Raw genomic sequence first — 72,089 nt, forward strand, 5'->3', positions numbered from 1 at the left:
GGGTCGTAACTTTGGCATACAATCTTCATTTGACGCGCACAATACCTCGTTAGAAAGATCTATCCGAGGACTACAACTTTAGGAAGGGAAACATTAGTTTGTGGACCCATATTGCTCCCAGGTTTCCCAAAAAACGTCGTTTAGGGCCTCAAAATGGCTCTAAAAAGTTCAGGCCCTGAAAAACTACTAAAAATAGTAAATTTTGCTACAATTAAGGAAACTGAAAAATTGAAAAAACAATGGTTGGGGTCCAAGTGGAATTGGAAGGTGGCCACCAATATCTGCCTGGATCATTCCTCCACCCTTAGGAAGCAATGGTCCCCATTGCGTTGAGTTCCTCCATGAGATGAGGAAACTTCTGCTGAACTTGGTCCCTAGTGAGCCACTTGCCCTAGTGAAGGAGTTGGCCTGCTTTGACAACTCGATACAATTGGATCTTCTATTGGCAAGTGTGCTTGATTTGTGTGTCCATGATCCGATCAGTTGCAGCTTGTTCCATGCAATATGGATTTAACTCTGTTGGTGTGAGCTGTTTTGCAATGTCGGATGTGTCTAGTAATGGTGGAAAGTATGGTCGAAGGTGATCCACATTGAACACTGGGTGCAGGCCAAAGAATGGGGGAATGTTGAGCTCAAATGCATTGTCTCCCATAGCCTTGGTAATGGTGTAAGGACCATATTGGAGTGGTCTGAGTTTCCGATAGGCTCCAGTAAGGTTCCTTCTACAAATGCAACCAGACTTTGTCGCCCACCTGAAACTTGTGTGGCACCCAATGTTGATCATATTGTTTCTTGCACTTGGCATTTGATTTCCCCATAATTTCATGGACCTGCTCGCGGATATGTTGGATGTGCTCAATAAAGTTGTTTGCCTTATCTGTTTCGAATTGGACATGAGCCGAATTTTCTTGAGTAGCTGCAAATGGCATGGCCACATCAATGGGACATAGTGGCTAGAATCCCAAGCCCACCTAGAAATGGCTGTGGCCAGTCAAGTTGTGGAGAGCCTGGTTATAACTGTGCTAAATATAGGGGAGGCTCTCATCCCATGTGCGTGGATGCTTTGAGTTGTACATGTGCAGAATGTGTATGATCATCCCGTTGACAACCTCCATCTGGCCATCAATTTGGGGATGGAAGGCTATGGAGTTAGTGAGTTTGGTGTCCAGCATCGAGCAGAGACTAGACCAAAATGTATTGAGGAACCTGCTATCCCGATCTGAGATGATAAATTGTGGGATCCCAAAGCATACCCACACTCGTTCAATGAAGAGTTTAACAGTGGCTTTTGCTGTGATATTTTTCTTGCAGGCCGCCATAATGGCCATCTTCGAGAACCTGTTGACAACCACAAAAACACAGTCATTTCCATGCTTAGTAGAAGGAAGGCCCGACATGTAATCCATGGAGATGGATTCCCAAGGTCGACTAGGGATAGGCAAAAAAGTATAGAGGCCTTGCTTCTTAATGGTTGGTTTGGCAATGGTAAAGGAGTGCAGGATCTAATGTACTTCCCGACATCCTGTCGAAGATTCAGCCAATAGAAATACTTCTGCAGTACTGCCACCATTTTCTCAACCTCGAAATACCCAGCAACCCGACTGTAGTGTGTTTCCAAAATCATCTTGGCACACTCGCTTGAACGAACACAAAGGTGACCCAGGTGGCATAACAGGGCATCCTGGAGGTGAAAGTCTGGAACATGCTGACCCTCCAAGAGTGTTTGGCATGTGTGGCCGAATTTTGGGTCACTTTTGTAGAGAAGTGTCCAATCAGAAGTCTCGTGCCCACAAGAGTTGAGCACAGTGGTTAATGCCATGATCGATGGTCGACTGAGGCAATCTGCGACATTATTGGTTCTGCCCTTCTTATACTTCATATTCAAATGGAACTGTTGTAGGTATGTGGACCACTTCTGATGGCGATAATTCTACAACTTCCCTTGTGTCTGTATGAACTTCAGGGGCCAGTGGTTTATGTGGACAACTGTTTCCTTCCCCAAAATGTAATGCTTCCATTTTCGGCAGGCCTGCATAATGGAATACATCTCTTTATCATAAGTGGGATACTTCTGGACTGTGTCTGAAAGTGTCTCACTGTGATATGCCACTGGTGCCCGTGTTGAGTAAGGATTGCCCCAATAGCATAGTTAGAGGCATCTGTCTCAATCTAAAATGGTTGTTGTAAGTCTGGTAATGCGAGCACTAGTGCCGAGAAGAGGCGATGTTTCAACTCTGTGAATGCCTTCTGTTGAGATTCAGACCAAAAGAATTTTGCTTTCGCTCCTCGCTTGTTGACTTGACTCAAGGGCCAAGTGATATGAGAAAATCCCAACACGAACCTGCGGTAGAAGTTGGCAAGACCCAAAAAGTTGCAGAGCTATGTCAGAGTTGTTGGAGATGGCTAATCCCAAATGACTTGGATCTTGGATGGATCTACATGCACCCCCAGTTCATCAATAACGTATCCCAGATACTGAACTTGGGTCATGCCAAAAGTGCATTTCTCGAAATTGGCACATAACTTGTGTTGTTGCAGTGTTTGGAGAACCTGACGGATGTGGTGGAGGTGCTCTTCCCAACTCTGGCTGAATATCAGGATGTCATCCAAGTATAACACTACAAATGAGTTGGTGAATGGCCGCAAGATGTCATCCATTATCCTCATGAAGGTTGCAGGAGCATTCGTTAACTTGAAAGGCATAACCAACCATTTGAAAAGGCCCTCCTTGGCTTTGAAGGCAGTATTCCACACATCGGAGGGTTTGATTGGTACTAGGTGATATCCTAACTTCAAATCGATCTTGTTGAAATATTTTCCCCCCTTCAGTTGTTCCAGAAGGTCATCAATCTGTGGGTTCAGGTACCTATTCCAGAAAGTGATCTTGTTCAATGCCTGATAGTTAATACAGAGTCTCCAAGTCCCATCCTTCTTCTATACCAACACGATCGGGCTCCCACAAGGCAATGAACTCGTTCGGATGTGACCTTTCTGCAACAGCTCCTGAATCTGCTTCTTGATTTCATCATTCTCCATAATGGAGCTCATATAAATTGGTCCATTGGGTAGTGGCGCACCTGGGGTCAGATCGATGGAGTGCTTGACCTGACAGTGCTGAGGAACTCCTGTGGGGGAGGTGAAGATGTCCTCATACCCCTCCATGACCTTGTCCATCTGTAGTTGTCATAAGGAGGGGGCCTGTCTTCATTCCTTGAGGGCGTATCATCATGAATTTTTTTTTCTCGGTTTTGGAAATGAGCTTACTGCATTGTTTTGCAGTAACCAAAGAGATGACAGTAGGTGGTGCTACCTCTTGTATCCTATACAACTTATTTTCCAAAGTAAAAATAATAACACAAGGCCTCGATTCATACACATCATGTCACTTCCACAAGTATGGTTGGCCTAATAATACATCACAAACATCAAGGGAAGCAATGTCACACAATACCTCATCCGTGAAGGGCTTGATGTTGTATGGAAGGCAACACTACTGGCTCACGTGAAGATCCCGTCCTTGGTGAAACCACCTAATGGTGTATGGTTGTGGATGTGTTATGGTTGGTAAGCCTAGCTGTTTCACGACCTCTGCCGAAATGAGGTTCTTTTGGCTCCTGCTGTCGACAATGAATTGTAGCGGGGAGCACTTTACCCACATCTGGGAGTGGAAGAAGCGCTCCTCCTTCTCTGGATCTTCGGGTTCCTCCTTTTGGATCTTCGTGGTGGCAACGGTGGCATTGGGCTTCGCATCAATAATCTGCTTCCCTTTGTCATTCCCCTTGTCGGGTTCTAACTCAGAGTTGGAACATGCATCCAATTTTGAAACCTTTAGCTCGACCACTAGTGACTGCTTGGCCTGACACTCACTTGTGTTGTGAGTGGAGCTCTTATGGAACTCACACCACTTTCCTATGTCCTTTTTCGGCTTCGCGATGATGTTCTTTGATTGTGGCTTTGACGGGTTGTCTAATCTCACCCCGCCTTGGCTTTGTCCCTTGTTCTACAATTTGGGGGCACCTTTCCCTTTCTTCGGATTAGTAGATCCAAAGTCTCACTTCTTCTATTTAAAATATTACTCGATCTTGACGGCATATCGGTAGGTCATGCCGAGCGAGGAGATGTTCAGGAATTCTATTTCGTCCTGGATGTACCTGTGCAGGTAGTCGTGATATTTGAGTACCAAATGCTACTCTGAATCCTTGATAGCCAACTTTGTGTGAAGGGTATGGAAAATATTGGTAAACTCTGGCACGTCTTGGTCCCTTCCTTGCCGCAGTGTGGTCCATTTTATGTATTGATCCTCATAGCTTCCAACAGGGTAGTACTGCTCCTTGATGGCAGCCCAAAATGAATTCCAAGTGGGTGCGGCTAAAAGCAGTGAAGTCATACTTTCATCCTTCTGCTTACAATAGGTTTCCCACCAGTCCTTGACGTGGGGGGAAACTTTAGGCATAGCCAAAGTAATATTTTCTTGACCGGAAAATTCATGAACAGAAAAATACCCTTCTAGCAGATTTAACCATTTATCTACGGTGCCTGCATCTATTTGACCCTCAAATATGGGAATGCAAAGTTAAATTGTACCGTAAAGGGCGTGGCGCTTCCAAAGTAGTTGTTGGAAGTAGATGTGTCACCCCTGGGTAGCCGCTAAAGGATATGGGCAAAGTTGTCCATCATCGCATTCCTTTGTCACTCGAGGGCTTCTTCGAGCAAGATTTTGATAGGATCTCCTACCCCCTCAGTTTCTTTTCATCCGCCATGGGAGGCCATTAGGATTTGCGAGGCTGGTCTTGCAAAGGTTCGACCAGTTCAAGCCCTAACTCATTATATCCCGACCTTGTTGGGGATATGCAAAGTAAGACAGAGAAAGAGCATACTGCTTTGATACCACTGATCAGGATTTAAATAGGAACACAACAAATTACAGATATAATCATACATACAGAAATGCAACATAAATAATACTTCATTTCATTACTGTAAAATATTGAAATATGCTTACAAACAAAAATGGAAATAAACTAGCTAGGGCGATGGTAGCTTATCTCTGAGAAGAGATGTGGCGGCTACATGCCTTTGAATTGTCTTACAATGACGTTCGAAGGCCTATTTATTGTTGAGAAACAATGGAAAACCCTAAACATCCAAAAACCTAACCCTGGGAGATGAAGCGCCAAACTATGGGCCCCGTTCTGGGTAAATTGGTACATCAACTTCCCGGGGTCGTAACTTTGGCATACGATCTTCATTTGACGTGCACAATACCTTATTAGAAAGATATATCTGAGGAATACAACTTTGGGAAGAGCAACATCGGTCCATGGACCCATGTTACTTCCAATTTTCCCAAAAAACGTCGTTTAGGGCCTCAAAACGGCTCCAAAAGTTCAAGACCTAAAAAACTGCTAAAAATAGTAAATTGTGCTACAATTAAGGAAACTGAAAAACTGAAAGAAACAATGGTGGGGGTCCAAGTGGAATTGGCGGGTGGCCACCAATATCCACCTGGATCACTTCCTAGACTCAATTAGGAAGACGAGATCATTGATCAATGGAGTGATCAATGATTTATTTGCAGTAAAGGACCAAGATGGAGTTTGTTGATAGGAAGGGCCGAGATCAGAGCGTAAAGAGTTGATTCAAGTATACAGACCAAGAAGGGAAACACTTAAATTTTTATTAAGCCATCATTGAGAGTCTGTTAATTAATAACATCAGGTAACAAAACTCGAATTATGTTAGGAAATGTTGTCATTTAACAATGTCGGGTCGAGACCCTAGAAGCTTAGGAGTTTCATTAATTAATATTTCTCAAAGAGCTAGGATCTTCAAATCAAACAATGTAAGCATAGCCATAAGGTCTAAAGATTAAGCGAGAAGCAATATTCAATCTATTAATATTCTAAAAAATATGGATACCAGATCTGAGATTTAGATATGAAGCTCAGTAAGCTAACACTGGTTGATATCAGATAGTTATATATGTTATTTCTCCATACCACCTTTCAAATTTATATACAACATTTTGGGTAGGATTGAAAGACTTCTTATCACTTCGCACCATGGGGAGTCATTCATAATGCTATTTGGTTAATACAAAGACAACCCACCAAGAGTCACAAGGAGCCCACCATGAGTATGTGAAGCCAAATAACTTTGGGTAGGAGGCACAAGTCTGATGCATGGAAGAGTCCTTCTAAGTGTTTAATTGAAGAACATTATGAGTTTTTGGTTATGCTGTTTGGACCTACAAACACACCTTTAACATTTTAAAGTTTGATGAATTATATTTTCAAGCCCTCAAAAATTTTGTGTTAGTATCTTTTTTTATGGCATACTAATCTACAAAAAATCTTGGGAAGAGCATGTACACCATGTTGATAGGGGCTTAACACTATTGGAAGAGCAAGAACTATATGAAAATCCTTCCAGGTGTGCCTTTGAGGTTAAATATGTGGAATACCTGGCTTATATTTTATCACATGATGATGTCAAGGTGGATACTATCAAAATCAAATCTACGAGGGAATGGTCAATCCCTAATACCTTGAAGAAACTAAGAGGATTCTTAGGATTGACAAGATATTACTGCAATTGTTTCAATAATTATGGCCAAATAGTAGCACCACTAACAAAATTATTGAATAAGGAAGAATTTTATTAGTCTAAAGAAAAATCCAAAGCTTTTGAAGAACTTAAAGAGGTTATGTGTACAACTCTCGTCTTGGTGACACTTGACTTCACAAAAGCATTAATTGTGGAGTAGAGTACGATTCTAGTTTTGAAAATAAGGAAGGCCCATTTCCTTTGAAAGTAGAAAAATTAAAGGAAATAACCTACTTAGACCCATATATGAAAAAAAAATTGGCCATACTACCTGCAGTTAAGAAATGGTGTCGATACCTAATAGGAAGACACTTCAAAGTCAAAACAAATCATGATAGCTTGAAGTACTTAATGTAGCAAAGAATATATTTAGAAGAGACAAAAAAAATGAGTCACAAAGATGTTAAGTTATGAATTTTAATTTATCTACGAAACTTAAAATAAAAATATTTTGTGGGAGATGATCTCTTAAGGAAAAGGAACACACAAATGGTTTACTATGCGTTATTTCAATTCCGTAATCTGGCTAGGTGGAAGAAGCAAGGATATAATGGAATAAATATGATATGATAATATATGAAAGATCATTCAACAACTACAAGAGGACCCCAATGAAATAGAAAAATTTATGTCGAAAAATGATTTGTTTTAATATCAAGATTTCTTATCTAAGAATTCTCAACTCAAACATAAGGTCATTTTGGAATTGTGCACTTCTCATGTAGGAGGACATTCAAGGTGTTTGAAGACCACCATAGGATCAAGAAAGATATTTTTTGAGAAGGTCTTAAACCATATGTGCAAAAGTTTGTGATAGAATGTGTGGTATGCCAACAAAATAAGGGAGAGACAATCAAGACCCCAAGGCTCCTTCAGCCATTAGACATACCAAGCCATTTTTGGCAAGAAGTTTCAATGGATTTTATTACAACTTTAACAAAATATGAAGGAAAGAGTGTCATTATGGTAATGGTTGATCGAATGAAAAAGTATGCCCATTTTTTATCTCTTTCTCATCCTTTTAAAGTACGTATAGTGACATAAGCATTCATGGAAATAATCCAAAAGCTACATGGAATACCAAAGATTATTTTAAGTGACTGAGATCAAAATTTTATTGGAAATTTTTGAACTAGATTATTGTCTCGTTTGGGTAATCAACTGACTCACAACTCATCTTACCATCCTCAATTTGATGGAAACAATGAGATTGTGATTAAACATTTAGAACGATATATACTTTGAATTGCATGTGATAAATAGACATAATGGGTCAAATGGTTTCCCTTGGCAGAACGGAAGTACAACACATCATTCCATACTTCATAAGAAATAAATAAAAAATTATGGCACCTTATGGATATCATCCTCCATTCATCACATCACCCTTCAAATGACTATAAAGGCTCAAGCAGTAGAGGACCACATATGGAACCAACAAGAGGTTCTCAAACTATTAAAGGGCAACTTGGTTAGAAAATAAAATAGGGTGAAACAACAAGTAGATCAACATCACAATTAAAGGAAATTTGAAGTGGGGGATTGAGTATTTGTGAGACTACAACTATATAAACAAATGTCCCTCAAGTAAAAAGAGAATGACAATAAATTAGCACCAAGGTATAATGGCCCCTATAAGGTGTTGCAGATGATTGGAGGTATGGGTTACAAATTGGATTTGCCTCCATCTTCATATGTACATCTAGTCTTCCATGTTTCTTTCTTAAAGAAGCTAATGAGTGACAAGATCTCATTCCAAATTATTCTATAGGAGATTAATGAAGAATGAAAATAATATTAGAATGAGAAGAAATCTTGGAAATAAGGACTAAGTAGTTGAGAAATATAGTAATTATTGAGTAAATCATCAAATAGAAGAACCTACCAGTGGAAGAAGTGACATAGAAAGATAAGTTGCTCATGCATAAACACCCATAGATAGTCAAGTGTTAAGGACAACACTTTTTTGAAGGGCAAGGGATGTTAAGACCTATATAAGCCCCATGTAACTCTAAAACCCCTTATCAAGCCCTGGATATTCAGTGATTACATTTCTAGTGTTATATTGTTATGTAGGCTATAATTTATCACCATCTAAGTTCTCTCGTGATAAGAGGCCAAAAATCAACCATTTTTGGGAAAGTTACCATAACTTTCCAAATTTCACTTGGAACATCGAATTCTAGTCAAACCTATGAAATTGCAAATAAGACATATCAAAGTATTAGAAACCAAAGTTCCATATTCATAAGGGCTCAAATCTTAGTGATATATCAAGATAAAGTTCACACATTCAAATACTCTCCAAATTATGTTTTAAAGTTACCTAACTTACAAGTGAGCTAACTTTTGAATAGAAGATCCATTTTTTGCGTGTCTAGAAATTGTGCTAAATAGGAGTACTATTATTATTTTCCCACATATATCCAAAGAAATATCCAAAAGATACTACACCAATTAAACCTTCTAAGTCTCATCTAGGATTTATGAATAAAGTGAAGACTTGGAATGTCGGTTCTCCCAATTAGACAAGAAAGTCAATAAAATGAATGGTTGTATGTTGACAAAGTTAGATTTATTAGGTTCTCAAGAAAACCTTTAAAAAATTATGGATGAAATAAAAAGGAAGATTATTGAAGTAAGGAAGAAATGAAAAATGTCAAGGAATATATACAAAAATCCATCAGGGAAGAAATAAAATAATTATAAAAAACTTTATAAAAATATCTCCCTAAAATGGATGTAGAGATCCAAGGAAATCATGAACATAAGAAGATGCATGTTGTTGAGGCTAATCTCATATGGGGAGTATGATATTACAACTAGAGAGCACAAATATTAAATTGCAGAACTATAATCATGAATTTTCAATCCAAGGTCCACATCATTAGGGCTTCAAGTTAGTGCCAAGGAACTACTACATTTCGAATATCGATATGAGGAATTTTGATGGTAATGATAATATAACATGGATATTTCAAATGGATTAATACTTTAATTTAAACCAAGTGGCATCCTTACAAAAGGTAAATATTGCATCCATATTTTCAGAACAAGACCAACATGTATGGTATTAATGGCTTTATGAAAGGAAAAATGATTCTATTATATCTTGGTCCATTTTTACAAAGGAATTGACTACACATTATGGCAGTACTAAGAGCAATGCATTCCTCATTTAATTGGTAAATCTTTGACAAAAAGGTCCAGTTACTGAACACAATCAACAATTCCAAAAGTTGAGTCTTAAAGTAAGGAATATTCCAAAGGATAATTTGTTAGACCTATTTATGGGAACATTAAAGGAAATCATCCAACACGAGGTGCGTCTCTTTGAACCTAAATCTCTAGAGCATGTGTTTAGTCTAGAAGGGAAATTTGAAACTAAAATATGGCCACTAGAAAATTAATCACTAATAATTATGGAGAAGATCATGCTCCCTCTCCTAAATCGACAAGGTTGAATCCTCAATAAATGAATTAAAGAAGAGAAAAGAATATGTTTGAACTGTGATAATAAGTATAGTAAGGGGCATAAATGTAGTGAAAATAAATTAGTCTACATAGAGCACAAAGATGAAGAATGTCAAGAAGTGGAAACTTGACAAGATCTAGAGCTAGAAGAGACTACTATAACAATATCTTATCATGGATTGGCTAGAATTGATGCTATGAAAACCCTCAAGATATAGGGATATAAAAATAGAAAGATAAAAATAATTATTGATTTAGGTAGAAATCATAACTTCATCAGTTACAAATTTCCAAAAATTCTTAACTATTGTGTATATCCAGCACCAAAATTTCAAGTAATGATTGAATATGGAGGTACTATAAATTGTTCAGAGAAGTTCCATAATATTAAGTTGAATATGGGAGATTATTGATTAGTTAGTCCCATGAATAAATCAAAATGGGCAGTCCTAATGTTGTATGAGGGTTCTAATGGTTACAATCATTGGGAACAATGGCCCTTGATTTCCAAGATCTTTTCATAATTTATTTTTTTCACAAGGAGAGGAAGTTGATCTTAGAGGTATCCAAGGGAAACCTAGTATAATGATAAGCTCAAATAACATGATTTTTTTCTAAATGTGGGACACCAACATGTATTTGCATAATTTTGTTCATTAGATGTTCAAACATTTGTATCCTCTGCTCTAGTGGACTCAAAAAAATTATCAATAATCATTCGAAGGTATTTGGAAAGATGCCTAAGGGTCTTCCACCTACCCAAGATCATAACCATAACATTCATTTGTAACCTTGAAGTGTACCTCCTAACGTTAGGACTTATAGGCATGTTCATGCACAAACAAGTGAGATTGTGTGCATGGATTAAGATCTGTTAGACTGGTATCATTCAACATGGCTAGAGCACTTTTCCTTCATCAATGGTGATGGTTATAAAAAAGGATGGTTCATGGTGTATGTTTCTATATTACAGACAACTCAAAAAAATGAAAATCAAATATAAATTTCATATTCCTATCATTGATGATTTTTTTGTTTTGGTATCTAGAGGAATCAACAACTAGGTTGGTCTCGTACTCGTCAACTTCAAATGCCACTACTATAAACTTTAGGTGCACATGTATGCCCCTTCCACGAGCATAGGTGAATCAAGGTGATTTGAACCCTGGACCTCCTCACACATAACACTTGATTTTCATGGCCATTACCAATTGAGCTACACCCCGGGGGGGGTTATCGGGTTATCATTGATGAAATATTAGATGAATTACATGGAGCAAATTTTTTTATTAAGTTGGATATCTATTATGTATATCTTCAATCAAAATGAGGCAAGCATACATTCTCAAAACAACCTTTAGGACACTTGAAGACCATTATGATTTTTTGGTTATGCCATTTGTACCTACAAACACACCTTTAACATTTTAAAGCTTGATGAATTATATTTTCGAACCCTTAAAATTTTTGTGTTGGTATTTTTGATGGCATACTAATATAAAACAAATATTAGGAAGAGCATGTACAACATGTTGATAGGAGCTTAAAACTATTGGAAGAGCAAGAACTATATGCAAATCCTTACAAGTGTGCCTTTGAGGTTCAATAACTGAAATACTTGGCTTATATTGTATCACATGAGGATGTCAAGGAAAACGAAGACACAAATGGTTTGATATGCATTATTTCCATTCTATAATCTGGCTAAGTGGAAGAATCAATGATAGAATGGAAGAAAGATAAGAAGATATGAAAGATAATTAAAGAACTACATGAGGACCTTGATGAAGTAGAAAAATTTATGTCGAAAAACGATTTGTTCTAATATCAAGATCACTTATACTTATGTAAGAATTCTCAAATCAAACATAAGGTCCTTTTGAAATTATGCACTTATTCGGTAGGAAGAGATTTATGGTTCTTGAAGACCACTATAGGATCAAGAAAAATATTTTTTTAGAAGGTCTTAAAGCATATGTGAAAACATTTGTGACAAAATGCATGGTATTTATGTTGCATTATGAATGTTGAATGATTTTGTTATGGGCTATTACAATGGTTGTATAAGCATTGTCTATATAGGAATATGTTGTAGCGACTACAAATACCCTCCAAAAATTTTCCTTAGCTTCTTTTTGGAGCCTCCCTACCAACCTTTCACAACACATTGTCTTGCTTTGTCAAGTACACAAGCTTCAATGTTTTTCTTGCACAAAGGCAGCCTGTCGATCATAGCTTGATGCATTCCCCCCATAGGATGTTCATCCAGACTTGGTCCAGTTGCAGGCTAAGCAACTCTCCCCAAAAATTGCGCAATTCTGGAGGGAATCCAGCCTTCTCTCCAAAAATTGCGCAATCCTATCTGGCAGCCTACTAGGCTCTAGAATTGCGCAATTGTGCAAGTCAACACTCACTATGAAAATTACGTAATTTTCCCCAGAAAGGCTTCTTAGCCCAGAATTTGCGCAAATCTGGGTAGCAGTCAGCTACTCTACCCAGAAATTGCACAAATATCCTGGGCAGCCAACCTAGCTCACATCTAGAAATGCGCATTTCCTTCAAGCAGTTGAGCAGCTTCATCCATGATCAGTTGGGTTGACCAGTTCTCCCCGGGACCAAGGAAACTTGACTTGTGTGCATGGATTTCTTTTCCCTGGAATAGCAAAAGGAAACATGAAAAAGGCATCCCATGATTTAGGGAGCTATTTTTAGCAGCTGAAGGTTACATGCAAAGTTGTTTTAGAAACTTTCCTCCAAGTGTTTCTTTTTCCTAGATTTGTGGCATGCACGTCATGAGCTCAAAACTTATTTATTCGACACATCAAATCTCATTATTTCACATTGATCTTGGATCTCTAACATCCCACAGCACGTCCAGGACTCTTCGACACATCTAGCTCAGCTATTCACGGGTAAGTGGCCTCAACTTGTCTTTTTCAACATTTCTATCACTTTTTGTGTTTTCACTTGTGTGTGTGTTGTTTGCTTGATTTCTTTGAACAATTTCTATCGTTTACATGTATACTAGCTTGTCCTAGCATTGTTTCAGTTTTCGTTGCTATCTCACTGTTGTCGCATGCATGAAACTGTTTTGCATGAACGATCGCCGATTCGGCGACTCGCTTCACCCACATGCATGTTGATCTATTTACTAAATCTTTCTTTCATGCTTGCATGTACCGTCAATCACTTCTTCTTTCAATTAATGTCACCATGTATTTAAATTCATATTTGCTTTGAGTTGCCCATCGGCGAGTTTGGCCAACCTTAGCCCAGACTCTTCCTTCACTGAGACAACATTGCGCAATCTGGGGATGGAAGGCTTTGTCGTCCTCTCTAGAAATGCGCATTTCTGCCCATCACACTCCTCCAGGACTATTTTTCATGTTTCTGAGGGATAGTGACTGTTGGCCCAGAAAATTGTGTAATGCAGTCTGTGAGCTTGCAGTCACTCCCAGCTAGAATTGGCATTGCACAATCCCAACAGCCAACAACTAGTCTGGATTGCACATTGCGCAAATCCAATAACCAGTCTTGCCTCCCAGACAACCTAGAATTCATTTTGCGTAGTTCTGGCAGCCAGTCACCCATCCTCCCAGAAGAAATTGTGCAATCTTGCCTATCAGTTCCCCAGGTATGTGCTGTGTTACTCCCCGAATTTTCTTTGGTTTTCGTTGACAAATTTCTTGCCATGCATGTTACTTGTCTCTAGATATTTCAGGTGTTCATCCACCTCTTAGAAATACATGATCAATGGCTTCCAAGAGAGCGGGATCACATGACACTGATGGAAATGCAGCTGGAGCAACAGTTGAGCGAGTGTCCTCTAGTCTACCGATCTATGAAGATACAAAGTTGTTTCTAGACAAGGACATCGAACTGAAGTGGTAAGAGGTCAATGAAGCATTTTCAGGCATTTTTTAGGAAGACCTCGAAGACCATCAGGTGCATGTAAACATTCACAAGTCCGGCTTATACCGGATTGCATGTAGATAGCCCTCGTTCCCATGCGCGGACATGATACACTAGATTGTCTCTCACACTAATCCTGAGACGATGACCTTGAGCACTCTCAGTGGGACAAAGCTTGCAACCTTCTGGGCATGAGACTATGATGAGATGTATCATATGTCAGAGCTCATGACTATCATGACAACAATGCTAACTCCAGAGACATTATGTAGAACTCGGTAAAGGAGCCGGCTCGATTCAAGTTGACACCTAACTAGATCTACAAGATGAAGATAATACATAAGGCATATCAATACTTGTTCATATTTTCATGTCAACTGCATGGCCAAGAAAGCATGGAAACCTTCCCATAGAGTTGGGTGATTTCACTGGACCAATTGGCTAGAGAAGGAAAACCATGTAACTGGTCTGGCATGTTGGCTTATCAGCTGAAGGAACAAGTAACGAAGGATCAACAATCACTTGAAGGTATGCATGCAAAGATTACATGTCCACCTACATCTTAGATGCAGTCTGTGCCCGACAGGAGTTCTTGGGCTTGGAGTTGGCATGGTCACTGATGACGACTGCTATGAACACATATTTCAAGTTGTTGTCCGATTGCAACTTTAGAGGAGTAATCACACGACTGTCCGATCATTTTTTCACCCCAGTGTACAAGATGATATTCGAACAAGATCCACCCTTCATGTCGAAGGAAGCAATGGAGGCACTGATAAGCATTGCTGATTGGTATGCCTCACCATATGACACCTTCATCTGAATGTTCAGCACGGAGAAGCCTCCGCATGTTCCACCAAATTTTTCTTTGGATGTACTTGTCATGTAGAAAGTAGCATATCACATCTCGGCAAGATTGATAGCTAGACTGTACCGGAAGAAGAAGGCACCTTGGCCCGCTCTTCCGTTGCTGATTGGGTTATATGAGATTCAGAGTATCAAGCAAGGGAATGTTGAAGCAAAACTGATGAAGAAGTACCCATTTGACCTCCGAAGCTACAATCTGTATGACCTTGTTATGCTCTTAACCTGCAAAGTAATACCCAAACATAGAATTTGCGAAGAAAAGATACCGAGAACACAGAATATGCGAAGAAAATATACCCAAAGCACAGAATAGCAATGATTTTATTATTCAGAGAGAAATGTTCACAGGCCTCTTCGAGGGGGCAACCTCCAATAGAGCAGAGCTCGATTACAAAACAAGACACGATACTCCTCGCAGGGAGTCTCTATCCTTTATATATGACTCATACATGCAATACCACGGGCCAATACTGTGGGTTTTATTAATGCCATCTATCTAATACTACCGCCCATTTACCATCTATTTAATACTACCGCCCATTTGCAACTAACTGTGGTCCCGTCATTAATTGCGGGTTAACCACTTACAAATATTAATATGGGCTTTATTGACTCTTGACTATGACGTGATCCCATGACATAAATAAGGGGGTTAGGGTGGGATCCTAACATGCCCTCCCACTTAAGACTAGCCTTGTCCTCAAGGCTGAAGCTGCGGAAACTGCTGAAGAATAGTGGCTGGTTCCCAAGTTGCATCTTCCGGAGAGGTGTCTTTCCATTTGACGAGGACCTCCTTAATCATGCGGCCGCGCAGGTGCTTGTCTCGTGTGTCTAGAACCTATTCAGGTTGAAGCCAGATTGACCCTTCTTCGTCCAATTCAGGTAGACTGGTTTGAACTCGGAAATTGTTCCCAATCACTTTCTTGAGGCACGATACATGGAAAACTGGGTGGATTTTTGCTGTAGGTGGCAAAGACAACTTGTAAGCCACTTCTCCAATGCGCTGAAGTACTTGGTATGGTCTGTAGAATTTTGGAGAGAGCTTTTGACAACCCTTGTCTTTGAGTGATGTTTGTTTATATGGTTGTAGCCTCAAAAAGACCTGATCCCCTTCTTGAAATTGGCGCTCTGAGCGATGTTGGTCAGCCTGTTGCTTCATACGGTTCTGAGCTTGATGAAGATTCTCACGCAGATGGGCAAGCATGGTTGCGCGGTGTTGAAGGAGTTGATCCACGGCTTGTACTTTGGAGCACCCCGTGAGATAAGAAGTAGGGGAAGGCGGAAGTTGTCCATAGACTGCTTCATAGGGAGTCATTTTGGTGTTGGCATGATAGTTGGTGTTATACCACCATTCCGGCAGAGGTAACCACTGTACCCAAAGGTGTTGCTTTTCTGAGGTGAAACACCTAAGGTAGGTTTCTAGACATTTGTTGACCTCTTCGGTTTAACCATCTGTTTGCGGATGATATGAAGTACTGAGTTTGAGTTGAGTGCCTTGTATTCTGAAGAGCTCCTGCCAAAAATTACTGGTGAAGATTGGGTCGTGGTCGAACACAATAGAAGTGGGCATGCCATGCAATTTGAAGATCTGATCCATGAAAGTTTGAGCAACCAAAGTTGGTGTAAATGGTTGGGGTAGGGCACAGAAATGAGCATACTTCGACAGTCGGTCCACAACCACCATGATGACTGACTTGTTCCCAGACTTTGGAAGACCTGTAATGAAATCCATGGAGACCTCCGTCCAAATTGACGCCGGAATGGGCAATGGTTGTAATGTGCCTGGTGTGTTGACGGTTTCCCCTTTGTGGCGTTGACAGACGTCACATTCTGCTACGAAAGTAAGGATGTCCTGTTTCATGCCGGCCCAAAAAAATGATCTTTTGGTGCGAGCATACGTCTTCTGAAAGCCCGAATGTCCTGCAATGGGAGATGAGTGCAATTCTGCCAAAATGCGACTTTTGAGGGTGGATGTTGGTGATATTACGACTCTGTCCTTGTAGCGAAGAATATCATTCTTCCACGAGTAGCCCTTGCTGGAATTAGGATCTACCTGCAATTGAGAAATGAGTTGGGAGAGCCCGGGGATGTGAAAACCATTCCCGGCGAGCCTCTTCAATCCAGTCTGGAATGGGGAGGGAAATTGAAGCAGAGTACTTTCCTCCTCAAATTGGCATGACAATGCATCTGCTACCCTGTTGTCTTTCCATTTCTTGTAAATGATCTCATAATCATATCCCAACATTTTGGCTAACCATTTATTTTGTTGTGGGGAAGATAGGTGTTGCTCCAAAAAATATTTAAGACTGTGATGATCTGTGCGGATTTGGAAATGTTGCCCCAACAAGTAAGGTCGCCAAGTCTCGACTGCATGTAAGATGGCCATCATTTCCTTCTTGTAGGTAGATTGGCCCAGATTCCTCCCACTTAGTTGTTGGCTGGTGAAGGCCAATGGTCGCCCTTCCTGCATTAAGACCGCTCCAATACCTGTTCCCGAAGCATCACATTCAATGACAAATGATTTGGTGAAGTTTGGTAGTGCTAAGACGGGAGTGGAACACATGGCGGTTTTGAGAGCGGTAAATGCCTGTTGTGCTTCCTCGTTCCAGAAGAAGGAATTTTTCTTTAGGAGTTGCGTTAGGGGCTTCGCTATGCGGCCATAGTTGCGGACAAATTTACGATAATAGCCTGTGAGACCCAAAAATCCTCTCAAGCTTTTCAAGGTCTTAGGTTGAGGCCATTCTTGCATTGCCTGGATCTTTTTGGGGTCCACCTTGACACCTTCACGCCCCACAATGTGGCCCAAATACTCAACTTCTTCCATGCCAAACGAACACTTAGACATCTTGACAAATAATTTATGCGTGTGGAGCAGTTGCAAGAGTAGATCTACATGCTGAAGATGTGCCGCCCAAGTGCCACTATAGATGAGGATGTCATCGAAGAAGACAAGGACAAATTTTCTGAGATATGGTTTGAGGAGGTGATTCATAAGGCTCTGAAAAGTAGAGGGGGCATTACAGAGACCAAATGGCATGACCAGGAACTCATAATGGCCTTCATGAGTTCTGAAAGCTGTCTTGGGAATGTTGACTTCCTTCATACGAATTTGGTGGTAGCCTGAGCGAAGATCCAATTTAGTGAAGAATTGAGCCCCATTGAGTTCGTCCAGCAAATCGTCAACCACCGGGATGGGAAATTTATCTTTGACTGTTAACTTATTGAGGGCCCTGAAGTCGGGACACATCCGCCACTCCCCATCTTTCTTGAGGACCATGACTACTGGGGATGAATAAGGACTAATGCTGGGACGAATGACACCTGCTTCCAACAATTCCTTGATGATTTTTTCTATTTCATTCTTTTGGGTGAACGGATATCTGTATGGCCGCACATTTGGGGGTTGGGCCCCTGGAACCAATGTGATGCTATGATCATGTTCCCCTCGCGAGGGTGGAAGCTCATGAGGTTTGTCAAAGACCTTCCGATGTTTATTTAAAATCTGTTGCATCTCAGGATGAATTGGCAGAGACATGGTGTCTACTACCTGGATGGCATTAAATTGAGCTACCACTCCATGATGGCCCTTTTTTAACAATTTTTCCATCCTATGCGAGCTGATGATAGAGGGGGCTCCCGCCTGTAGTCCACGGAGGGTATGTGTGGAGTTGTTCTGCTTAAAACTCATATATAACTCCTGGAAATCCATTGTGATTGGCCCAAGAGTGCGGAGCCATTCCGCGCCTAGGACAATGTCACAACCCCCCATGTGTATTGCAAACATGTGGGTTTTCAATTGATAATCCCCCATTTGAATTTTGACATTTTCATAGCGACCTTCACCTTTCATTGTGCCCCCATCTGCAATCTGGACTTGGAAGTTAGAAACTGCCCGGACGAAACAATGTGCTGCTTCAGCGATCTTTTGATGGATGAAATTATGGTTACTTCCACTATCAATCAAGACTACTACTGGGCGATGTTTAAGAAAACCCCTGATTTTGAGAGTTTGAGGGGAAGAAGTTCCTGCCAATGCATTTAGTGAAATAATTGGTTCATCAGATACAATCTCCTTTTGGTTATCTTCTTCGATCACCTCCGGTTCCTCAAGTGGTGGATCTTCCTCGGTGGAGCTGTAGTCAGTGGCATCTATTTGAAAAAACTTGTGCTCTTTGCATTTATGACCCGGGGAATATTTTTCATCACAGTAGTAACATAGTCCTTGCTTCCTTCTTTCGGCCATTTCCGCAGGTGACACCTTTTGAATCTTAAGTGTTTGAGTTGTATTGGGAGCCTGTGAGGGACGACCTTTAGCGGGGAAGGTGGGGCGGCTGGATTGGGCTGTTAATGCACATTCCACCTTACGGGATACCTGGCAAGCCTCTGTCCATGTGGGAGGGTGGTGGAGTAGAACCTGAGCTTTGATGGCTTCTTTAAGACCGTTGATAAAGCATTCCATGTAGAACTCATCTATGAGACCCCTAGTGCGGAAGGCTAAGGCTTCAAAAGCAGTAATATATTCCTCCACTGTACCCGTCTGTCGGAGCTTAGTGAGACGCCCCAAAAAAGAGTCTTCCTGTTCAAAGCGACTGCGAAGAGTTTTGGAAAATTGCGCCCAATTCTGAAAATGTCCATTGCAACGCTGATGCCATTCCTTCCATTGCCATCGCTCATTGTCCAAGTACATGGTGCCCACCATAAGCTTAGTCCCCTCATCTATGATATGATTCAATTGGAAATACTGCTCCATTTGTGCTAGCCATGCGGACGTGTGAGAACCGTCAAATTTATGCATATCCAACTTGGGAGGTCGCTGACTGGGTGGTAGATGGGTGTGCCAGACGTGATGAGAGTGGCTAGACTCACCCTCATGGTATTCATGGCCATTATACGCCTCCTCGTGGGCTGGCTCCTTGCCCTTTGGGAGTGCATCATGTATCTGGTGACTTATTCCTTTAAGCTCAAGTTAGATATTCTTCACCGCAGTTTGGAGGGAGTTCACATGGTCTTCAATTTTGTCGATCCTTTCATTGGCCATCGCTTGAGCGCGAGTTTCTACCATACACCAACCTGATGAAAAATTGGGACCGCCTAAAAAATTTTTACTAAGAAATTGAATGGTACCACCTTGCTTAGCTCATCGTCCTGATTCTGATGGGCTAGGTCACCAATAAGCGCCCCGGAAGATCTCAGACTTGTTTTTTTTTTTGGAAAACTTCTAACGGAGTTTTACTCCTTCCTGATCAATACTGCAGTCGCCAAATCCTCAGAATGTCAATGCCGCCAAAAGTCCTGCGAAAATTATATCCAGGGACAGGAACCCTTCACAACTACTCCGATCTGGTGGATCTGAGAAATCTGAATGGTGGAACAACTGCTGCTGCTTATCTGATGGAGCTGCGGGACTGATGTCGGCTGCTGCTGCACTTGCTGATCTGGAATAGGTGATGTGTGATCCCCCGATAGAAAGGGAACTATGGTCTTGAGGAGTGTCAGGTGCTACAGATCGCAATATACATAAGGGTCTGACAGTAGTACTCGGCCCAATGTTTCAGGGCTCTAACTACGGAGGATCGACCGTACCCTTAGCCGTACAACCCGACTACCCTATCATACGGGCGAGTAATCTCTCTGAGTGTTGTTCTCGGTGTACTATAGCCACAAGACGGCCGAAGGTTTATCTATGGCAAGGTTTCAAGGGAGCTAGGGGGCTTCCTATATACCCAGAGGGTACGTGGAAGACAGTCTGTGCGCGGTTCTGTCTAATGCGCTACTACTCGAAGGGGTACCCACTGGGGTTACAAGGGAGTCCAATAGACGTGACCACCTCTTGTATTTCCTGCGTGCATGCCTCCCCAAATCTGCAGGTTTATGCGCTTAACGACAGATCCTGTGGTTTAAAGACGCCGGAACACGTCTCTAGCCAAAAATTTTTTTGCTAAAATTTGGAGATCCCATCGAGCCCTGGAAAGTGCTCTGATACCACTTGTTATGCTCTTAACCTGCAAAGTAATACCCAAACATAGAATTTGCGAAGAAAAGATACCGAGAACACAGAATATGCGAAGAAAATATACCCAGAGCACAGAATAGCAATGATTTTATTATTCAGAGAGAAATGTTCATAGGCCTCTTCAAGGGGGCAACCTCCAATAGAGCAGAGCTCGATTACAAAACAAGACACGATACTCCTCGCAGGGAGTCTCTATCCTTTATATATGACTCATACATGCAATACCACGGGCCAATACCGTGGGTTTTATTAATACCATCTATCTAATACTACCGCCCATTTACCATCTATCTAATACTACCGCCAATTTGCAACTAACTGTGGTCCCGTCATTAATTGCGGGTTAACCACTTACAAATATTAATATGGGCTTTATTGACTCTTGACTATGACGTGATCCCATGACATAAATAAGGGGGTTAGGGTGGGACCCTAACAGACCCACATTGCATTGTGAAAGATCATTGCACGAGAGTTCACATGAAGCAGGATCACAGAGAGCACCAAAACTAGCACCAATGGTGGAAGCAGAGGCAAACATATCACTGTGTGACAAAGTTAAGAGGAAGATTGTCGATCACATCGAGGAAGAGAAAAGCTGCAAGTTTCAAGCAGATCCATTAGTAGAGAAAGAAGCTATGGCTATAGAGGCAAAGAGGCATCAACATGACATGTGAATCATGCAGAGGTAGAGAGATAAGAGAAGAATGGAGGAAGTAGAGAAGGAGTTGCATGAGTTGAGGGAGAAACTCTGAAAGGAACAAGAGTTGCACAAACAGGAGAGGGAAGCGAAGTAGGAGTAGGTACAACAGGGGGAGTAACATGTGGAAATAGATGAAGTAGCTCCCATACAAGTAGTTGATTCATCAGAACACGTGGGATCAGGAAAATAGGGTGAACCATCGTAGGAGAAAGACTTCGCTGATGAGATAGAGAAAGCACTTCAATAGTTGGATGCAGACATGGAGCAGCAAGAGTTGGAATAGGAAATCGACCTCATGCCTCATCACCAAGAGGTTGACTTACCCACTTCACCACATCCAGATGATGAGCAAGTCTTAAGTGACCAAGGAGGCACTGGGATCCTTGGTGATCAGCTGGAAGGAGAGATGAACAACATCTCATTCAACGAATCTCAACATAGAGTTCTATGGTCTCGCTGAGTGTCAACTCCGTTGGATCATACATCTCCTGCGCAACTTGAGGAACAAGTGATTGTGACTGATGCATGCAAACATCAAGCAACCTTGGCCAATGCAACCATAGTGTATGCTGAAGCCACTAGCTCAAGTGTTCACTTTCTAATAGGTGAGAATGAGCAAATGGCAAAGGAACTACAAACGACCAAGAAAGGAGGAGACTTGGTGATAATGTCTGCCTGAGCTGAACTAAAGAAGGAAATACTAGATGAAGTATTGTCCCTTGACACAGTTATGCGAGCGTTGTACTACAAGTTTGGTATCATGCATAAGGAAGTTATCCATTTCGACGGATGGTAGCAGCGATGTGCCAGAAGAGCACGTATCTTCATGAACTTGCATGTTATTGTTGATGACATGAAAACATGGACGATGAAATACAAGGGAGCCTGGCTTCGCTTGCCTAAGATGATGAGGGCCAATGTGGTCGAGCTAAAAGCACGTATCCAGAGTCAGATCCAGAACTATGAAGAGCTCCCACAACTCATCACTATCACACATGCTTCCCATAAATGAGTATTAATGAGTATGGATGTTGTGGCACACACACATGCGATCCCATCTATTAGGACTCTCACTGAAGCAGAGACAAAGAAACAGGTCCGACTAGAGCTTGACTCATACTTTGATGAGTTGATGTGCATTGCCACCAGCCTAGACTTGCCCATCAGTGCAGACATCATGCATAAGTATGTTGCTGGTCCGACCACATTAATGACAATGATACGCATCTGTATGTTACTGTCGATCAACATGAGGATGTTGAGGAGTTGGACTTCCATGGTTGTCTAAGTTAGAGTGATGTCTAGCTTGGCTTGCTCAAGCCATTTTGTTTCACATGGGTATGTCATGTGCATTGTAATGTAAAGTCATGTCAAGTGTAAGTCAAGGTGTGATAGTTGGATGTAACAGTCATATAGTAGGTGAAGAGTCATGAGGGTAGTTCAACTGTCACAAAGGGGAATGTCAAGGGTCACCCCACCCTTTGCTATAAATAGTCCCTCATAACTCATTGTAAAGGATTTTGGTTAGCCATGCTTTCGATAATACTATCTTGGAGAGAGATTGCACAGTATTGTAATGCCCTTGGCTTCTCCACTGCGCAGAGCTAGTACATCTCTTTGGAGGAGCATGCAGATGTGGCTATAACGTTTCACTATTGGGACTAGTGGTTGGACATGGATGTATTGTATGGCTGGAACTTACACTTCTTTACATAATAAGATCTAGCACCTTTCATGCATATGTTGTAGTGTATTCTATGCTATCTAGTTTACTCTAAATGATATATGTATTGGTTTGCTTATGCATGCATGTATAGACTATTATGTATAAGTATGTATGTAACTTTCTGAAATGTTCTATTGGTTTAACCATCACTTTGGATTGCTCACTAACTTGCTCTCCATCTTGTGATGCATCTTCACTTGTGTGTTCCCTTCCATGCCGACTACTATTATAGGTTTCCAAGGGGTGCACTCATCTCAACCCACATGTGTTAGAACCTATCATGCACCTTCCTTGATTCATTGCAGCTGTCACACCCTTGCTACCAACATAGTTATCTTACTTGCCTTTGTGCGAAATCGCTGTCAAGGCATTACCGTACGACCCATTGCCGGGACTCCTACACCAAACGGTCTGAGGTCTAATTGGGACTTCTTACCGGGGAGATCCCCTGACATGTTGGCGGGTCTAGAAACGTCAACATTTCTAGTACTAGAAGGAGGGCCAAATGACAAGCTGTGTCCTCTCATCCGGTTTTGAACCTTTGCATATATTTCATGGATTCTTGCACTCTTCTCCCTTTGGGATGTTTTTTTGAATCATGAAGATGTCACCATCATGAGGGAGTTTTTTGATCACTTATCCACTTACACGTATGATGGCGAAGATGAAGTGGCCTGGCCGAGTACCTACATGGCTTTCTTTCCATGCTTCATGAGGAATATGGGTGTTATGATGAACAGGCCATCTTGCTGCTTGCATACACACTTCGCGAATCTCCACTTCGATGGTTGTTCAGCCTACTGGCTGACAGCGTGCACTCACTTGAGCACTTTTGTGATCTCATTGAAGACACTTTCTATCATTTTGATCCAAACCATATTGACCGAAAACTACTACAACAATGGAAGGCTCCACATGAATTGCTCATGGATTTTTGGTAGCACTTCTGTGACTTGTAGTTTCAAGCTCTGAGGAGCCAAATGAAATTTTCCTATCTTTGGGACCAATTCGTGTATTGCCTTAAGAAATCTGTGCATACCAAGAAGTTTGAAATCAAGCCCCGCTCAACCTTCATTAGTGAGGGAGCTTCAGAATTTCAGTCGGATGCGGTCACTGTCACGACTGACTGTTCACCATCCCCTCATTAAACAACTCCACCACTGTCGAGTGATATTGAGGATCATGCTCACACACCTGTTCAGCTTTCACATCCTCGCAACATCACTTCACTTAATTTTTGCACATATTTGGTTGTGAGTCCTTCAAGTTGTCATATGAATTCTATTCCACAACCTCCATCTTCGCACTCTACTATTCCTTCGGATGATACTGTCTTTTTTCTTCCATTATGGACTCTTCACTTTTTGTGAATGAGGAACAAGCCATTATTGGAGTTGGTGTTTCACAACCAACATGCGCTATCATTCATGAAGAGTATGAGTGGGATCTTGAGCATCAACACTCAGTGAAGGATGACTCCCTTCCGTCCGAGCCTCCTCTGTTATTTCCTGACATCTTTGGTGAACCTGCCATCCATTATTTTGCATGTGTGTCTTCATCCATGGATGCACCTATTGTTGATCACTCGCAGGACAAACCAGATGTTGGTCCATCATTCGAAAATGGAGAGGATAATTTATTCATTGAAAATCCACTTGATCCTTCATCTTCCTTTTCCAGAAACACATAGGATGAGTTTATTCACTTTTCATCTACCCCTCTATTTGATTCATCTGATCATGAGGATGCTGTTGAAATCATTGATTTTTCTGATTGTGGTGGTCGTGATCCATTTATTACCATATTTGATCACGATAATGACTCTATCACAGTTGATCTTTCGAAGACACCGGTTTATGATAATGTACCTGATGATGAAGTTGAAATGCCCAAGACTGTCGAGGCACTTCAGCTTGAGCTCATGGTTAGGTCAAGCCCTCGCTCTCTTGGGGTTTGTCTCATTTCCGATCAGGAAACCATTCAATCACCCAAGGCTCCTCATCACCCATCTGTATGCATTGAAAGTCAATGTCACACATAGATCATTCTCCCTCCACTTAAACTGCAAGATCCTATCACTCATGCATTGGAGGAATCTTACATTGCAAGCACTCGTGCACGACGTAAGTTATATTTGTTTCTTTCATTTTCTTGCATGTCATAGTTAAGAGTGTGCTTATGCTTCAAAGCTGCACACAGTGTCGCAAACATTCAAGATAATTCCACGGACTACTCGTCATGCACATGTACTCACTTATGTCATGTAGGCACTTTGAAACAAAAAGTGTGGTTGTCTTCACTGTTATATATTTCTTGCTTGCTAGTTCACACAGCTGGGTTTCTTGTGGACCAAGCCTTCACCAACATGGGTCAACCAATGCACCAATGGTTGCATTGGAAATATCACTTCACGTGATCAGGCCCATGCACAGTTAGCTTAGGAGTAGGAGTAGTGTTTGCTTTCAGTTAGTTTGCTTGCATTCTTGTTTGCTTGCTTGCTTTGTTTGTTTGTTTGTTTGCTTGTTTGCTTACTCTCTTTTCTTTTCCTATTGCTTCCGATCTTGCTTTGTTTTGTTTTTTGTTAGTTCACTTGTTTCGTTCGCAGGTTAGCTTCGCATGAAACCATTGTTTAGGGACAAAGTCCCCTAGGGTCTTGGGTTAATACCCTAGCAGAGCAGGGGTTATCTATAAAGAAAAACAAGCATTCCACACAACCATAATGCTAATACAAACAAACTACGTGAAGAGGGGTGCACCTGGGGGTCCTTTGTTTGGGAAGATCCAGCTAGGGTCCAAACCCTCTTGGAGTTCCTTTTGCTCCTTCAACCTACAAAACAATCAATTCAAGAAAGTACAACAGTATATGGACTAAACATCATAAAGAAATCAACTTCATAGCATATTGAAAGGTAGTTAGTTATACAATTAAAACAACAATTCATATGTAAATCATAACATTAATATCATAAACATGAAGAAGATTTATATCAAAAACAAGACAAGTGTTTCTTTTATTAAAGATAACTAAAGTACAGAAAGGAATGATTTCACCTGAGTCTTCCTTTCGCAGGCTCCAAGCGGAACCGTCCTCCAGATTCGTCCAATCTCAAGCCTTCAACAAGCTCCTTCCATAACTCACTCAAGAATATCTCAACAAATGGACAGACATCATAACTCAAGGAAACAAGGGTTTCCTGTAATGGGGGAAGTGCTGGAAGCACAAGGATCTTCAGACCTGATCTGGGATAATCTCAATAGAGTGATTTTTCTCTCTATTCTCTCCTCCCTTAGGCCTTCCCATTGAAGCCTTTTATACTTCTCCCAAAGTAGTTTTTTAGTTGGGAATTCGTTGGGAATAGTTGGGCTACGGGCACTAATAGGTAATCAACAGGTAAAACCCGTGATCTTCGCCCGAAATTAAGGAGAGTTAATTTTTTAAAGAGTTTTAAGACATATACGCGGGTTGGGTATACACAGACCTGTGTACACACGCGTTTAGCTCAGGGCAATGTCGCGTATAGAGAGTAAAACTCTGTTTTTTAAGTATTTGGACCAGGTCTGGAAGGAGGGGTTGCCCTAGGCGATGAGTGCAGCATCAGAAACATCAAGAGTGAGATTTGGAGCTATAAAAACCATGTCTGAATTTTGAAACAAGTTGGGTAAAGTACAAGAGGGCTTGTACAACTATCACTACTTGGTTATCTGTCATCTTGCCTCTGTATGAAGAAATTGTTCATTTTAGTCCATGATACGTCAAAGGAAAATATGTACTGTTCAAAATGAACCTTGGTGAAAACGCAACGCTTGTGTGCTAACTAGTGTCACCTACTCTAGTTGGTTGTTTTTAGGTTAACCCTTGTTAGCTCAGTCAAGTAGAGTAAGGTGAGGGGGAAAACCTTAATAGGCACATCAAAGATATAATAAACTACTTCTCTACTCGAACAATCTCTTTTTCTCTCAATAATTCAGGATCCCTCTTCCACCTATGAAATGAATAAGTGATATGCAAAGTTTAAAAGAAATGAAAAAATGAAAAAATAAAAAGTCAAAAAATGAAAAATGAAAAATGAATAAGGCAAAAGAAGAGAAAGGCTTCCTCTGTAGAGAGGATGCAAGTAACTCCGTCAGGGTACTGACCAGGCTCACTGGAAGAGGAGCCATGCTTGTGTTCCTATGTGACTCTGCCGAGGTACTGTCTAGGCCTACTTTCACCGGAGCAACACCAAAGATGAAACTAAGACTCTCACGAATATAATGCTTGTGCACCAATATACACCTCAACCCCAATAGAAACAACTGTGTTGCCTTGGCTTGGAATGTGTGTCAATCAACCATGAGCTTGGCAGATGCTACATATTACAATCAAGCTAGTGTGAAACCAAGATGAGATGAGAATTGAGAAATACTTCCGGAGGTGTTAGAATTTCTTTTCACGAACAAGGTCCATTCAAAGAGTTGGAGTTCTACTAGTGTGTCGCCAAGTGTTGTAGTAGCTACAACCACCCTCCAAAATTTTTCCTTAGCTTCATTTTGGAGCCTCCCTACCAACCTTTCATAGCACATTGTCTTGCTTCGTCAAGTACACAAGCTTCAACGTTTTTCTTGCACAAAGGTAGCATGTGGATCATAGCTTGATGCATTCCCCTCACAGGTTGTTCATCCGGACTTGGTCTAGCTACAGGCTGAGCAACTCCCCCAAGAAATTGCGCAATTTTGGAGGGAAACAAACCTTCCCTCTAGAAATTGTGTAATCCTTTCTGGCAACCTACTAGGCTCCATAATTGCGCAATTCTTCCAGTGAACACTCACAGTGAAAATTGTGCAATTTTCCCGAGCAAGGCTACTCAACCCAAAATTTACGCAAATCTTGGTAGCAGTCAGCTGCTCTACCCAGAAATTGCACAAATATCCTGGGCAGACAGCCCAGCTCCCAACCAGAAATGTGCATTTCCTTCAAGCAGTTGAGTAGCTTCATGCATGAGCAGTTGGGCTGACGACTTCCACTCGGGACCAAGGAAACTTGAGTTGCATGCATAGCTTGCCTTTTCCAAGAATATCAAAAGGAAACATGAAAAAGGCATCACATGATTTAGGGAGCTAGTTTTAGCAACTGAAGGTTACATGCAATGTTTTTTTAGAAACTTTCCTCCAAGTGTCGCTTTTTCCTAGATTTGTGGCATGGCGTCATGATCTCAAAACTTATTTATTCGCCACATTAGAGCTCACTCTTTCAAATTGATCTTGGAGTTCTGACATCCCACAACAAATCCATGACTCTTTGACACATCCAGCTCAGCTATTCATGGGTAAGTGGCCTCAACTTGTGTTTTTCAGCATTTCTATCACTTTTTGTGTTTTCGCTTGTGAGAGTGTTATTTCCTTGATTTATTTGAATGCTTGTTGTCATTTACATGTATACTAGCTTGTCCTAGCATTGTTTCAATTTTTGTTGCTATCTCACTGCTGTTGCATGCATGAAACTATTTTGCATGAACGATTGTTGATTCGTTGACTCGCTTCACCCACATGCATGTTGATCTTTTTACTAAATATTTCATTCATGCTTGCATGTATCGTCAATCACTTCTGCTTTCACTTAGTGTCACAATGCATTTACTTTCATATTTTCTTTCAGTTTCCCGTCGACGAGTCTGGCCAACCTTAGCCCAGACTTTGACTTCACCGAGACAACATTACGCAATACGGGGAAGGAAGGCTTTGTATTCCTCTTCAGAAATGTGAATTTCTACCCAACAATGTCCTCTAGGACTGATTTGCGCATTTCTGAGGGACAGTGACTGCTGGCCCAGAAAATTGCGCAATGCAGTCCCTGAGCCTGCAGTCACTCCCACCTGGAATTGTGCATTACGTAATCCCAGTAGCCATCAGTCAATCTAGATTGTGCATTGCGCAAATCCAACAGCCAGTCTTGCCTCCCAGACAACCCATACTGCCTTTTGCGTGTTGGGTGTGGAGCCTGATTATCTTCTTTATTCAGAGGTATCACTGCATTGGACCCCCATTCATAATGTGACAGCAATGCTACCCGTAATATTTATGCTGCAGGGGGGTGACTACGACCTTTGGAAGCCCCTCGTGGCGGGGGCCGAGGGCAGCGCCCCCGAAGCTAAAAATAGATGTAAAATTGCCTTGTAAAATGTTGTAATTTCATAGCCAATCTAAGTTGTTCATTAGGTGGAGATCTCACAGTAGAAGTTATGTTTAATTTAGGGTTTTTTTCCCTAGAAGGCAACCCCTCGCTATAGATGAGGGAATTGTATTGTGTCTATGTAGACTTGGATTCTAAGTGAGAAAGAGAGAGGAGATTGTGTGAGAGTGAAGAGGGAATTACACCGGATGTGCTGTAGGTTGTATCTCTTCAGTTTGATGGATAATATAAAAGGAAGGACTCGATGTTTCTCCATGGACGTAGACCAAATTGGGTGAACCACGTATATATGTGTCTCTCTTGTTTTATGTGTTTTCTGTGTTTGTATTTCTGCAATATATTTTATGTGTTCCGTTGCTCTGTAAATATATAATTTTCTAACAACTGGTATAAAAGTTGAAGGTCTATTTGGCTGATAAACTCACAGGAGAGAAGGGTTCTTGGTTCGAGTGGGAGCAATGGAGAAGATGGTAGGTTTAGAGTCGAAAAATTTAACGGCCAAAACTACCAGCTGTGGAAGATGCAGATGGAAGATTATCCGTATTAGAGAGATATGTACCAACCATTGAGCTGAAAGGCAAAGAAGCTGACGAGTATGACAGAGATAGAATGGGATATTCTCGATGGAAAGGCACTTGGAACAATACGACTGTGCCTAGCGGCATTGGTAACGTTTAATATTTCAAAGGAAACGACAACAAAGGGTTTAATGTCAAATTTGTCCAAACTATATGAAAAACCTTCAGCCTCAAATAAGGTATTTCTTATGAAGCATTTATTTAATATGAAAATGTTAGAAGGTGGATCAGTTGCTAATCATTTAAATAAATTTAATATAGTTACCAGTCAGTTAAGTTCTGTAGGGGTAACTTTTCATGATGAAGTTAGGGCTATATTATTTCTGTGCTCATTGCCAAAAAGTTGGAATGGTTTAGTTATGGCCATTAGTAACTCTCTCTTTGGATCTAGTACTTTAAAGTTTGATGATGTTGTTGGTGCAATCCTTAGCAAGGAAATGCGATGGAAAACCTCTGGTGAGACATCAGGTAATGCTTTGACTGCATAGACTAGGGGAAGAAAAATGGAAAGATAAAAGAGCCTAGGATATCGCAGTAAGTCAAGGAAGGGCAGATCCAAGTCCAGATCGGGGATAGTGTGCTAGAAATGCAGGAAGAAAGGACACTTAAGAAATACTGCAATTCTTAGAAGGGAAAAGAAGGAGACGAGAAGCAAGAAAACAATCATGAAGTGAATGTGACAGGTGATGTGTTGTAAGATGTTTTAATTCTTTCATTAGAAAATATTATTGATGCCTGGGTAGTAGATTCAGGGGCCTCATTCCATGCCACACTTGATAGGAAACATTTTTATGATTATGTTCAAGGAGATTTTGGACAGGTTCGATTGGGTGATGATAAACCCTGTAAAATCATTGGAATGAGTATAGCTTTCATAAAAAATTAGAATGGAAATCAATGGCTAATGAAGGAGGTAAGGCATGTTCCATATCTGAAGATAAATCTGATTTCAATAGGGCAGTTGGGAGGTGAAGGTTACATAACTACTTTCACAGATAAAACCTGGAAGGTCACTAAAGGAGCCCCGGTAATAGCAAAAGGAGAAAAGGTTGGTACATTGTATTTATGCAATGGTATTTCTAATTCTGTTAATGCTTTAACCTCTACAGGAGCAGATACAACATTGTGGCATCATAGGCTTGGGCACATGAGTTAGAAGGGGATGAAGATCCTTCACTCAAGAAATTTGTTGCCAGGTTTGAAGCATTTTGATTTGGAATTCTGTGAAAATTGTGTTTATGGAAAACAGAAGAAAGTCAAGTTTCTCAAAGTTGGGAAAGAAAAGAAGAGCGAAAAAATAGAGATTGTGCATACATATGTATGAGGACCAACTCAGGTATCATATCTCGGTGGCTCTCGTTATTATGTTACTTTTATTGATGATGCAACCAGAAAAACTTGGATTTATTGTATTCGAAATAAATTTGATGTATTTGATACTTTCAAGAAATGGAAAGATTTGGTTGAAAATGAGACAGGAAAAAGGTTGAAGTGTCTCAGATTAGACAATGGAGGTGAATATTGTAGCAAAGAGTTTGATAGGTACCATTCAGAAAATGGAATTCACAGAGAGAATATAGTTTCAGGAACACCACAAAAAAATAGTGTGTCAGAAAGGATGAATGGGACAATCATGGGGTGTGCAAGGTGCATGAGATTGCATGAAGGATTTCCTTTACAATTTTGGGCAGATGCTATAGATACTATTGTTTATATAATAAACAGAGGGCCTTCAAATTCCTTGGATGGTGGGATTCCAGAGGAGGCATGGACAGATAAAAAGGTAAACTACTATTTTTTAAAGACTTTTGGTTGTGAAGCCTTTGTCCACATTAATAAATAAAATAGAACAAAGATTGAGGCAAAATCAAAGAAATGTACCTTTATTGGATATGGTGTTAATGATTTTGGTTATCGCTATTATGATTATGAAAAACACAAAATCATTAGGAGTAGAGATGTCATATTCAATGAAAAGGTTTTGTATAAAGATCAACTACAGGAAAAGAAACAGGAAAAATAAAACAAAGAATACACAGTGCATGACGAGATCACATAAAAAGTGATGGTGCCTGAAAATCATAATGATCAACATCCAGAACAACAACCACAATAGCAACCACAACAATAACAAGCACCTCAAACACCTGAAAGTGGTGTTAGAAGATCTACCAGGATATGTAGACCCCCTGAATGATACTCTCCTTCATTATATCATGTATTTTTGACTGATTCTAGTGAACCAGAATGTTATGAAGAAGCAGTGTAGGTAGAAATTAGGAAGAAGTGTGAGCAAGCCATGAAAGAAGAGATGGAATCCTTAGCACATAACCAGACTTGGGACTTAGTCAAGTTGCTTGTAGGTAAAACAACATTGTAGAATAAATGGGTTTACAGGTTGAAGGAAGAAGATGGAGGTAGAAAAAGGTATAAAGCTAGACTTGTGGTGAAGGGGTTTTCACAGAAAAAGTGTATAGACTTTGATGAGATATTTTCTCCTATTGTTAAAATGACTTCAATCAAAACTATTTTAAGTCTAGTAGTAGCTGAAGATTTACATCTTGAACAGTTAGATGTAAAGACAACCATTCTCCATGGGGATTTGGAGGAAGAGATATATATGCAGTAGCCACAAGGATATGAGGTGAAAGGTAAGGAGAAACTAGTGTGCAGATTGAAGAAGAGCTTGCATGGCTTAAAATAGGATCCAAGGCAGTGGTATCTAAAATTTGACAAGTTTATGTTTGAACAAGGTTATATTAGATGTCACTCTGATCATTGTGTTTATCTCAAAAACAAAATGATGGCATCTATATTATATTGTTATTGTATGTAGATGACATGCTTGTTGTAGGTTCTAACATGCTAGAAATAAATGTGCTCAAAAGAAAATTGGCAAATTCATTTGCAATGAAGGATTTGGGTGCTACAAAACAAATCCTTGGTATGAGAATAACTAGAGACAGGAAGAATCCCAAATTAACATTGTCTTAGAGTGAGTACATACAAAAGGTGTTGAAAAGGTTTAATATGCAGAATGCAAAACCAGTGAGTATATTTTTGGCTAGCCATTTCAAACTAAGTAAGGAAATGTGTCCCAAGACTCAGGAAGAAATGGATGATATGTCTAAAGTTCCATATGCATCAGCAATTGGAAGCTTAATGTATGCAATGGTCTACACAAGGCTTGATATTGCACATGCAGTGGGAGTTGTAAGCAGGTACATGAACAATCCAGGAAAAGAACATTGGATGGCAATAAAGTGGATTCTCAAGTATTTGAGAGGTACCACAAATCAAGAATTATGCTTTGGTGGTTCAAACATTACTCTACATGGATATGTTGATGCAGATATGGCGGGTGATAGAGATAACAAGAGGAGCACCACAGGGTATGTGTTTATTGTAGGTGGAACAATTTTAAGTTAGGTTTCAAAACTGCAAAGTGTTGTTGCACTCTGAACAATGGAAGCAGAGTATGTTGCTGCTACAGAGTCTAGTAAAGAAATGATTTGGTTACAAAGGTTTCTGGATGAATTGGGTAAGAAGTAGGAGTTGGGCATATTATACAGTGACAGCCAAAGTGCCATACATCTTGCAAATAACTTTTCATTTCATTCCAAGAAAAAACATATACAACTCAAGTATCATTTCATACGGTCAACATTGGAAGATGGACAGTTGAAGCCGGAATAGATACACACTAGCCAAAATCCTGCAGATATGTTAACAAAAGTTGTAACTAGGGAGAAACTGAGATTTTGCTCAGTTTCAATTGGTCTTCAAGTATGATGAAGAATATGAGAAAAAACGAGGTCCAAAGTGGAGTCATTGTCCAACAAATGAAGGAGAGGTGAAGTTGCTATAATCAGTCTCCAAGTGGGAGATTGTTGGGGGTGGAGCCTGATTATCTTCTTTATTCAGAGCCTTGTAAAATGTTGTAATTTCGTAGTCAATTTGAGCCATTCATTAGGCAGAGATCTGACAGTAGAAGTTATGTTTAATTTAGGGTTGTTTGCTCTAGAAGGCAACCCCTCGCTATATATGAGGGAATTGTATTGCGTCTATGTAGATATGGATTCTGAGTGAGAAAGAGAGAGGAGATTGTGTGAGAGCAAAGAGGGAATTACACAGATCTGTTGTGGGTTGTATCTCTTCAGTTTGATGGATAATATAAAAGGAAGGATTGGTTATTTCTCTGTGGACATAACCCAAATTGGGTGAACCATGTATATTTGTGTCTCTCTTGTTTTATGTGTTTACTGTGTTTGTATTTCTGCAATATATTTTATGTGTTCCGTTGCTCTGTAATATTTAATTTTCTAACATTGTGCAGTTCTGGCAGCTAGTCACCCAAGCTCCCATAAGAAATTGCGCAATATTGCCTATCAGTTCCCTAGGCATGTGCTGTGTCACTCCCCGAATTTGCTTTCATTTTCTTTGATAGATTTCTTGCCATGCATGTTGCTTGTCTCCAGATATTTCAGGTGTTCATCCGCCTCTTAGAAGTATAGGATCAATGGCTTGCAAGAGAGTGGGATCACAAGCCACTGATAGAAATGCAGCTGGAGCAATAGTTGAGCGAGTGTCATCGAGTCTTCTGATCTATGAATATACAAAGTTGTTTCTAGACAAGGACATCAAATTGAAGTGGAAAGAGGTCAATGAAGCATTTGCAGGCACTTTTGAGGAAGACATTGAAGACAATCAGGTGTACGTAAACATTCACAAGTCTGGCTTGTACCGAAATGAATGCAGATACCCCACGTTCCCATGCGCTGACATGATATACTGCATCGTCTCTCACACTGATCCTGAGACAATGACCTTGAGTGTTGGGTTGTGTTATATTCTTTCCACGACTAGCCCACGTAGTTAACCAGGGGGTTATAGGTGGGGCGGAGACCCTCTTCGTTGTGGCGATTGTGTAGTGGGGGGGGGTCACAAGGGGTCTGAGGCGTACCCGTAACCCCACTTTATTGGGTCCAGGGCACCGCCCCGAAAATTTTTGGTTTTGGACCCTATGTTAGGATGGGCAGACCCACCTATCGTTTTGTGCATGATTTTTGCACATGTTTTTGAACGCGATGGTTTTCGGTCCATGGTATTGGATGCTTCGGCATGTATAAATATGTACTATAAAATTGAAAGGAACTTAATGAAAAATCAAGCTGGTACTCCCGGTTTTGGGATCCAGGGGAAATCTCTGTGTATATGTGTTTTATGTGTTATGCTCTCACATTGTTTATTTTCTATGTTTTAGAATTTGTATGCAGGTAATTTCTATACGAGGTTAAAACCTACATTTGGTATAAGAGCAGTTTTGGCTTCAAGGGGACGCTTTTGTTTCTAAGGGGTTTCGTTCGGTCCTGTGGTAGACCCTGTTCAGTGGGAGATCTGTGAGATCAATTCTGGAGGATGGCGACCAATGGAAAGATAGAGATCGAGAAATTTAATGGTCAGAGTTTTGAGTTGTGGAAAATCAAGATGGAGGATCTGTTGGTGGATAAAGATCAGTGGATCGTGGTAGATCTGGGTACTAAACCAACGGGAGTGTCCGATGAAGAATGGAAGAAGTTGGATCGGAAGGCAAAGAGCACAATACGATTGTGTGTCTCAGATTCAGTATTGATGAATGTATCAGGGAAAGCTATGGTGAAGGATTTGTGGGACAAGTTAGGGACTTTGTACGAATCTAAGTCTCTGGTGAATAAACTATTCCTATAGAAAAAGTTGTATAACTTGAGGATGAAAGATGGAGACTCGGTGACAGAGCATCTGAACACATTTAATACTATGGTAAGTCAGTTAACATCTGTTCATATTAAAATTTCAGATGAAGATAAGTGCATCTGTTTGTTGTGTTCTCTACCAGATTTGTGGGATAGTCTAGTTATTGCAATAGGTAGCAATGCAACTGCCTTGCAGTTTGATGAAATAGTCTCATCCTTGCTGACGGAGGAGATGAGATGGAAAAATATGGAGAGCCAAAATGGTGATGCATTGTCTGTATGAGGACGGTCCCAGAACAAATACAAAAATAAGTCATTGAGTGGGAGATCTAAATCTAGAGGGAGATCTAAATCTCCAGGAAAACCTGTAAAGGTGGTGTGCTAGAAATGCAGAAAGGAAGGGCACTACAAAAGGGACTGTAAATCTAAAGCTCCTGATAAAGGAAAGGGATCTAATGATGCTCCTTCTGCAGAGGTGAAAACCACCTCAGATGAAGGTGGGGATGTGCACTTGGCTTGTTCAAGTACACATGTAGATCATGAGGCATGGTTGATTGACTCAAGTGCATCCTTTCACTTCACTCCCCATAGAGAGTGGTTTTGCAAGTATGAGAAATATGATGGTGGTAATGTCTTCTTAGGGGATGATAGGAAGGCTAGAATCATTGGTCGCGGAAAAGTAAATTTGAAGTTGCACGGTGAAAGGGTTAGAACACTTCCAGGTGTTTTGCATATTCTTGCATTGGCCAGAAATCTGATTTCTGTAAGAAAGCTGGATGATGCAGGTGTAAAAACAGTGTTCAAGAAAGATACCTTCAAAATGGTTAGGGGAGCATTGGTATTGATGTGGGGAGTTCGAATTGGAACCCTGTACAAGATGCAAGGTAGCACTATTATTGATGGGTGCGAACGTTCTATGGTTCTTGAAAGTGGAGCAGAAAATCTAGTGGTCTCTGGAGAAACGACAATGTTGTGGCATCGAAGGCTTGGACATATTGGAGAGAAGGGCCTTTGAATACTTCATGGTAAAGGTATGGTAGAAGGTATGACTAATAGCTCTCTGGATTTTAATTTCTGCGAAAATTGTGTATATGGGAAGCAGAATCGGGTGAGTTTCCCCTCCGGTAGTAAGAGGGCGAAACATATATTAGAACTTGTGCACAGTGATGTGTTTGGACCTGTGAAGGTTCCATCACTGGGTAAGTCTGTGTACTATGTATCATTTATAGATGACTTCTCAAGGAATACATGGATATATTTCCTTAAGAAGAAATCTGAAGCCTTTGACAGGTTTAAAGAATTTAAGGCTCTCATGGAAAATCAGATAGAGAAGAAGATAAAGGTGCTGATGATAGATAATGGTGGAGAGTTTTGCAGCAAGGAATTTGAAGAATTCTATAAGAAGTGTGGTATAGCACGACAGAAGACTACTCCATATACACCTCAGCAAAGTGGAGTTGCAAAAAGAATGAATAAGACCTTGATGGAAAGGGCAAGAAGCATGCTCAGTGGTGCCAGGCTAGGACAGGAATTCTGGGCAGAGGCGGTGGATACTGCATGTTACCTGGTCAACAGGTCACCTTCATCAACGTTGGAGGATAAGACTCCACAAGAGGTATGGACTGGTAAGAAACCCTCTCTTTCACATTTGAGGGTATTTGGATGTGATGCATATGCACATGTTCCAAAGGAGAAACGAACCAAGTTGGATAGTAAATCTGAAAAGTGCATCTTTATTGGGTATAAGGATGGTTTAAAGGGGTATAAGCTTTAGAACCCAATCACACAGAAGGTTGTGTACAACCGAGATGTGGTGTTCAGAGAGGTAAAAGATGTTATTAAACATGAAGTACAACCAAAGGAACCTGAGAAGATAGAGTTTGAGGTTAAGGAGGAAGAATTAGACTCTACAGTAGAGGAGGAATCAGAAGATGAAGAGCCACAAACTCTGGGTGTGAGAATATCAGTTTGAGAAAGAAGGCAGCCAGAAAGGTATAGTCCATCTACTTTTTGTTCAAATTTTGCTTTATCTATTACTGACGATGATCCCAGAACTGTGAAGGAAGCAGTAGATTCAGAGGATGACAAACTCTGGAAAGAGGCCATGGTTGATGAAATGGTATCTTTTCACAGAAATGAGGCTTGGGATCTCGTGGAGTTGCCGGCTGGAAGGAAACCCATAGGCAGAAAATGGGTGTTCAAGTAGAATACAAATGCAGAAGGAAAGGTACAAAGCTCGGTTGGTAGCAAAAGGTTATTCCCAGGTGCCGAGAATTGATTTTGGTGATATTTTTTCTCCTGTTTCTAAGGTAACTTCTATTAGATTACTTTTATATGTTCCTGCTGCTTTTGATTTTGAGGTAGAACAGATGGATGTGAAGACAACATTTCTTCACGGGGATTTGGAAGAGGAAATATACATGAAGCAACCTGAAGGCTTTGCTGTGAAGGGTAAGAAAGAATTGGTATGCAAGTTAAAGAAGTCTCTGTATGGGTTAAAATAGTCACAAAGGATGTGGTATCAGAAATTTGATACATTTATACGAGGACTTGGCTTCACCAGAAGCAAAGCAGATCACTGTGTGTATTTTAAATTAATTGGTGACCATGTTATTTATCTAGTCTTGTATGTGGATGATATGTTGCTGGTTGGAAATGACAAAGAAATTATCCAGGATTTGAAGACCCAATTGTCCTCCAAATTCGGCATGAAAGATCTTGGTGCTGCAAAAAATATTTTTGGCATGGAAATTAAAAGAGATCGAGCAAAGAGGAAGCTCTGTTTAAACCAGAGGAAGTATGTCAAGACAATACTGCAGAGGTTTAAAATGCAGGATAGTAAACCGGTGAAGGTTCCTATTCCTATAGGTGTGAGGTTATTTGCTGAACATGGTCCCAAGACACAAGAAGAGGAAGAGGACATGTCCCGTGTTCCATATGCAAGTGCAGTCGGTAGCCTGATGTATGTAATGGTCTGTACTAGACCAGACATTGCACATGAAGTGGGAGTATTGAGCATGTTTATGTCAAAACCAGGGAAGGAGCACTGGACAATAGTGAAGCGGGTTTTCAGGTATTTGCGTGGCACTAGTGATTATGGTTTGTGTTACCAAGGAAGATTAGGATTGGATAGAATGTTGGATATTCGTGGCTTTGTTGATGCAGACTGGGCTGGAGATATGGATCAGAGAAGATCTACAAGTGGGTATGTGTTTAACCTATTTGGAGGTGCAGTCAGTTGGATGAGTAAGAAACAATCTGTAGTGGCACTATCAACTACAGAGGCAGAATACATGGCAGCCACTCATGCAAGCAAGGAAGCAGTTTGGTTGCAGAGATTGTGTTCAAGTATGGGGTTAGTACAGGTAGCTATAAGGATAGACTGTGACAGCCAAAGTGCAAATTTTTTGGCAAAGAACCCTGCATATCATTCAAAGACAAAGCACATTGATGTTCAATATCACTTTGTGAGGGATATGATAGAAGACAAAAAGGTGTTGCTGGTAAAGGTGGACACTTTGAAGAATACTGCAGATGCATTAACAAAATCTATGAGCTTTGAGAATTTCTCTTGGTGTAGAGAGACAATGGGCATTTTAGGGCTGGAAAAATGACTAAGCTCTCTTGTGGCCCCATGTGGAAAGAAAACAACAAGTGGGAGAATGTTGGGTTGTGTCATATTCTTTCCACGACTAGCCCACGTAGTTAACTGGATGGTTAGAGGGGGGGTGGAGCCCCCCTTCGTTGCGCCGATTGTGTAGCAGGGGGTCACAGTGGGTCTGAGGCATATCTGTAACCTCACTTTATGGGGTCTAGGGTAGCGCCCCAGAAAATTTTGGTTTTGGACCCTATGTTAGGATGGGCGGACCCACCTATCATTTTGTGCATGATTTTCGCACATGTTTTTGGACGCAATGGTTTTCGATCCATGGTATTGGACGCGATGGTTTTCGGTCCATGGTATTGGATGCTCCAGCATGTATAAATATGTATTATAACATTGAAAGGAACATAATGAAAAATCAATCTAGTAGTCTTGGTTTTGGGATCCAGGGGAAAATCTCTGTGTATATGTGTTTTATGTGTTATGCTCTCACATTGTTTATTTTCTGTGTTTTAGAATTCGTATGGAGGTAATTTCTGTACGAGGTTAAAACCTATTTTGAGCAGTGTCAATGGGATGAATCTTGCAACCTTCTGGGCACGAGACTATGATGAGATGTATCAGATATCAAAGCCCATGACTATCATGAAGACTCCCTTCAGCTTACCGAACAACAGTGCTAACTCTAGAGACATTCCGAAGAACTGGGTAAAGGAGCTTGCTCGATTCAGGTTGACACCCAACCAGATATACAAGACGAAGATACTGCGGAAGGCGTATCAATACTTGGTCATATTTGCATGTCGAATGTATGGCAAAGAAAGCATGGAAACCTTCCCATGGAGTTGGGTGATAACACTGGACCAGCTGGCTAGAGAAGGAAAACCATGTGACTGGTCCAACATGTTGGCTCATCAGTTGAAGGAACAAGTAACAAAGGTTCGACAGTCACCCGGAGGTATGCATGCAGAGATTTGCATGTCCACCTATATCTTAGATGTAGTTTGTGCCCGACAGAAGTTCCCGAGCTTGAAATGGGCATGGTCACCGACAGAGACTACTGTGAACACATATTTCAAGTTATTGTCCGAATGAAGCTTCAAAGGAGTAATCACACGGTTGTCCGATCATTTTTTCACCACAGTGTATAAGATGATATTCGAACAAGATCCACCTTGCATGTCGAGGGAAGCAATGGAGGCACTGATAGACATTTTTGATTGGTATGCCTCACCGTTCGGCACCTTCCTCTAAATGTTCAGCGCAGAGAATCCTCTGCATGTTCTACCGAAGTTTACCTTGGACGTACTTGTCATGCAGGAAGTAGCATATCACATCTCAGCAAGATTGACAGCTAGACTGCACTGGAAGAAAAAGGCACCTTGGCTCGCTCTTTCATTGCAGATTGGGTTATATGAGATTTAGAGTATCAAGAAAGTGGATGTCAAAGAATAACTGATGAAGAAGTACCCATTCGACCTCCAAAGCTACAATCTATATGACACACATTGCATTGTGAAATATCACTGCATGAGAGTTTAGTTCAACTAGATCCACGGGGCATGTCATTGGGCCGAGGAGGACCCATGGATATATTGCTATAGTTTCTCCAGACCCAGTGAACAGTTCGACTTCATTGTGGAGTGGTTAGCAAAGAAACATGAAGCAACATCACAGAGAGCACCAACACCAGCAACAGTAGTAGCAACAGAGGCAAGCATACGAGTGCACGACAAAGGTAAGAAGAAAATTGTTGATCGTATGGAGGAAGAGAAAAGCTGCAAGTTTCGAGTAGATCCATTAGTAGAGAAAGAAGGTATGGCTATAGAGGCAAAGAGGCATTAGCGCGACATGAAAATCACATAGAGGCAAAGAGATAAGAGAAGAATTGAGGAAGCAGAGAAGGAGTTGCATGAGCTGAGGGAGAAACTCCGAAAGGAACAAGAGCTGCACAAAAAGGAGAGGGAAGCGCAATAGCAACAGGTATAGCATGGGGCACAACATGTGCAAAAAGACGAAGCAACACCCGTACAAATATTTGATTCATCAGAATAGTTGGCATTAGGAAAACAGGGTGAACCATCATAGGAGCAAGACTTCGCTCATGAGATAGAGCAAGCACGTCAACAGTTGGATGCATACATGGAGCAACAAGAGTTGGAATAGGACACCGACCTCATGCCTCATCACCAAGAGGTTGACTTACTCACTTCACCACATCCAGATGATGAGCAAGTGTCCAGTGAACAAGGAGGCACTGGGATCCTTGGTGATCAACCTGAAGGAGAGATGCACAACATCTCATTCGATGAATCTCAACATAGAGTTGTGTAGTCTCGTCGAGTGTCAACTCTGGAGGATCATACATCTCCTGTGCAAGTTGAGGAACGAGTGATCGTGACTGATGTGCACAAACATCCAACAGCCTTGGCTGATGCAACTAGAGTGTATTCCTAAGCCACTAGCTCAAGTGTTTGCTTTCTAATAGCTGAGAATGAGTGAATAACAAAGGAACTTGTTGATGCCTCGAAAATCGCTGCAACAACATTGGGGGATAACCACCCGGTCCGGACCTTAAAAGAAGCTCCTTTTCCGTTTGGTGTGGTGGCTCCGACTGTTCAACTAGGTCTAGTTACCTTCTCCCTATTGCTATTGGTTTATAATGTACCTTTAACTACCAATAGACAGGGACATCAGATCACTTCTTCTTGCTGATCAGGCAAGAGAATGACCCTTAAGCTGATTTGGGTTCAGCCAAGCCACAACTAAAGTTTTGCCTCTTTGAGGAGAGGACTTAAAAGAATGTAGAATTTACTCTAAATGCAAGCTTATTCTATGATGCAAGCAAAAGAAACTAATCTAAATCCTATCTTAATTAGGTAGATATAGATCTAACCCAACTAAGAGCAAGATAATCAAAATATTGGGATTTAGATATGTCTTGTTTATAATGAATACCAAGTTAATGAAGTAGTTCAATTAACTGATATTATAGATATCAAAACACATCCTATTGAGACCTTTTAACTGAAATAATAAACCAACAACACTCAGGAAGTAGTTCACAAAATGATATTGATTATCAAATCAATAAATCCAATAATTGAATAATGATATGTGGAAATAGTTCACAACACATTATCATTCAATAAATCAGTTTCATAAGACAGATTTCAGAGTAAATAGTTACTCAAAAATGAGAAATTAATCCATAAAAACAGAGATACATAATAACAAGATTGAGACAAATTACCCATATTGACAATAGTGCACAAACATGAATAAAATGACACATTCCTGTCACCTTAAAATTAAAACTGATATTTGAAACAGTAGTATTAGAAATACCAATTTATTGCATCCATTTCTCTGTCCTTGGTCTCCAACAGCCCTTTACATTGCTTGAACTTCTGCTTTCAAAACTAGAGCCACAATAGTGCAAGCTTTGTTCTTCATGCATAATTCAATATACAAAGGGAAAATCCTCAATAATCCCCAGATCTGAGATTTTCTCTCCTCTCTCCTACAACTCTAAATTCCTATTACAGTAGTGCTTTTAGAAGTCTAGCATTGCAGAGGAGAGCAGCCCCTTTTACATTCTGCAATCTGTTATTTATAATATTTGTGAAGGAATTTTGGAGAGGAGAGTTTGTTGAAGAGAAATCTGCCAAATATAATTTTACTTGCTCCTAATTCTGATCTTCAATTGCTGGAGCATTCTCATTGCTTGAAATCCTTTTCTCCATATCTTTTCCACTGTTTTCCTGCAAAAGAAATCAAAATAAATTAAAATGCAATCAAAATATCATTTCTGGCAATTGAATCAAACCCAATCAAACCAATGTTAGTGAATTTCGAAATTCAAACCAACGCAAGTGTTATACTAGTCATGCTTTAATGCCCCTTTGTTTAATGCACATGGTTTGATGTTTTATCGCCGATCGGGAGAAGTGAGGTATTGGGTATCTCAAATATGTTACAATGTTAAAGTCCCCGATGCGATATCGCATCGGGGCATCAGGGGCATGGTTTATGGGGTTTTGAAATATGTGGCGAATCCAAACTTGCGACCCGATATCGCATAAACTCTCGATGCGATATATATTATTTATTTATTTATTTTTTATATTAAATTTTAATTTAATTAAATTAATTATATTAATTAAATTTAATTAAATTAATATTTAATATTATTTTTTATTTTGGTTTTGATTTTATTTTAATGAATTTTAATTAAGTTGTGAAATTATCTAAACTACAGCTACTTGAAAAATAATTAAAAATAAAAATAAACTACAACCACTTGAATGTTTGGGTTTTTTAAGTTTAGGATTTGATTTAGAAATTAGAGTGAATTTCTTAAAACCCCGATAATTAATAATTTAGCTGCATAACTAAAAATGAAAAATGTTAGTAAAAACTTGCTACGGGTTAATATTTAAAATGAATGCCTTATTGAACTAATTTATTTACAAAATGCAATATTGTACATTTTATACATTTTTAACCCAGGCTAGATAAATGATGAGACTTCAAAGGAGTGCCATTTTCAAACCAGTTGACCAAATGAGGCGAAACAAGCGTCAATGTGAAGCTTATAAAAAATCGATTCTAGCAAAGCAATCAAAACAAGAATCCAAAGAAAACTAAAAATTAACAAAAGCGTAGGGCAATCAACTAAAATAAAAATCCAAAAAGGTATTTAGCCAAATTTTTATAGAAAGGGTCCCCATTATTTGAAGTGAACACATCAATAATGGGGGGTTGTGTTTTTACCACAACAAAACTATAGACGACCAAGCAAGGAGGAGACTTGGTGATAATGTCTGCCTGAGCTGAACTGAAGAAGGCAATACTAGATGAATTATTGTCCCTTGACATAGTTATGCAAGCGTTGTACTCCAAGTTTGGTACGGTGCATAAGGGATTCGTCCATCTCAACGGATGACAGTAGCAATGTGCTACAAGAGCACATATCTTGATGAACTTGCATGCTTCTGTTGATGACATGCAAACATGGACGATGAAATACAATGGAGACCCACTTCACTTGCCTAAGATGTTGAGGGCCAATGCAGTTGAGCTGAAAGCACATATCTAGAGTCAGACTCGGAACTATGAAGAGCTCCCGTAGCTCATCACCAGCATACAGGCTTCCCATGCACGAGTATTCAATAGTATGGATGTTGTGGCATGCACACATGCGATCCCAACTATTGGGACTCTCACCCAAGTGAAGACAAAGAAATATGTCTGAATATATCTTGACTCATACTTCGACAAGTGGACACACATTTCCACTAGCCCAAACTTGCCCATCATTGTAGACATCATGCACAAGTATGTCGCTGGTTCGGCTGCATTGAAGACAATGGTGTGCATGCTTTCAGATGAGTTGGATAGAGAATCCCGAGCAGTGTACCCGGATGCTATGGAGGCAAGAGTCAGGTTTCAGATAGATATCACTGTGGAACACACAAACACCATCAAGGACTATCGATATTGGCATCAATATGTTATTGTCGATCAGCATGAGGATGTTGAGGAGTTGGACTTCCATGGTTGTCTAAGTCAAAGTGATGTCTAGCTTGGCTTGCTCAAGCCATTTTGTTTCACATGGGTACATGTGCATTGAAATGTAAAGTCATGTCAAGTGTAAGTCAAGTTATGATAGTTGGATGTAACAGTCATATAGTAGGTGAAGAGTCATGAGGGTAGTTGAACTGTCACAAAGGGGAATGTCAAGGGCTACCCCACCCTTTGCTATAAATATTCCATCATAACTCATTGTAAAGGCTTTTGGTCAGCCACGCTTCTGATAAGACTATCTTGTAGAGAGATTGGATAGTATTGTAATGCGCCTTGGCTTCCCCACTGCACAGAGCTAGTACATCTCTTTGGAGGAGCAGGTAGATGTGGCTGTAACGTTCCACTATTGGGACTAGTGGTTGGACATGGATGTATTATATGACTGGAACTTACACTTCTTTACATAATAAGAGCCAATACGTTTCATGCTATGTTGTATTGTATTTTATGCTATCTGGTTTACTCTAAATGATATATGTATTGGTTTGCTTAAGCATGCATGTATAGACTATTCTGTATAAGTATGTATGTATCTTTTTGAAATGTGTTGTTGGTTTAACCATCACTTTGGATTGCTTGCTAACTTTCTCTCCAGCTTGTGATGCATATTCACTCATGTGTTCCCTTCCAAGCCGAAGACTATTACAAGTTTCCAAGTGGGGCACTCATCTCAACCCACATGTGTTAGAACCTATCATGCACCTTCCTTGACTCACTGCAACTGTCACACCCTTGCTACCAACAGAGTTATCTTACTTGCATATATGCGAAATCGCGGTCAAGGCACTACTGTATGACCCACTACTGGGACTCCTACACTAAACGTTCTGAGGTCTAATTGGGACTTCTTACCAGGGAGATTCCCTGACATGTTGGTAGGTCCAGCACCGTCAACAGAATGTTGTTATTCCTATTTGTCTTTAATGAAATGTATATGTGACTGTTCTCATGACTTGAGGGGCTCCGACACCACTGGTTGTTGATACTATTTTGGTTACATAGCTAAGTTACAATGTGTGGATTTCATTGTGGGCATGGAAAAGGTTATGTATTGCTTAAGATCATTGTCTATTTTATGTTGCATTGCATGTTTTATCATCAGTGTGGTATGTTGTTATTGTGCTTAATATGCATAATAGTGTTATCCATTGTTTGGTTTGTATAGTTCCTAGTAAAGGGCATGTTTATAAGCTTCATTGGACGATATTATGTCCATGGTGATGTTTGGGTGTTGGTATGGAAATGTGGGACTCATTTACTGAAGGAGCAGTGTTTTCACCGATACTGGGCAAAGCTTGGGCAAGTCCTTGGAATCCTCAAGTTACTAAGCCATATGTCAAAGGGTGAAAGGATTACATTTTAAATATATGAGATTGATAAAATTACCGAGGAAAATTGAGAAATTGCGAGGGGTGGAGAGTTAATGAGAGTGCGGGATAGGAAAATCCACATTACCTGTCGTGGATTATTCCCATTGCATTTCTCTAAGATCCTCATGTTTTTTACCAAGAGGATGGTACTATTGACAAGAGGTGCATGGCATGCCAAGAAATATTATCGTCTGTAAACGAGAATATATGAATCCAAGGAAATGGTCATGAGTATGTCCCAAAGAATAGGAAAAAGCATGTCTTGAGGAACGAGAAAAAGTATGTCCCACGGAATAGGAAAAAGTATGTCTTGAGGAAAAAGGAAAATTATGTTTTGGGGAACAGATTGGGATGTGTTAATTAATGTGGAAGGTCTCTAGTCAACCGTAAAATCATATAATGTGAATCCATCAATTTACATGATGGGTTAGGGCCCTATGGGACGCTCAATTGGGCAGAGGTGGTAGGATGCCACATAGGAAGGTGAGACCATGTGGATTCCACATAGGATTCTAAATGGTGTGGACATGTGTCATGGTATAGTTTTTGATGTAACATGCTAATAGTGTGACACTTGGTAGGATGACATCACCCTGACATCATCAAATCCGCAGAAGTGGATGCCATGGAATCCTATGCTAACATGCAACCTAGGTGACACACATAGGTGGTTTGTGGTGTCACCTGGTGAAGGGGTGCTACATGGTGTTGATAGGGACGTTGACATGGCTTGAAGCCACATCATCGGGTAGTGCGGGTCCCAAAGAGGTTTATCAATGCCCTTCGTAGGCATGGCAGAATTGATAGATGTCATGGATGGTTGTTGCATCGTAGGATAGAGAATCATCCTCGTCATTTGATGTAAGGATGTCTATTGCACTGTGGAAGTTTAGGAGTAGAACACTCTTAGCAGTTGTGTGTGGCATAATGGCGTGGTGGCACTAATGTGGCTGGCACCACATAAGACCTTATGAAGAGTGGTAGTGCCATGTGGGTACCGCATTGTAGATGAATCCTACCCATCATTTGACTTAAGGATGGTTGTTGCATCGCAGGATAGAGAATCCTACCCATCATTTGACTTAAGGATGGTTGTTGCATCGTAGGATAGAGAATCATCTTCGTCATTTGATGTAAGGATGTCTGTTGCACTGTGGAAGTTTAGGAGTAGAACACTCTTAGCAGTTGTGTGTGGCATAATGGCATGGTGGCACTATGATGTGGCTGGCACCACATAAGACCTTGTGAAGAGTGGTAGTGCCACGTGGGTACCACATTGTAGATGACTTGTTAATGTGGCAAGGGGTTTAAGAGGATCAACTTCAAACAACTATAACTTTTGATCGAGGAATCAAATCAGGATAAAATTTATATCACTAGAAAGATCTTGATGAGCTGGATGTGAGGATGTAGTCCAAAGTTTATTCTACCAACTTAGGGGCAAGGATAATTTTAGGGGCGAATGTTCGCCCTTTGGCGAAATTAAGGGGTTTTAAATTTTTAGTGGGCGAATATTTTGTATCATAGTACATTTTTACAAATCACCTCAAATAGCCCACCTTATTTTAAGGGAGAGGGTAAAAAAGGTAAATTTAGCCCTTGAAATTAGGACTCACAACCTTCCATTCACCCATTTTCAAGAATATGTTTTATTTAAGTGAATCCATACGCCCATTTTCAAGAATAAGTTTTATTTAAGTGAATCCTATGGGCCAAATACCATATTTATAAAAGAGGTATGGTAAATTAATAAAAATATAAATAAATGAGAGGTATGGTAAATAAATAAAACATTTTTTATATTTACTCCATAAGTCACCTTATATACATGTAAGGGTGTAAACAAATAAAAATATAAGTAAATTGAAGGTATGGTAAATAAATAAAACGTCTTTTTATACTTACTCAAAAGGTATGGTAAATAAATAAACTAGATGTATCGTAGATAAATAAAACCTCTTTTTATATTTAGTCACCTCTTTTTATATTTAGTCCATAACCCTCGTTCTATTTATGAAGGCTCAAGAATGAGGTTTTATTTAAGTGAATCCTATGGGCCAAATACCATATTTGTAAAAGAGGTATGGTAAATTAATAAAAATATAAATAAACGAGAGGTATGGTAAACAAATAAAACATTTTTTTTTATATTTACTCTATAAGTCACCTTATATTTACGAACACTCAAAAAATGGGTTCTATTTAGGTGAAACCTATGGCCAAAATGCTATGGAACAAATACCATGGACTAGATAGTTATTAATACCATGCAAAAAACCATTATTAACCCTAATATTAGAATTAATAAAAATAAAAATGGCACATGGTATTGACCCATGGTATTCACCAAAATGGCACATGGTATTGACCCATGGTATTCACCTGGAATGTAGCCTATTTAAATGGGGGAATTAAACCAACATGTAGCCTATGCTAAGATTCACTAGGACTTTACAAAGTTTTATTATTTAGTGAAAGACTCGCCAAGATCTTACAAGATTTTATAATTGAGTAAAATATTCGCCATGCCTGGTGAGAGATTCTCCAAAAAATTATATATACATATTATATTATTGATAAAATCGCCTTCCATTTTTCCTATATACCATGGAGATTTGCCCATTTATTATATTTATAAATTTAGGGGGGTTCTTAAAATTTTCCCTGCTTAGGGGAGGAAGGAAATTTTTGTAACCTATTTCCATGGTGACATTATGAAGGTTAGGTTAGAACTAAAGTAGCACCTCCCATTTAGCTGGGATAACTCTAAGGGGATGGGAGGGAGCATTACAGCCATCAACCACACACTATATAATCACTAACAAAATAAAAGTGACACAATTTCAAAATAAAATATCTTAGTCACTTGAAATCCATGACCAATACTTTCTAAATCAAATCAGAAAAAATCACTTGATACATGAAATGTTGTAAAGAAAGAGGACATTGTTGCACTACGAAATCCTAATTCACAAAAGCAATTAATTTCATTGTTTTCTTAGTGTCATTGTTTAAAAGGCCAAAGATCAAACTACCTATAGAGAAAAATCTTTAGTCTCATGAAACAGACTATTCTAGCAAAGGAAATGCCCAAGTTGGGGAAATGACCTTCTTTTCCTCCTTAATAGTTGTTTATTCACTTTCTTCTCAATGATTATATAACAAGGAAAATGATTGATTGTCCTTGGACACTATCACACTTAAAGTTTTCGAATGGAAAAATGGTATACAACTCAACATTGTTTTTTGGTATTCCATGTGTTATTCAAAGTGTGCCTTTTCTTCCATTTTCGCTATAGTTGGGAAAAATAAATCCAGCATTATTTTAATCAAACTAGTATTAAACACACCTTTTTATGTCCCAAATCAATTCATTATTGCGGAAAACCTACATGGAAGTCAAGAACTATGAATAGATAACATTTTTGAAGCATAATTTTGATTAGTAGACAAAACTAAGTGAGAAACACATCAAAATGTTGTGTTTTGTATAAAACTGATCATACACACTATTTTTAGATTAATACAGATAATGCAAGTTCACATGTTTAGTACAAGGATCATAGTGGCAATTCATATTAGTGATTTAAAGTCTTTACAAATCTGCACCTATCTAAATTTTTCACTATTAATTCTTTGACAAAGGCCACATCACAACTTGTACAAGTTTATAAACCTGGATAAAAAGGTTGCTTGATTCAAAATGTTGCTCAATGAATATCATCTTTCCCAATTTGTGCAAATTTTTGCTCGTTTTCTCCCAATTTTAGTTCAACCGACTGCATGATTGGGAATTCTTTGAGTTTCTAGTATTGGTTGCTTTCTCACATTCAATTGAACCATGGGAATTGGTTTCCCTTCCTAGTTTGAGGAATCCAATTGATACCCCAACTTACCCTTTCAAAAATAGTCTTCTTGTAGTGAAACCAATGGAAGGAGAGTTGCCACTAATGTCACAATTGTGATACTGTTCTTGTTGCACCCCTACAAAGATGGAACATTTGCATTTGTTAAAGTTAGGTATAAAGATCAGGGCTTAGATATTGTAAACTTTAGTACTATATTATGGAGTCAAAAGTAAATTTACCCAATGGAAATGGTTTGTAGACTCTTGGAACCGCAATATTAAAAAATGAGACTAAGTAATATAGCCCATATTGACACCTTCTATAAAGATTCTACATATGGGTTTCAACTAAGGTGTCATGGATTCATAGAGTGTCCCCCATCCTCTATGAACCACAACCCTCTCCTCATTGCCATATTTATATAAATGATGAACTCCGTGATGAGGAAACATTTTGTAATGGATGGATAACCACAATAATATGTAGGAAATATCCTAATTTTCCTTCATCCAAGTTTGGAGTTTGGTCACTAATGCACAACAACCATTGACCTTGAAAATTATTCCATGTTTAAATAATATGCATCCTCCTCATTTCCCCCTATGAGGTCTATCTTAAAAAATTTATGCATACAAAAGGATAAGAAATGGGATTTCTTAGGAATTTTGAATGATTGTGGAATTACTTTTAAGCTTTTCTTGAACCAAATACAATTTTTTTTTAAATGTAGCTTTTTACAATGTACATTTTGTAAACACTAATGGAGAAGCTCCATGTTTTGTCCTTGGTTCCCACACAAAAGTCAATTATCAAAATGTACTATGGACTCTTTTCCGATGTTATAATCACAACACTAGGGAATGGAGTTATAGACCAATTTGTCTATCAAATACTACTACAAAATTTTCAAACCAATTCTTGTGTGCCCACACAAAAGTCAATTATCAAAGTTGTACTATGGAATCTTTTCTAATGTTATTATCACAACACCAGGGAATGGAATTATAGGACAATTTGTCTATCAAATACGAGTAAAAAAATTTCAAACCCGATCAACATCGTTCGTCAAGATTGCTTGAATAATCAATAAAGTTGTGAAAATTGTCAAAATTGATAGACAATTTCATTTTGAAATTCCTTCCCTACAAAACACCTATTACATGTGAAAAGCAACTAAAATTTCCATTATTGATTTGAATTTTTCTTTGAATCCATATATTTCACTTACAAAATCAAAGGCTTCCATGCTACAATCATCCCAGATAAAAAAATCCCTCTTCCAACCAAATATGTACTTTAGGATTTGTGTAAATAAAATTCCCAACTTTCTTTTGTGTTCAAGACTGGTCGAACCAAATAGTTTTAAAATTGTGGATTTGAAAATCCCCTTGGACTTGATGCCTCCCAATGATGATTGTGCCTTTGTGATAGGATTATCCTCGAACCACTATAGATAGATTGTGCCCTCGTGATAGGTTTATTTTCCTCCACCCTTGACATCAAGAAATCCTTTAGTATTCTCTCTTCCTCTCTAATGTTGTTAGCCCTAGAATTCCATTGCTATATAGTTCTTTCATGTTCCCTGCGCACTTTCACTTCCTAGCTCTTATTAAGGATCTTGTGTAATAACAGTCTCCCTTGCCTCCTCCTCGATCAGCACCGCCTACAAGTGTTGTTTCACTATGAAGACACTTACACGATGATCAAAGTGGTGTTTCACTGCTAAATTGGTCAGTAGAATTATTCTGAAAATGAAGACCTTGAAGTTTATGTATAATCCTCTAAAAGCAAGAATATGTTTCCTAAATGAAGAGAAACAAAAGAAACTTTAATGTACTTCGAACATAATATTTAATCTTCCTCATATCAATTATTGAAACAGATGTCTAAAAGACTCATACTCAGGAAATGTGAACCAGAAGAAAAGAAAAGAAGATTTACCCACAGTGAAATCAATTTGATAAAGTCATTATGCAGACCTAATTCATCATAAACAGGGAAACCCTCTAGACTTCTCTACCTAAATAGTAATTTACTATATACTGTAGGCATAACTGAAGATGGTTACTAAAAAACTATTATGAAAAGACCATTGCAAACGATCATAAGCAGAGTTTATGTCTGAAGAGACAATAAACAAATGCTTTTGGTTCTTTGGTTTAAAGTTATAACTCCTTCAGGCTAAACTCCAGCCTTGGAAATGAACATTTCACGATTCACAATTTACATGAATCGATGTTACATGCCAAACGCCAATAAAATTACTTAGCATATAAAAATCTATCTTCTTTTGTTATAACTATTGTTACTGTAGGAAACTGCATGTTGTGAGGCAATGTACTTCGTGGTGATTGATCTCTAAGCTGGCGTACAAGTTGAACGTTGATTTCAATTAGAATTATACTTTAGAATATCATATTCCCATTGCGAATGATTCGAAATGTAATAAGAACATCTATAAATAAGAAGTTTCTCTCTCCAATGGATATATTCAGAGTTTTTTTTTATAGATGTGTTCATGTTTCTCTAGTTCTAGTTCTAAATGACTTAAATGCATTTTTGCTGCTTTAGTTCTAAATGACCATCTTTATGTTGATTGCAGATTCAAAAATATTCTTGAAATCTGATGGACATGGACAAAGTGAACTGTTTCAAAAATATTAATTAAATACAAAAACTACCATGCTTATATGGATTGCAAGTTTCAAAATATTCCAAACATTTAACGGGCATGAGAAAACTTTTGAAAGGTCTCAATTAAGTACACCTGCATACAAAGTATAAAATTTGTTTAAAATTGCTCATCAAAATATTCATGACAGAGTATCCTTCTTAGGACAAAAAAAATCCTATTATCAGTAGTATTCCCATACCAAATGTCATTAGATTCCCATGTGTTTAATGGTATGGTAATAACTTTCGTTTTAATTCACCAATGAACATATGTTCATAATTTCAAACTCCTTTTGTAATCAAACATAGTGCGATGATTTCTTCCTACAATTGAAAGGTTTTATTTAGGTTTCGAAAATATCCTCACATTTCTCATGAAATCCATGACAACTTAAATGGAATACTTCTAAAAACCATATCATATGTGCAAAAACCTTAGAGATAAAACTCTTTCATTTCACTGTCTCAATCCACAAGATGATTGGGACTCAATACATTATGATTAGGATTGAACATGGTCCCATCTCGCATTATTAAAGATGAAGAGGCCAAAGTAAGTTGCAGCAAAACATGGACCATATCAAAACTGCAAAGGAACTATCTTCTTCTTGGGCAGGGTATTAGCATCTTCTCATCAGAGAAATTTGGTTTGAATAGTTCTTTCAATGCCAGATCACAAAAGCTAAAATTGATTGTGATACTTCATGGATAAAACTACTTATTTCACTATCTCAATCCACGGTCCATTTGTCACTTAATACATTCTTATTAGGATTAGACATGGTTCCATCTTGCATCAATAATAATGAAGAGTTAACGTTGAGTGTGATAACTCGTAAAATTGTTGCACTTTATTGTATCAATCCACATTTACAATTGGAACCCTTTCTTATTAGGATTGGACATCCATAATCCATCTTGCATTTATAATCATGAAAAAACCAGAGTCAGTTGCAGCAAAACATGCACCATATCAAACCTGCAAAGGAAGTATCTTCTTCTTGGGGCATGATATTGGCATTTTCGCGTCATGGAAATTTGGTGTGCATAGTCCTCTCATGTCCAAATCATAAAAGCTAAAATTGAGTGTGACACCTCAGAGATAAAATCGATCACAGTTGAACATGGTTCCATATCGTTGTATTAAGGCCAAATCACAAAAGATAAATCTGAACGTGATATTTCAGATATAAAACTGACCAAGATTGAACATGGTTCCATGTTGCATTAATAATGAAGCAACAAAAAAATAGGGAGAAGGTTTTCACTAGTAGCAAAACATGGGGAAATTTTGTTTGCATAGTTCTTTAGATGGATCACAAAAATCTAAAACTGAGTGTGATACATCAGAAATAAAATTGATCGGGATTTAACAGGGCTCCATCTTACATTAACAATGAAGAGATAAAACTGAGAAGGATTGAACAACATTACATCTTGCATTAACATGAATTAACAATGAAGTAGCAGGGAAATAGGGACAAGGTAGTAAATTAGTAAGTATATTGAACATGGCTTCATCTTACATTAAATAATGACGAGTGAGGAAAACAATGACGAGGTAATAGAAAAATATGAGGAAAATATTGACAAGAGAGAGGGCACAGTGACAAGATAACAACAAATATGAGGAAAATAGTGACAAGACTGGAAGAGGGAGAGGAAAAGTGACAAGGTAACAACCATATATGAAGAAAACATTGACAAGGTAGAAAAATATAAGGAAAACAATGAAAATATAGTAAAAGTTGTAGCATGCTTTAAAACTGTAAGCATGTTTTCAGGTTTTTGAGATGTCAAATACGATTTATTTTAAAATATACACGTTATCCTTGACTTGCAAATAATTTTAAGAAAAGTCATATTGACCGGCATATAAAAAATTGAAAAGTTATATATATATATATATATATATATATATATATATATATATATATATATATGGCTTCAGTGTCAGAATCTCGATTCTCCAATGCCCATAGCCGCTCCACGTCACGTCTAATAATATGAACACAAATTAAATGGTTTGAACAACGAATTTTGTTCATAATACTGTTATGGTTCTCTTTTCTTTATCACGCAATACATTATTTCTTGTGGTTCCACATTACGACGAAAAATTAAATGGTTTGAACGACGAATTTTGTTCATACTACTGTTATGGTTCTCTTTTCTTTATCACGCAAAACACTATTTCTTGTGGTTCCACGTTACGATGAATTTCTGTAGGACGACGAAAAAATAAACTTCAGGATATGCCATGCGCTATCCGTTAAGTGGGTTGGTGAAGTTGGTGAAGTTCTTTACTTCCCAAGCTCCCATTTATCGAATTATCTTCGCTTGTTTGGAACTTGCAAGTTGGACTCCTTGTGAATTGGCTTAGGGAGAAGAAGCAGGGGGCATAGGCATCAGATATACAACCCTATCCTTCATAACAAATTAATAATATACCAGAAGGGTAAGCCTCGGTATTACTTTTACTAATTCAAGGTGTTTTGATGACAGGTAAGAATCTTACGGGAACCTGGAGTTTGGGTCTGTGGTCAATAGATTCTTAAGGCTTACAACCTTCCATCGTTTTACAGGTTGGTGCTGAGACTTTGGTAGACTGTTCTGACCTGTCATTTCCGGGTTTCGCGGAGGGTTTTTCTATTTAGGAGCTAGATCAAGAGAAACACGCATAATACTCCTTTTGATTTAAGTTTACTTCATCGACAAGCTCTGGTTGTCGAATCTTTGTCTTCGCTATAAATTTTAAATGCATTTCTTTTGTGACGGGTTCTGAGATTTGAGTTTGGTTTAAAGAGAATGGTTGTATTCCTTCTTTTAACGTACTTAAGGGCCGACAGTGGTAGCTCGGATAGTATTTGATGTTGTTCTTTACATGCTCAGAATCGTTGCGTTATGCAGACTTGCTGTTGATACAATTGTTAATATGATATGTTCATTTTTTTTGTCTTAATACTACAGAATTCAGTTTATGTGATCTTAATCGTATGCATACAGTATAGTGTGTATATATTCGGATAAGAGGCTCCGTCCATTTCATTTCTAGCAATTTACTGGATTTACCTATGTTCATTTAATACATAGAACCCTATGAAAAGGAATTACCTGAGGGTTTTCACTGTCATGGTATATAGTGAATTTAATCTTTACTTAACTCCGAATAGAAGGATTGTTCAATCCTAAATTCATCCTTTAAACTGCTTTTTAAAGAATATCTATGTTTATTCATCTGTCCGAAGATATTTACAGTTCCTTTGTTTCATCTGTCCGAAGATATTTACAGTTCCTTTGTTTCATCTGTCCGAAGATATTTACAGTTCCTTTGTTTTATTGTTAGATTATATTTGGTAATACGAGTCAAAAATATCTCCTATTTTGGTTTGTAAATAGTTAATTCTACTTATGTCAGCTTAGCTATCCATTATATATTTCAGGGTTTTTACATAACAGTAAACATGTTGTTTTGTCATTAATTTACCATGCAAATTAATGATTGCCTTTGTGATCTAGAAACTTTAAACAACATTTTGTATTATGCATTCATCTTAAATAACATTCTATATTACGCAATTTGCAATTTACGACCCTGACCTTCTAGAGAAAAACACACAAATCAGTACTAAGTCTTGGCAGTTCTTTATCTTACTTATCTCTTATCCTGTAACAATAAGAAGAATAATTTCTGAAAGTCTCTCTTCCCACAAGTCTAGCAATCACTTTCTACCTTCCACGTATTGGGCCACCTTCCAACTGGTTTATTATTCCACCTAGTTCTAGGAGGATTTTGTTGCTCATTAACCCCCTTTATATTTCCTTCTTCAGGTAGAGGGTAAGGTGGGTAAGGTAGAGGGTAACTGTGTCTTAGTAACCATTTCTTTTAACTAAAACAAAACAATAATTTTTATTTTTGTTAAAGTAGACAAAACAACAAAGGTGGGTAAGGTAGAGGGTAACTGTGTCTTAGTAACCATTTCTTTTAACTAAAACAAAACAACAATTTTTATTCTTCTTAAAGTAGACAAAACAACAAAGGTGGGTAAGGTAGAGGGTAACTATGTCTTAGTAACCATTTCTTTTAACTAAAACAAAACAACAATTTTTATTCTTGTTAAAGTAGACAAAACAACAATTTTTATTCTTGTTAAAGTAGTGTCAAAGTAGTGTCACCAATGATTTAGATAATAATAAGATAATCATAACAAATGTCAATTTTTATTCTTGTTAAAGTAGTGTCAAAGTAGTGTCACCAATGATTTAGATAATAATAAGATAATCATAACAAATGTTTCTTTGGTCTTCGAACCTCAATCAATCATTTAATGTTAAACATCAAAATGAATTAAAACTTAACTTAACCTTTAATAGAAAACAACTTAACAATTTTTTAACTTAACCTTTAATAGAAATTTATTTAACAATTTTATATCACCAATGATTTAGATAATCATAAGATAATCATAACAAGAAATTTACTTAATAATTCTCAGTAATCAATTTTATTCTTGTTAAAGTAGTGTCACCAATGATTTAAAGTAGTGTCACCAATGATTTAGATAATCATAACAAATGTTTCTTGTTCTTCGAACCTCAATCATTTAATGTTAAACATCAAAATAATTAAAACTTAACATCTAATAGAAATTTACTTAATAATTCTCAGTAATTGTAATGCAGTTTTGAGGTGTTACATGAATCTTACATTCCTAACGTTTAGGGGTGAAAAATAGGATATAAAATAAGATATTTACTGCAAATAAGTAAGGTAAAAATGCCTCCATTATAAATCGGTAATAATCATATTTCCGGTAATAATCATATTTTTGAAAGGCAAACATTATGAGCGTCATGGTAAAAATGCCTCCATTGTGAATCGGTAATAATCATATTTCCGGTAATAATCATATTTTTGAAAGACAAACATTATGAGCGTCATGGAAATTGATAAAATATTGTATGTTAATATCGATTTTTCTTTTTTAGCCACCCATTAAAACTTATCTATTTCGACATTCATTCTATGTTATTACAGATAGACACATGGACAATCTCTCTAAAAAGAGAGATAAATGTCAATATTTTTTCATTAATTTAAATAAATATATTATATGTTATGAATATATATAAAAATAAGAATGAATAAGATTAATAGTTTAAAATACTGTTTTATTAATTTAAATATATGTTTGTCCTATGATAATAACAAACTATCTTTTATTCTTAAAGATATCTTCAAATTTAAAAGAATAAAATATAAATATTTAGCAATAAAAGAATAGATTATAGATACTAGGTAATAAAAGAATAGATTATAGATACTAGGTAATTTTTTAAATTTTAAAAGATTTAAAATTTAAAAGAATAAAGTATATTAAAATTTAAAAGAATAAAGTATGTAAACCTAGGTTCCCTTCAATTTTAATAATAAAAAAATGATTTAATAAGAAAATGATTTATGAATTTCAATTAAAATTATTGTTCTTCAATGATTGGGTCGAAAGACATATTCTACCGCCCAATCATATATGTGAATTTGAATGGATCATAAATCTATTTTTAACAAAGAAAATTACCACTTTAAAATTCCAAATTCACTAAAATTTTAAACAATTTCTCTTTACTAAAGTCAATGTCATTCCTTAAATCAAAAGAAAAAGGTTAATTCAACAAAAGTAATTGAAAATCATCTTTTAATTTCTTTTTATGCCCAAGATCTCACGTAAACATTTAAGATGTAATGTTTAATATTTAATATTTAACATTTTTAATCTAATGTCGGCCCTATTTAAAATCAATCTAATTATTATTATGTATAAACACAATATAAATTTAAAATATAAAGATGTTTATAAACACTCCAAAAAGAGATATGATAAATAAATAAAAATATAAATAAACTGGAGGTATGATAAATAAATAAAACCTCTTTTTATACTTAACTCCAAAGGTATGGTAAATTAATAAAAATATAAATAAACTATAGGTATGGTAAATAAATAAAACCTCTTTTTATATTTACTCCATAAACCTTTTTATATTTACGGAAACTAAAAAAAATATTTATGTGAAGCCTATAATACCATGGGCTAAATACCATGGTCCAAATACCATATTTATAAAATAGGCATGGTAAATAAATAAATATAAAAGAGGTATAAAGAGGTATGGTAAATAAATAAAAATATATCAAATAAGATTAGAAATCTACATCTAATTATATACCAAATCTATGGGCTAAATATCATAATAAATAAAAGAGGTATGGCAAATAAATAAAAACATAAATAAACCTCTTTTTATATTTACTCCATAATCCACTTTATATTTATGAACGCTCAAAAAACAAGTGTTATCTTATTTAGGTGAAACCTACAGGCCAAATACCATGGGACACATTATTATTAATATCATACAAACACAAAACATTATTAACCCTAATATTAATATTAAAAAAGTATTATCATTATTATTATTATTATTATTAAAATTAAATATAATATTCATATTAATATATTATAATATTAATATTATTAAATTTAATAATTTTAGATTAATACAAAATTAATTTTTTTTTCTTTATTATAATATATATTAATATATCATGATATATATTAACTCTAGATATATCTAGGAGGGAAGAACAAAGACATAGAGTGATAGAGGTGGAGAGATAAGGGGAGTCATAAGGGAGATATGGAGATAAATTGAAGGAGAGGGGAGAGGAGGAATGAAGAGAGAGAGAGAGAGAGAGAGAGAGAGAGAGAGAGAGAAGGGTAAGAGAGGGAGAGAGACACAAAGATGAAGAGGGGAGATAGAGAAGGAGAGAGGTAGGGAGATAATGAGAGGATTGGAGGGCAGAGAGAGAGAGAGAGATAGAGAGAGAGAAGGAGGTAGGAGAGAAGGGAGAGAGAGGAATGATGAGAGAGAGGACTTGAGAGAGAGGAGGGGAGAGGGAGATAGAGAGATGGAGTTGGAGGAGAAGAGAGGGAGGGAATAATAAAGACATAGAGAGTAAGAAGTGGAGAGAGGGAGGGAGTGACAAGGGATAGATGGAGAGAGAGTGTGTATGTTTAGGAGTGAGATAAAAAGACAAAGGAGGAGAGAAGGAGAGAAGGGGGGAGAGAATGAGAGAGGGAGGGATAAAGTAACATAGTTGGAGAGAGAGAGAGAGAGTGATGGGGGAAGATAGAGGGAGGTAGGAGAGAAACTGAGAGAGAGAACATGAGAGAGAGGAGGAGAGTGATGGGGAAGAGAGAGGATTTGAGAGACAGAGAGAGAGAGATGGGGGAAGAGAGAGGGAGGTAGGAGAGAAAGGGAGAGAGAAGAAGGACGAGAGAGGGAGTGAGAGAGGAGCAGAGAGGTAGGGATAAATATATGGAGTTGGAGGGGGAGAGAGGGAGGGAAGAAGAAAGACATAGAGAGTGAGAAGTGGAGAGAGAGAGGGAGTGACAAGGGAGAGATGAAGAGAGTGTGTATGTTTGGGGGTGAGATAAGGAGACAAAGAATAATAGATGGAGATAAGGGGGGAGAAAAGGAGAGAGAAGGAGAGAGGGAGGGATAAAGTAACAAATTTGGAGGGTAAAGAGAGAGAGAGAGAGAGGAAGGAAGATTGAGGATGTGAGAGGAAGGGAAAGAGAGATGAAGTTGGAGGGGTAGAGAGAGGGAGGTAAGAATAAATACATAGAGAGTGAAACGTGGAGAGAGAGGGAGAGAGGACAATAGGAGGAAAGAGAGAGAAGTGGGGGTGAGGGAGAGAAGGGAAAGAGAGAGAGGGAGAGAGGGAGAGGAGGCAGGATATATAGATAGATTGGATAAAGAGAGTAAATGTTTTGGGGTTGATATAGAGAGACAAAGGGAGATAGAGATATTGATGGAAGGTGAAGAGAGGGAAGAAGAGAGAGATGGAGAGAGGGAGGGACAGAGAGATTAATAAATATGGAGTGAGAGAGAGTGTGTGTTTGCAGGGGTGAGATAGAGTGAAAAAGGAGAGATGGAGGGAGATATAGATATATATGGAAGGGGGAGAGAGGGAAAAATATTTCTTGCACTAGATGCATTGATTTTAGTGTATAAGGAGATTTATAATCCTATTTGATTACTTGCACTAGATGCATTGATTTTAGTGTAGATGTTGATTTCTAATGATATTTGATTGCTTGCACTAAATGCATTGATTTCAATATAGATGATTTATAATCCTATTTGATTGCTTGCACTAAATGCATAGATTTTAGTGTAGATGGTGATTTCTAATCCTATTTGATTTCTTGCACTAGATGCATTTATTTCAATGTATATGTTGATTTCTAATTATATTTGATCGCTTGCACTAGATGCATTGATTTGAATGTAAATTATTTCTAATACCATTTGATTTATTTCACTAAATGCATTGATTTCAGTGTATATGATGATTTATAATCCTATTTGATTGCTTGCATAAAATGCATTGATTTCAATGTAGATGTTGGTTTCTAATCAATGTAGATGTTGTTTGCACTAGATGCATTGATTTGAGTGTAGATGTTGATTTCTAATCTTATTTGATTGTTTGCATTATATGCATTGATTTCATTGTATAAGTTTTTTTCTAATCTTATTTGATTGCTTGCATCATATGCATTTATTTTAGTGTATATGTTGATTTATGATTTGATGTAATTGTATGTATGATGGTACATTAACTTTAAAGTGATTGGATTAACAATGTGCATTGATTTTAGTGTAAGCAAAAACATTATTGGCAATGTACATTGATTTTTGTGTTATAGTAATTCAACTTATTAATATTGGAGAGCAAGAGAGACAATGCATGATGTTTACTACAACAATTCGAGCTAAAGATTTAAATGGTTTATGATTTCAACTGTCATTTTCATATAATCAATGTGAAAAGATGTCAAAACTAATAAGGGCGACAATAAGAATAGTAGAAGAAAATAGTTTGAGATTGATCACAATAAAGGCTATTTGTAATTGACTACATTCTTATTATTCACATTTTCTATCATTCAAAACTATTACATTGTCACTTTGCATTCAAATTTTATTTCATCATTTTGCATCATTAAAGTTATTAACAATATTTATCATCTCAACAAACTGAGGTAACTAAGAAAATTTAAAATTAAAATAATAACACACATATTTAGCATATTTAAAATGATTATATTAATATTAGATGTATTGACATATTATTGATAAAATTAATCATATCTTCGATAGATTTTCCTTGGTTGTACATCACTGAAACCAACCTAGATCCATCTTAAATTCGGATCTATGAAGCGTCGAGAGGGATCAAATCTCTCTAGGTGCAAACCTTTCCTCAAGTTTTGCACTCAAAAAAGATGTTTGCACCTTGAGAGATTTGATCCCTCTCGACGCTTGATAGATCCGAAGCTAAGAAGGATCTAGGCTAGTTTTAGTTTTCAATGACCATTTGTTCACATAAATTCAAAATTTATTTATTAGTCATATATCAAATTTAATTGATTGGAGAAAGATGAAACTATTAGTAAGATACTTCAGGTAGAAACTAAAAGCTCGAAATATTTGAAGTTTTTGCTTTTATGTTTATTTTTGTTTTAGTAAGCAGAAAAAGCTGAAAATATTTGAAGTTTTTTCTTTTATTTTTATGTTTGTTATGGTGTTGTGTTTTGAAACTATCCAAAATTTAATTCACTTAGATGATGATTTTAAATATATTTTTGAAAATTTACATAGTTCATACATATTATGTTTTTGTTTGAAATTGATTTCACAGTGATTGTTGTTTTAATGAGATTAACATTGAAATGACTTAAATGGGAAACATGGTATGTATAATTGTGACAAAGGTGGTAACAACATATAGACAAGAGAGAAGAAACATTAAACCAACCTAAATTCATGTTACCCCTATTTATATTTTAATCTGACACTGTGCTTAATGTTACCCCTATTTATATTTTAATCTGACGCTGTGCTTATTATTAAGTTTAATCGCTAATTCAACTCAAGCAATGTGTTATTAAAAGCGTACCACATTATTTAATTATTTTCCCATATTTGAGTGTAAGAATTCACTTTCATATTCAAAGCATAAATAGCTTTTTTCTAATACAATATTGAATCTCATAATATTTTCGGAATGACTAGCTGCATCTTGAGTTGTTGAAGACTTTTTATATTCAAAGGATGTGATCTTTGTTGAAAAACGTAAAGGACACTTCCTTATTTCCCAATATCATTACTTCTCATACCTATGGTCTCTTTGATATATTTGATTTGTTTTAATATTTCCAAAAACCTAAACCTCGATATCATGGAGTGCACAATATTGTATGTTCCAGGTGATTGTTGTAGCGGTTTGTTTTTGGTCCATTTTTTCAATCCCTTTTTTGGGTTCACGGTAATTTAATCATATTTAAAATACTAGAGTTATATTATAATATGAGTTAATATATTAGGATTAATTGAAGTTGTAATATACTTAAATATGGTATGGTGAGAGGTTAAGTTAATATAATAAAATATAGATTTGTGGTTTTAAGTTAGGTTTGGTTTTTGGTTAAGGGTTTTTAGAGTAAATTTTATGTATAATAAGTGTAACTATGCTATTGTTGCTTTCTATTCTAAGATTTTGTAAGAATTTCCTTTCTTGAATAAGTTCTTCACACTCTACATTTGGTATTGGATTTAGGTTATTGGTTTCAAGGGGATGCCTTTGTTGCTCTAGTTTAGCATACTCCATGAAGAATAAGGTTATTTTGTGTTTGCAATTAAATTTTTCTTAAGTGGAAGCTTTGTGTGGTTGAATCTTGTGTGAAGATTAATGACAAGTCGTTCAAGAATATATAAACATAAATTTAACAACTAGAGCTCTGAATTATTAAAGTTGAAGATGGAAGTTCTTCTTGTGGATTGAGATTAGTGGTTTGCTATGTCTTGAAATAAACCTACATGTATGGCAATGAATACTAGGGAAATTTTGATAGGAAGGAAAGCAATACCATTCACTAGCACATTATAGATTCATTATTGTTAATTTTTTTAGGAGGAGCCAACATTAAGGACTTCTGGGATAAGTTAAGGGTTTTTTCTTGGTCTAAGTCCTCAGTAAACAAATTATTCTTTCGAAATAAGTTGTATCAACATAAGATGAATAATGGTAAGTCAATGACAAAGCAGATCATGCATTTAACACTCTAGTAAGTCAATTAGTATATATAGCTTTTAAAATATTGAGAGAACATAAGCATACTATGTTGTTATGTTGTTTCTTAGATTCATGGATAATTTGGTTGTGGCCATTTGTAGCACTATTTTCACTACATTAAAATTTGAGAATGTAGTTTCAGAATTTTTATCAAAAGAGATAAGGTAACAATCCATGGATGTTTTTTCCAAGAATGCCTTATCTTTAAGAGGTGATCCCCAAGATAGAAATAAAAACAAGTTTTCAAAGGGTAGATCTATATCACTAGGGTAATCTTTAAGGAAATGTTGGAAATATGAGAAAGATTGTAGATAAACAATGTTGATAGAAGTAAGAGATCTGATGATGCCCCTTCCATAGGAATGAAAACTTGCATGAAAGAAAGAGATGATTAACTCGGGTGCTTCATTTCATGTAACTCTTTATATGTGAAACGTATAATGTAGGTGATGTTTCCTTATGAGAAAACTTAACAATTAACATCGTACGATGTGGAAGGGTCAAGCTATTTCTCATAGATGGAAGGATGATTAAAACTCTCCTTGGGTTTTGTCACATTCAAGAGCTAGCCAAAAACAATTATATCCATCAGTAAAATGAGAAATGCGAGGATGTAGATTACATTTGAAAAAGAAACATCTGAGATAACTCAAGGAGAAATGGTGTGGTTGAGGGGACTCTGGTTGGAACTTTGTACTCATTGTTGGGAAACTGCTACTAATGCATGTAACCATTTTGTTTTTCTTAAGGGTAATCATGAAGAAGATAAGACCCTTAATATCCATGGAAAGAAGAAAATGTGTTGGCATCAAAGACTAGTATATATTGGAGAGAAGAGCCTTTGAGCATTACACAGTAAAATTATGGTTGAAGGGTTGAAGGCATGTTTGATTCTTTGATACATTATGATTTTTATGAACATTGTATATATAGTAAATTGAATAAGGTATGGTGTTATTAAGTCCTACATACGCTCGATGTTAACCCTAAAACCCCTTATTAAACCTTATATATTGAGTGATTACATTTTTATTATTATATTGTTATGTAGCCTAGAACCTCTCATGGTCCCATTAATTTTATCCTTTGTATACACACACACACACACACACACTAAGGAGACCTAGTCTTTGGATTTATTATAAAAGGAAGGATTCCCCCTCGAAGAGAACTATAATTATTGGTTTCTTACAATTTTTAGGGCACAAGTTTCATAACAGTTGGAATAAGATATCATGATCTTAAAGTTTGGCTACTTCAAACAGGTTATGGTGGAATTTTTAATATAATTTTTTTTGGAAAGTCTTAGATCGTGAAACTTGGACCATATTAAGGGGAAATAGCAGGGAATATCTAGTTCAAATTTCAGATATTGGTTCATTATATTTTCAAAGATATACTCTATATAAGTGAGGGCTCACGAATGCTCATGAAATTAGTTTCAATCAAGTATTTTTTGATTTTCACAATATTTTTTTTTTTTTTGGGAGGTTTCAGACAATGAAACTTGGACTGTATTGAGGATAAATTTTGGCAATTCCTAGTACAAATTTCAATATTAGTTCGCTATAATTTTCGAGATATTATCTAAATAAGTTTGGTTTTTTTAATGCCCATGAAATCAATTTCAAACATGTTAGTTTTTTTCTCTAAAGTTTCAAACAAAAATGAAGCTTTGGTATAGTGAGGAGAAATCTTAGGGAACATATTTGTATTTGTTAAATTTCATAGTTTGGTTTGTTATAATTTCGTACATATACTTTGTGGAAGTTAGGGTTTGTGAAGGATTATGAAATAAATTTCAAATAGGTTAACTTGGTATTATTGCTATAAATGCTTTTCTGAGACTTTTCAAACTATGAAATATTTAGATATCTTAGGAGACATAAAAAAATACCACAGGTACAAATTTCAAAAATATATTTGAAGAATTGGACTCGTGGTATGCTATACAAGTTTTCTTGTGATAAGATGCCAAAAATAAAAAAATTTGGGAAAGTTACCACAAATTTCATTTGGAACATCGAATTCCAGTCAAACCTATGGAAATGAAAATAATACATATCAAAGTATTTGAAATGAAATTTCCGGATATAATAAAGGCTCAAATCCCAGTGGTATATCAGGATAAAGTTTACACATTCAAATACTCTCCAAATTATGTTTTAAAGATACATAACTTACAAGTGAGATAAATTTATATTAGAAGGTCCATTTTTTTGAGTGACTGGAAATTGTGATAAAGAGGAGTACTACTATTATTTTCCCACATAGATCCAAAGAAGGATCCAAACAATACTACACCAGCTAAGCCTTCTAAGTCTCATCTAGGATTTATGAATAAAGTCAAGACTCCCAATTAAAGAAAAAAACCAAGAAAATGAATGGTTGTATGTTGAAAAAGGTAGATTTATCAGGTTCTCAAGAAAACCTTTATAAAATGATGAATGAAATAAAAAAGAATATGATTGAAGTAAGAAAGAAATGCAAAATGTCAAGGAATATATATAAAAATCCATCGGGGAAGAAAGAAAATAATTGTAAAAAAATCTATTAAAAGATCTCCTTAAAATGGATGTAGAGATCCAAGGAAATCATGAACATAAGGAGAAACATGGCGTTGAGACTAATCTCATATGGGAAGTATGTTATTACAACTGGAGAGGACACATATTGAATTGCAGAACTGTAATCATGAATTTTCGATCCAAGGTCCACATCATTACGGCTTCAAGTTAGTACCAAGGAACCACTACATTTTGAATATCGATATGAGGAAGTTTGATGGTAATGATCCTATAACACAGAAATTTCAAATGGAGAAATAATTTAATTTAAACCAAGTGGCATCCTTACAAAAGGTAGATATTGCATGCATGTTTTCATAACAAGACCAACATTTATGGTATCAATGGCTTTGTGAAAGGAAAAATGATTCTATTATATCTTGGTCCATTTTTACAAAGGAATTGACAACACATTATGGGGGTAGTAAGAGCGATGCATTCCTCATTCAATTGGTGAATCTTCAACAAAAAGGTCAAGTTATTGAGCACAATCAACAATTCCAAAAGTTGAGTCTTACAGCAAGGAATATTCAAAGGATAATCTGTTAGACCCACTTATGGTAAAATTAAAGGAAAGCATCAAACATGAGGTGCGTATCTTTGAACCTAAATCTCTAGAGCACACGTTTAGTCTAGAAAGTAATTTTGAAATTAAAATATGGCCATTAGAAAATTAATCACTAATAATTATGGAGAAGATCATGCTCCCTCTCCTAAACTTACAAGGTTGAATCCTCAATAAATGGATGAAAGAAGAGAAAAGACTATGTTTCAACTGTGATAATAATTATAGTAAGGGGCATAAATGCGGTGAAAAGAAATTAGTCTACATAGACCATGAAGACTAAGAAGATCAAGAAGTGGAAACTTCATAAGATCTAGAGCTAGAAGAGACTACCATAATAATCTCTTATCATGGATTGGATAGAATCGATGCTTCAAAAAACCTCAGGATAGAGGGATATAAAAAAAGAAAGCTAACGATATTGATTGATGCAGGAAGAAATCATAACTTCATTAGTTGTTAATTTCCAAAACTTCTTAAATATTGTGTATATCCAACACCAAAATTTCAAGTAATGATTGCAGATGGAGGTACCATAAATTGTTCAGAGAAGTCCCATAATATTAAGTTGAATATGAGGGATTATTGATTGGTTAGTCCCATGACTACAATCCAAATCTGTGGTCCTAATGTTGTATGAGGGGTCCAATGTTTACAATCATTAGGAACAATGGCCCTTGATTTTGAAGATCTTTTCACAATTTTGTTTTTTCACAAGGAAAGGAAATTGATCTTAGAGGTATCCAAGGGAAACATAGTTTATTGATAAGCTCTAATAACATGAATTTTTTTCTAAAAATGGGACAACAACATGTAATTTCACAATCGTGTTCATTAGATATTCAAGCATTTGTATACTCTACTTGAGTGGACTCAAAAATGTTATCAATAATCATCCTAAGGTATTTGGATAGATGCCTAAGGGTATTCCACCTACCCAAGATCATAAGCATAACATTCACTTGTAACCTTGAAGTGTACCGCATAACGTTAGGCCTTATTGGTACCTTTGTTCACAAATGAGTGAGATTTGGCATATGGTTCAAGATATGTTAGACTTGTATCATTCAACCTAGCTAGAGTACCCTCTCTTCACCAATTGTGATGGTTATAAAAAAGGATGGATCATGGTGTATGTTTCTAGATTACAAACAACCAAACAAAATTAGAATCAAATATACATTTCCTATTCCTATCATTGATTTTTTTTTGGTATCTAGAGGAATCGAAAACTAGGTTTCTCTCGTACTCGTGTGACATAAGCTCGATTCCAAATGCTACTACTATAACCTTTAGGTTCCTATGTATGCCCCTTCCATGGACATAGGTGAATCAGGGTGTTTTGAACCCCGAACCTTCTCACACATAACACTTGATTTTCATAGCGATTACCAATTGAGCTACACCCCCCTCGGGGGGTTATTGTTGATGAAATATTACATGAATTACATGGAGAAATTTTATTTATTAAGTTGGATATCTATTCTGGATATCTTCAATCAAAATGAGGCAAGTAGACATTCTCAAAACAACCTTTAGAACACTTGAAGGACATTATGAGTTTTTGGTTATGTCATTTGTACCTACAAACACACCTTCAACATTTTAAAGCTTGATGAATTATATTTTGAAACCCTTAAATTTTTTGTGTTGATATCTCTTGATGGCATACTAATATACAACGAATATTGGGAAGAGCATGTACAACATGTTGATAAGGGCTTAAAACTATCGAAAGAGCAACAACTATATGAAAATCCTTCCAAGTGTGCCTTTGAGGTTAAATAACTGGAATACTTGGCTTATACTGTATCACATGAGGATGTCAAGGTGAATCCTATAAAATTCAAAGCTATGAGAGAATGGGAAATCCCTAATACCTTGAAGAAACTTATATGATTCTTAGGATTGACAAGATATTACTGCAAAATTTTCAGGAATTATGGTCAAATAGTATCACCTCTAAAAAAATTGTTGAAGAAGGAAGCATTTTATTAGTCTAAAGAATAAGCTAAAGATTTTGAATAACTTAAAGAGGCTATGTGTACAACTCTCATCTTGGTTACACTTGACTTCATAAAAACCTTAATTGTGGAGTGTGATGCCTCATGTATGGAATTCGTGTCGTTTTGATAAGAAGGAAGGCCCCTTTCCTTTCAAAGTAGAAAACTTAAAGGAAATAACTTACTTAGACCATCTATGAAAAAGAAATGTTGACCATAATACATGTAGTTAAGAAATTGTGTGCATGCTTAATAGGAAGACACTTCAAAGTCAAAATAGATCATGATAGTTTGAAGTACTTCTTGTAGCAAAGAACCTATTTATAAGACAAAAAAAAGAGTCACAAATATGTTAAGTTATCACTTTGAAATTATCTACGAAAAGGGAAAAAAATATATTTTGTGGCAGATGAACTCTTAAGGGAAAGGAAGACACAAATGGTTTAATATGTATTATTTCCATTCCATAATATGGTTAAGTGGAAGAAGAAAGGGTATACTGGAAGAAAGATAAGAAGATATGAAGTATCATTCAAGAACTACATGAGGACCTGGATGGAGTAGAAAAAATTATGTCGAAAAATGATTTATTCTAATATCAAGATCGCTTATACTTATGTAAGAATTCTCAAATAAAACATGAGGTCCTTTTGGAATTATGCACTTATCATGTAGGATGACATTTAGGGTTCTTGAATACCACCATAGGATCAAGAAATATATTATTTGAGAAGGTATTAAAGCATATGTGCAAAAGTTTGTGACAAAATGTGTGGTATTTCTTTTGCACTATGAATGTTGAATTATGTTGTTATGGGCTATTACAATGGTTGTACAAGCATTGTCTCTATAGGAATGGTGTTATTCCTGGTTGTCTTTAATGAAATGTATATGTGACTATTCTCATGGCTTGAGGGGCTTAGAGACCACTGGGTTGTTGATACTTTTTGGTTACATAGCTAAATTACAATGTTTGGATCTCATTGTGGGCATGGCGAAGGTTATGTATTGGTTAAGACCATTGTTTTTTTTTTATGTTTCATTGCATGTTTTATCATCGACGTGGTATGCTTTTATTGTTATTAATATGCATAATAGTGTTATCTACTATTTGGTTTGTCTAGTGCCTAGTAAAGGGCATGTTTATAAGATTCATTGGATTGGATTATGTCCATGGTGATGTTTGAGTGCTAGAATGGAAATGTGGGACTCATTTATGGAAGGAGCAGTGTTTTCACCAATACTGGGCTCCAAGCGAGCTTGGGTAAGTCCCTGGAATCCTTAAGTTACTAATCCATGCATCACAGGGTGAAAGGTTTGCACTTGAACTGGATGAGATTCATAAAATTATGAAGGAAAATCGAGAAATTGCAAGGGGTGTAGAGTTAATGGGAATGGAGGATAGGAAAATTCACATTACCTACTATGGATTATTCCCATTGTGTTTCTCTAAGATCTTTGTGTTGTTTGCAGGAAGGATGCCACTACTTGCAAGAGGTGCATGGCACGTTAGGAAATATTCTTCTCCCTAAACATGAACATATGCATTCGAGGAAATGATCATGATTATGTCACGAAGAATGGGAAAATGTATATCTCGAGGAATGAGAAAAATCATGTCCCGGGGGACGAGACAAAGTATGTCTCGGGGAACACAAAAATTATGTTTTGGGGAACAAATGGGGATGTTTTAATTAATTTGGAAGGTCTCTAGTAAACCATAAAATCATATAATGTGAATCCATCAATTTACATGATGGGTCAGGGCCCTATGGGACCCTCGATTGCGCTGATTTGGTAGGATGCCATGTAGGAAGGCGAGGCTACGTGGATGCCACGTAGGGTTATGAATGGTGTGGAAATTTGTCATGGTAGAGTTGTTTATGTAACACACACTGACAATGTGACACTTGACAGGATGACATCACCCTGGCATCATCAAATCTACAAAAGTGGATGCCAGGGAATCCTAGGCTAACATGGCACCTATGTGACACACGAAAGTGGTTAGTGGTGCCACCTCGTGAAGGGGTGCTACATGGTGCTGATAGGGAAGTTGACATGGCTCGAAGCCACATCACCAAGTAGTGCGGATCCCAAAGATGTTTTACAATGCACTTCGTAGGTATGGAACAATTGATAGATACCGCAGAGAAGACAACTACCATGTGATAGAGAATCCTCCCCATCATTTGACTTAAGGATGTTTGTTGCATCGTAGTATGGAGGTGAAAGCTTTTGATGATATGGATGTGACGATGTAGTCCAAAGTTAATTTTTCCAACTTAGGGGACGAAGGAAATTTTTGTACCTATTTCCACGTGAAACTATGAAGATTAGGTTAGAATTAAACTAACACCTCCCATTTAGCTAGGATAAATCTAAGGGGATGATAGGGAGAATTACAACCATCAACCACACACTATATAATCACCAACAAAATAAAAGTGACACAATTTCAAAATAAAATTTCTTAGTCAGTTGAAATCTATGGCTAATATTTTCTAAATAAAATTATAAAAGCTTTAAACATGAAACATTGCAACGAAAGAGGACATTGTTGCACTTTGAAATCCTAATTCACAAAAGCAATTAATTTCATTATTTTCCTAGTTCCATTGATTAAAAGGCCAAAGATCTAACTACCTTTAGAGAAAACTCTTTAGTCTCATGACACACAATATTCTAGCAAAGGAAATGCCCAAGTTGGGGAAATGACCTTTTTTTCCTCCTTAATAGCTATTTATTCACTTTCTTCTTATATAACAAGGAAAATGATTGATTGTCCTTGGACACTATCACATTTAAATTTTTCGAATGGAAAAATGGTATACAACTCAACATTATTCTTTGGTGTTCCATGTGTATTCAAAGTGTGCCTTTT

The sequence above is a fragment of the Pinus tabuliformis genome, chromosome 4_2 (genome assembly GCF_031772625.1).
Source record: "Pinus tabuliformis cultivar Carrire ecotype Pingquan chromosome 4_2, CPIR1, whole genome shotgun sequence".
Lineage (NCBI taxonomy): Eukaryota > Viridiplantae > Streptophyta > Pinopsida > Pinales > Pinaceae > Pinus > Pinus tabuliformis.